The sequence below is a fragment of the Procambarus clarkii genome, chromosome 51, assembly GCF_040958095.1.
Source record: "Procambarus clarkii isolate CNS0578487 chromosome 51, FALCON_Pclarkii_2.0, whole genome shotgun sequence".
Classification (NCBI taxonomy): Eukaryota; Metazoa; Arthropoda; class Malacostraca; order Decapoda; family Cambaridae; genus Procambarus; species Procambarus clarkii.
In genome coordinates this window covers 12950639-13022727 of record NC_091200.1, presented here as the reverse complement: position 1 = coordinate 13022727, position 72089 = coordinate 12950639, and the positions used below count along the sequence as shown (strand labels likewise).

Here is a 72089-nt window from a genome sequence, read left to right as displayed (position 1 = left end):
TAACAGGGTTCCCCCTACACAATCGACTTGAGATTGGTCCAGGACAAACTGAAACGTTCTCGTCCCTTCACTTTCTAGCGTGTGGTTTGGTCAACATGCCAGATACTGTCACACTAATAGGCAAAACCTGAAGCTAATATTTTAAATGAGATATTCGTGAGGAACTACTCAAATTGGAGATGACGGAAAAATTAGAAAAGATGGAGTTGTTGCCATGCTGGTGAAATAACACCTAAAGGTAAGAGAAATAATAATAATAGACAATCCCCAAGAAGCTAACATAATGGCACTGCAGGTTTGGAATCAGAATGATGATTGATCATAAATGCCTACAGTTCACCAGCTGACAACACATGGGACAACAGCGAAACTGGGTGACAAATGGAAAAGGATGGTCCTCATGATCGTGAGAGAAGTTATATTGTGGGCAGAATAGGATAAATGACAACTGTTAATACTTTGTGACTTCATCTTGAAATCAATAGAGTGTGAGGCCTATGAAGCAAGAATGGAGGACATTTGGATTGACAGATTCTTAGCCGATACATGGAAGAAAAGACAGACTTATTTCCCATCTACAAAAATGGTATCAGAGAAGGCTCTCCAAATTATAGACCTATGTTGACAAGTGTGGTAGTCAAAACTAGAAAAATAGTTAAAATCAAATGGGTAGAACACCTAGAGAGAAATATACAACAACAAGACAGTATGATTTTCAAACTGAGATACTGTCACAAATCTACTTAGTTATGATAGAGCCACACAGATTTTACAGGAAAGAGCTGGTTGGGTTGATTGTTTATCTGGACCTAAAAAAAGGCTTCTGACAGTCCCACAAAAAAGGTTGTTCTGAACACCGGAACATGTTTGCCATGACAGGCAGACTGTTGTCATGGGTGAAAAATTTTCAAACAAAAAGGTGAGGGCAGAAATCAGAGGCAATTTATCAGACTGGAGGTTTGCTAATAGAGTACCTCAGAGTTCAGTTCTTGCACCAGTAATGTTCGTTGTCTATATAAACGATCTACCAGAAGGAATGCAAAACTGTAGGAACATGTTTGCTTATGATGCTAGCTACTAGGAATGAGACTTAAGTGTGTGGAGCAACATTGCAAATGGAATTCAATGTGAATACCATGCTATGAAATGTGGAATAAGAGAAAATGGACCACACAAACCTACAAATTATGTGAAAGGGCATTGAAGAACTCTGCCAAAGAAAGAGATTTAGGTGTGGGTCTGGATAGTAGACTATTACCGGATGATCACAAAGGACATAGTGCAAACCAAGTGCAGTGATTGTATGGCACCCACATCTCAAGAAGCACATTAGTAAATCTGAAAAGGTGCAGAGACATGCTACGAAATAGCTTCCAGAACTGAAAAACGAAAGCTACAAGGAGAGGATAGGGGTGCAGTATTAAATATGCCAAACCTAAAAGATAGAAGAAAAATAAGCAAAACAGTCACTACATACAAAGTACTAACAAGATTCAACAAAATTGACAGAGGCATTCTTGAAACCTGCAACTTCAAGAACAAGAGGATACAGATTCAAGCTAAGGAAACAAAGGTGCCAAAAAAGTATTAGAATTTTCTCTTTTGCAAACAAAGTGGTAGCCATGTTGGAACAAGTCAGGTGGTGGCCAAAACCATCAGGAGTTTCAAAGCTTTATATGACAGTACTGGGTTGATGGGACACCACAAGTGTAGCTCTCATCCTGTATCTACACTGAGAAAATTACACACACAAGTTTCTTTTGCAAACAGGGTTGTGGATAGTTGGAACAACTTTAGTGAGACGGTGGTGGATGCCAACACTATCAACAGTTTCAAAGCATCATATGACAGAGATTATAGGAATACAAAACAACGAGCATAGCTCTCATCCTACGACTACAGTTAACTAATTACACCTATATAAATTACACATAGACACTCACTCACTTTCTCTCATTCATATTATATATATATTATATATACAAACAATGAGTCACAATAATGCAGCTTGAATATATGAGAACTAAATCGCACACCAGAAGATGAGGAGACGACATTTCAGTCCATCCTGGACCATTATCAAGTCGATTGTCATAATTGACTTGATAATAGTCCAGGACGGACTGAAACGTTGTCGTCTCCTCATCTTCTGGTGTGTGGTTTAGTTCTCATATATATATATATATTATATATATATATATATATATATATATATATATATATATATATATATATATATATATATATATATATATATATTATATATATATATATATATAATTATATAATCTAATGTGTGTGTGTGTAAATCACGAAAATTAGCACATGATGAAAAATGTGATGGTGTCAGACCACGGAGGAAGAATTGAAACAGGAATTTCCTTAAGTACTTTCGTATATTAATACATCTTCAGAAGGAAGGAATGAATGAAGATCTTTGATTCATTCCTTCTGAAGATGTATTAATATACAAAAGTACTTGAGGAAATTCCTGTTTTAATTCTTACTCAGTAGTCTCACACACACACACACACACATAATATATACATATATACATACATATACATACATATACATACATATACATATACATACATACATACATACATACATACATACATACATACATACATACATACATACATACATACACACATACACACATACACACATACACACATACACACCTCAGAGATATTAGAAAGAACTTTTTTAGTGTCAGAGTGGTTGACAAATGGAATGCATTAGGAGGTGATGTGGTGGAGGCTGACTCCATACACAGTTTCAAGTGTAGATATGATAGAGTCCAGTAGGCTCAGGAACCTGTACACCTGTTGTTTGACGGTTGAAAGGCGGGACCAAAGAGCCAGAGCTCAACCCCCGCAAGCACAATTAGGCGAGTACACACACACACACATACAGAGAGAGAGAGAGACATACATAATATATTTGTTGTTGTTTTATTTTATTTAAACTTTGTTACACAAAATGAGTTAAAACCTTTGTTGCATACTAGGTACAAAGTCATTTGTTACGGGCTGTCGAGTTCCTCCAGCTGCTCAGATGGCAGGCAGGAACCCTGAATGCAATGCACATTTTCCCTCTGTATCACTACACTGAGGCGCTGTACAAGGAAGCTTGCATCTCTTCAATCTTTAGTTTCAATTCGCTTAGAACCCAGTCCCTTCAAAAAACTAGTGGCACTTTTACCCCAGGCACCAAGTGTCTCGGAAGCAATAGGTAAAATATGAACAGTACTGTATATTGAAAATAATTGAGTAATGTAAAGTTGGGCTTATGACCACAGATATTCCCATAATCAGGAGCTGAGCTTCATTAAGTGTTGAAGATACCTGCCTGTTACCCATTATCCGCTAATTTTAGCTAAATACTTATAGCATATTGGCATTGTATACTGTATACTCCTTCACTCGTATTCATGCAAAATGTGCAGGAAAACTGAGAAGATTCCGAGACATACCACAAGGTTAATAATGAAAGTACTAGATCTGAGGTCTGAAGTAAGGCTCAGCATTAAACCTACAGACACTGGAGAGAAGATCTATTGGAGACATGGTCACAACATGAAGGATAATGAGAGAAAGATATAATACACACTGTTCCAGATGAGAAGTAAGCCTCAAGGGAACAGGTGGAAACTAGAATTGCAAATTTGCTATTTGAATGTGTTTTAGGTAGTGTACATAAAGTATGAACTTCAGGAAGAGGTTGTTGAAGCCAATTAAATCAACTGCTTTAATAAAAGTCGATATGACAAAACACTGGAACTTTTTAATAGTTGTTGCCCCTGCTTGTGAGTATTGGCAGCACCGACCTTTTTGTTTCCCAAAAATATAGTGAAAAACATTCAAAATTAAAAAAAAAAAAAGTTGTGCACTAAACCAAACTTACAATCTCGGTTTCTCTTGTCAGAGTAATAATGGAATGTGGGACCCCCAAGACAAGTAGCTTCCACACTCTTGGTTTGGAACAGTAGATCCTCTGGCTCTAACAATTGTTCCCATGGGGACAATGCTCTTTGATTTCAATACATTCATATATATACTTTAGTAACACAAGCTCGTACAGTACAGTATATATAATCACACATTTCCAATGTCTCCCCCTTACGTCTCTCAAGTAAGTATTATTAGACAATTTTTTAAAGGAACTATTCTCTAGATTTTTATTGTTTGATGACACATTTACCTCATATGTTGATTACCTAACACATTTTCTATATACAGTATATATTTATATAACTAAGTGCTGGACTGAGTGCTTCACTTGACTGTAAACTTAGGTATTGTGATATTGCAAGTAACTCACCTTCTCATTACCTATGTTTATTATTGCACAGTAGGTGGCTAGCAAGTGTTAGTTGTAACCTCTGGATTTTAGTTGCTAGCAGATAAATTAGCATTGAATTTAAATTATATAGAGTAATTATTTGTTCAGAAACTTATAAGTAGGAGCAAAATGAAAGGTGAATATTGCTGACAGTTTGTATTATTTGTAGAGTGGTTGTAAGGCGAGCCTCTCCATCGCTTAACTATTGGGCAGCATTGTGAAGAGTAAACCATGTTCAGCTTAACATCCCACTGGACAGAAGTAGAGCTATCTCCACACGTTCAGACAAGTTTAGAATTGGCCAAAACTTCGTTCATTCACACGAGAACCCTTGGTACTCTTTTTAAGAATTGACTGTAGTATTCAAATTATTTAATTCGGGTACTGTATGTAATATTGGGGTAAACTTATAATAATCTGACCAAAGCTTTCTCTGTTATCTTTTGTTATGTTTTTAACTCTGTGGAATAAAAACAAAGCTGTTTCAATTGACAATAAGAGCTTTTTCATCCACATCGTAGTCAAACGTTTTGAATTGTTATGTCTTTGTGATGACACTTTGTTTTCTTATTTTGTGATGACACTGTTCTCTTAGTTATAATATTTATATGCAGAAATTCACATCATAAAAGTGCCTTTTAATGAAGGCCCTTTTTCCACTTGTTTTTTACAGGGCTTGCAGTAAAGATGATCCTAATATTCATTTTACTTATGTGCGGCTGTGTTTTAATATTTTGTTTTATTTTTTGATGTTAAACCCAGTGTGTTCAAATGAACTGCTAACTGCCATAAACATACAGTAATGTAAGGAGGCGCACTTGTCTACTCATTACCATTGCATGCATACACTGTTGTACTAAGAAAAATCATTTATACAGTAAAACTGGTCTAACTTTTCTTTGTGTTTATTTTTCTTCTGGAGGTGCTGGTTGCAGTGTTTGGAAAAAGGAATGACTGCACTCTTGAAATGCTTAAAGTGAGAGGCATTTGCTCTGTATGGGACAAATAAAAGTTTTCGTAGCTGCATTTTTTGCATCACCGGGGGGCAACCAAGAACCAAGGGCAGGGAAGAAACACCAACACACCTTATTGTGAGACCAAGACAGCTCAAGAGGAGCATGAGCCAGTTGGAGATGACAGAAAGCATGAGAAAAGTTGATAAATGCCACCAAAGAAACATTGAAGCCCAATGCCAACAAAAGGGGCTCCAGCAAAGCCAAACAATAAAAGAGGGGGACAGTAATACACATAATATTCTAACCATCAAAGAACTAAGACAAGACGGACAAAACCACCTGAACAGACACAGGAAATACAAAAGAGATGACAGGAGCCCCAAGAAAATTCATGTTGTTTCATGAAGTGCACCCAGGGACCCTCCTTGGCCTTCCCCTGAGCCCAGGAAGTCACATATGTAGATCCCAGAGCATAACTGTATTCCATGCCTGATGCTGGAGTTTACAGGCATCATCCCAGGCTGGTGGATCAGAGTGAAATAGTACTGCCAGAGAAAAAGTAAGTTCCAAATCCCTGGCGTTTATTAAGGGACGGCTCAACTATCTCCGCCATCGACGTAGATGGAGCAACCCCCAGAGGTGACCCAGCTACTTCCACAGCTGAACCCTGTCCAGACTCTAAAACCCTCAGGTAGTTTTGGAGCAGGGAGAAGGACAAGACGCCTAGCAAGTCATGCCAGGCAGAACTGGGGATGGTGATGGAGGAGCAAACATAGAGTAGGTGGAACTTACCAACACTTTCAACACTAAATCCTTAAACACCATCGGGGCCAACCCTGGGACCATCCATTCGATCACCAAGCTGTCACTCTTGTCATAGAGGCAAGGCCACACATTTTGAAACCTTAAATTACCTGAGGACCACTAACACTACTGGCTTCGATTAGGACAGGAAGCGGCGGCTTGTCAAAGGTCCCCTGATTTGTCCTGATGATTTTTAAAGCTGGACTTCAGCAATGAAATTCAGCAAAAATGAAGCAATGAAAAATTCAGCAATGTTTTGGCATTTACTGCTTCAGTGGGTGGGCAGTTCCATGGGCCTATAACCATGTGTGTGAAAAAGTATCTCCTGTTGTCTGTCCTACATTGTGCCTTGTTGAGCATGAACTTGAAACTGTTGCTCCTTGTTTGTGTTACATCTCAACCTTTGAAGATGTCTGGATTAATGTCCTCAAAAGTAAACTAACTTTTATTAGTCTGATTAAGAACCAGCTCATAACTATGCGTGTTAGTGGCTTTGCAAGACTGTAATACTCAAATACCAGTGTTATGTATTCTCACAACTCAATATACCTTCTCTTATATACTGTATATAAATAAATATATAAATAACTAAAATAAATTGTTCAGTATTTGAAAAGTTTAGACGAGATTAGCCCTGTCAAGCCTTGTTTACAGTGTTGATAGCCCTGTGGCCCTCAACCTTTTCTGGTATGAGAGTTGACTTGGTTCTGGAATTGTTTGTCACCCAGTGTTGTACTTTCTCCAAAGCACCTATGTCCTTCTGAAAATGTAGTCTCCATGCTTGGATACAGTAATCCAAGTGAGGGTGCACCAGAGATTTATACAGTTGAATCAGTTAGTTTAGTTCATGTATTATGCACCCCAAACCTATCTTGTGGGCGGTAGTGGAAAAGGTTACAGAGCATCACCACCTTTTCTTAAAAGTCAAAGGTACGCCTTATTCTTGCTAGGGATTGGTTACCGTTTATTTACTGCTGATCCTACCTGTTGTAAAACTTTGAGTCAGTGGTGGATTTTGATTCCAAGGTCCTTTTCTTCATAAATCTGCTGCAGGGTAATGTTATTAATTTGGTAGTTGTGGCGTGGGTTGTTATGTGCTACATGCAAAGTCTTGTATTTTTCCGTATAAAAAAGCACTTGCCAATCTTTTGACCATTTATGTAGTTCATGTAAGATCTTGTTGTAAGGCTTCAATATCATTTTCATTCTCCACTTTACCGTACCATAGATCTTTATCCATTCTAGTATTCTGCCATTTATTTTATGTGCCTGTAATTTCCTTCCTAGTCCAAGGAACCGGTGACCAGTAGTCCACCTTCCCTCCCTTAATTTCTCCCCTCTCCACCTTTCTCCCCAAACATCTCCATCTCCCTTTCTCACACCTCTCTCCTCTCCCCCCCCCCTCCAGTGAGGCCTCACTAGAGGGAAGTCCACGGTTCGAGTCTTCTAGAACCCAGGTGAATGGAAATTCTGGCATTAGAAATAATGCGGTTTGCTACAGCCCAAAGGATGGCCACACTTTCCTAAACAATGGAACTCACAGGCTGATAACTTGAGCAGTCTTGAGAGGTACGAATTATCAGGAAAAGCCCCTACAATTGAACCTCGCGACACTGAAAAATAGGAACGTTAGGGGAAACATAATATTGCCACTTACAAAATTCTCAGAGGTCTTGACATGGTAGATAAAGACAACCTTTTTGTCACGGTTGGTACACGAATAATTAGAAGATACAGGTGGAATATCAACCCCCAGATCTTTTTCTCTCCTTGACTCGTGCAGGATTTCACCTCCCAGATGGTACCTTGTGTTCGGCCTCCTGCTCCCTTCACCTAATTTTATTACTTACCTAAGTTAAACTTTAGTAGCCCTTTTCTAGACCATTCCTCCAGTTTGTCCAGGTTCGGTAAGGTAGGTCATCCTGTGGTCTAGGTCTATCTTCAATTGTCTTTATTCTTCTCATAATTTTTGCATCAGCAAACATTGAGAGAAATGAGTCTATACCCTCTGGAAGATCGTTTACATATATCAGAAACAGGATTGGTCCAAGTACAGTAGAGTCCTGTGGGACTCCGCTGGTGACATCTCGTCACTCTGGTGTCTTCCCCCCCCCCCCCCTCATAGTTACTAGCTTTTTCCTGTTGCTTAGATACTCCCTTATCCACTGGAGCACCTTACCTGTTATTCCTGCCTATTTCTCCAACTTTCATAACAGTACCTTATGGGGTACAGTGTCAAAGGTTTTCTAACTAACAGTCTAAGAAAACACAGTCTGCCCACCCTTCTATTTTTTGCCTATTTTCTGTCGCCTTGTCGTAGAATAATATTAAACCTGTGAGGCACGATTTTCCATCCCTGAATTGTGGTGCGTTACAAAGTTCCTTCCCTCCAGATGTCCTACGAGCCTTTTCCTCACGCTCTTCTCCATCACCTTGCATGGTATACAAGTAAGGAAAACTTATCTGTAGTTCAGTACCTTTTGCCTGTCACCCTTTTTGTATATTGGGACTACATTAGCTGTCTTCCAGCTTTCTGGTAGGTCTCATGTTTCCAGTGATCTGTTTTACACCACAGAGAGTGGCACACTTAGTGCTTCTGCTACCTCTTTTTAGTATCCCTGGTGAGATTTTGTCAGGCCCAACAGCCTATGTCAAATTCAGCTTCAACAGATTATTTTTTATGTCATCTCTTTTATGCTCAAATTCCTCGAAGGTTGGTTTACCGTATCCTCTCTCCGTATAGAACTGCTGAGCAACTCCTTCCTCTATTGTGAAGACCTCCTGAAATCTCTTGTTTGAGTTCTTCACACACCTTGTTATTCTACATGTATCTGTTCTCTTTTTCTCAGTTTTTATCATTGCTCCTTCACTGCTGTTTTCCTCCGGGTGTAGCTGTGGAGCAGTTTTGTTTGGGTTACTTGGGTCTTGGCTTTACTTGCGATGTCGTTGGTGTGGGCGGAATTAAACCCAAAGTCGTAAAGGAACTTTTAGATGAATTATGTCTACTATTGAAACTTCTTTTCGGAAAATCTCTGGACCAAGAGATAGTTCCCTTAGATTGGAAATATGCAGTTGTTACCTTTAAAAAAAAAGTCAGGAAAGAGTTCAGCAGGAAGAACAAATCCACAAGAGCCGTGACGAGGATTCGAACCTGCGTCCGAGAGCATTCAGCAGGAAACTACCGTCCGATTAGCGTGACATCACACATCTGTGAGCTCATGACGGGAATCCTAAGGGAGGGAATCATTCAGTTATCTCACCGCGAACAATTATGTAAAATCAACGCAACATGGATTTATTACAAATAGATTCTGCCTTACCAACCTGCTCACATTTTTAGAAACAGTAACCAGCTATTCAGGCAAAGGACTTCGGGTTCATGTAGTACACATGGACTACTAAAGCTCTCGGTAAAGTACCACATGAAAGATTAGCAAGGAAAGAACAAGCACACAAAATAAATAATAATAATTATAATAATTCATTGTGTCGGGGGACAGGCAGCCAGAGTATATTCATACACGTTAGACTTATATCGAGGTGGTGCAAGGGTCTCCCATGCCCTTACACCATCCACAGCTCTGCTATTCAACAAATCTCTAGTGTCATACATTCCCTGATATCCTTAAAAGAGCACGAGTAACGCCAGTTCATAAAGGAGGCGATACATCAGACAAACAATTGCAGACCAATATCAAATCTACCAATATTATCACAAATATTTGAAAAAAATATTTATAAAGAGCTCTACTCCTACCTCGTAAAATTGAACATACTAAGTCTCTAGGTCGGTTTGGCTTCCGCTCCCAAAAAGAGTACCAACGATGCAATTATTAGTCAGCTTGATATAATCTACTCAGCCCTTGACAAAAATGAGTTCCCGATTGGGCTCTTCATTGACCTGAGAGAGACCTTTGATACTGTTAACCATAACTACCTCTTAAACTCCACCATTATGGAATACGAGGTCTTGCCCTGGACTATATTCGATCCTATCTTAGTGACAGACACCAATATGTAGCCATCAATGATATAACCTCTCCCACTCTACCATTAACCGTAGGAGTGCCATAGGGCAGCATCCTAGGACCTCTCCTATTTCTTATATACATCAATGATGTGCCTAATGTCTCAAACATTCTTAAACCTATATTATTTGCTGACGATACTACCTTCATTTACTCAGACCCCAAACCACACACACTAAATAATGTTGTAAATAACGAATTAACTCATTCACTCATGAGTTCACTCATGAATGTCAACCAACAAACTCTCACTAAACATAGAAGAAACAATACAACAACAACAATACAATACAATTTTATTTAGGTAAGGTACATACATACAATAAATTTTTACAGGGATTGGTTGACTTATAGGTAGAGCTAGTACATACAATGCCTAAAGCCACTATTACGCAAAGCGTTTCGGGCATGATAAACTTAAATGACAAACTTAATACTAATTGAGCATAATGAGTAGAATGAAAACAAGAAATGAAAACAAAGATGAAAAAGCAGCACAAATACAATTATGTCGACAAACAGCGCTCTTTAAAGAAAAACAGACATTGGTTGACAATAGAAGGGTAAGGTAGGTTACAGGGAATTTATTAGGTATAGCTTCGTTTTTAACTTAAACTGGTTGAGAGAGGTACAGTCTTTAACATGGTTGGGAAGGTCATTCTACATTCTGGGCCCCTTGATTTGTAGAGCATTTCTAGTTTGATTAAGTCGTACTCTAGGAATATCAAAACTGTATTTATTTCTGGTGTGGTGCTCATGGGTTCTGTTACAATCTTCTATGAAACTTTTGAGATCAGGATTGGCATTATAGTTTAGCGTTTTATATATGTTTAATACACATGAGAGAATGTGCAGTGACTTAATGTCTAACATATTCAGAGATTTGAGTAGGGGTACCGAGTGATGTCTGGGGCCAGAATTGGATATTGTCCTAATAGCAGCTTTGTGTTGAGTAATTAGAGGACGTAAGTGATTTTGGGTAGTAGAGCCCCAAGCACAAATACCATAGATGAGATATGGATAGATAAGGGAGTAATAGAGAGTCACCAGGGCAGGGCGTGGTACATAATATCTGATCTTAGAAAGAATGCCCACAGTTTTTGAAACTTTTTTTGATATGTTTAGAATGTGTCCCTGGAAATTCAGCTTGTGGTCAATGAGAATGCCAAGGAATTTGCCATCTAATTTGTTACAAATTTGGGTATTGTTTATTTTGAGATTTATTTGATTAGAGGATTTATTGCCAAACAGAATATAGAAAGTTTTGTCAATGTTAAGGGTGAGTTTGTTGGCAGTTAGCCACAGATGGACTTTATTTAGCTCAGTATTTACTGTGGCATTTAGAGCAAGGGGATCAGGAAACCTGCTACATCTTATTTGGAAGCAAATCAACAAATGCAATTCTGCTTCAGATAGACAATGTTAACATCAGCAATAAAAATGACGGAAAGTTTCTTGGCTTATACATAGCCAAGAGACTCAACTTCAGCACCCACATACAACACATAACTAAGAAAGTCTAAAAAGCTGTTGGTATACTTTCTAAAATCAGATATTATGTCCCTAACTCTGCTCTCCTCTCTTTATTCTACGCTCTAATCTATCCCTATCTTACATACCGTATCTGTGCATGGGGGTTCAACCACTGCAAACTACCTCCAGCCCATCATCGCCCAGCAAAAATCTGTTATCAGAACAATATCAAACTCTGTTTTCAGACTGGTCCGGTTTGGTGCCTTCTATTGACAATTACTTACTTACTTTCAGACAACACTCACCCCTTCCCCCTCCTGTTTAAATCCTTAAACATGTTAAACATAAACTCATTCCATGCATTATCTTGAGGCAGCTTGACGACTTATATTGAATTTTGTAACTAGTTCATCAAGATTGTAACTTGCTTAGCTAAATGAATTGTGGGGTTCAGTCCCTGAGCCCATTATGTGCCTCTGTAACCCTTTCCACTACCGCCCACAAGATGGGTATGGGGTGCATAATAAATGAACTAAACTAAAAAAGCTATATTTACAAAACCCTGTTCTTAAATGCAAACCATGTTTTGAAACTCTTACTTGACAGATGCAATAGAACACATAATCACCACACCAGAAATAAATATATATCTCTTTGATATCCACAAACTAAATCTGTGTAAACACTCTATGCAAATAAAGGGGGATCTAGTCTATGGATAGTTCAAGTTCAAGTTCAAGTATGTTTATTGAGATAAGCAATAAATACATCTCAAAGGGATAGAGTAGCTTAGGCTATTTCTACCCCCCTCTACTTCAAGTCCCTCAAGGGGCGCACAAATTCAGTGAGTACAAATAGACATATAACAGTACAAGAATCCCATTTAACATTGCATACAGCAAGTACAGCATATAATTGTTACATTCTTGGGGCAAAATTCTTGTAGCTCCTAAGTATACTGTCTATTATACCATTATCACACATCCAAACAATTTGATGTGGTACACTATTTATTTCCTTATTTCTATATTTTTCAATAAGGTGACACTCTAATACATAATGTTCTAAGGTGTGGGCGTACGGCATACTACATAATTTACACTCCTTATCTTTTTCACTGACATCAACACCGTATTGCCAGATATATTTATATCCTAATCGTAATCTCATGTAAATTGAATCCTTCCAAGTAGACTTTCCTTTACCATAAGTGAAGGACGAATTTGTATTTATTATTGAATAATTCTTAAGTGTGTTACTACTGTCCACCATTGCCATTCTCTTTATCATTTCTTCACCCTCCTGAATCACCTTGAGTCTAGTTTTTATTTGTTTCAAGGTTAACTGACATACAACATCAACAAGAGTTTTTTCAGTGGCTCTCTTCGCTATGTCATCAACTACCTCATTCAACAGTATTCCCACATGTGAAGGGATCCACATGAATCTTACTTTATACCCAGTTTTTTCAAGTCTCTTAACATTCTCTCTACACTCTATCACAATATTCTGGTATACTGGGCGTCTGCTATTTAAAGACTCTAACGCTCCTCTGCTGTCAATAAAGAAGCAAGCATTTTTACCACATTTGACTACTTCCTGTAATCCTGCTAATACACCTTGGAGTTCAGCCTGCGTTGAAGAGACATTGTCAGTTAAGCGGCGTCCAATAACAGTATCTACAGTGCCGATGTCAGTGTACTCCCTGATCAAGACTCCACATCCTGCCTTCCCATCCCTAGCTACTGACCCATCACAATATACATGTAGAGTGTTTTCCGTAGGCAGTTTTCTAATTATACAATCATATGTTGCCCTCAGCTCTCCTATTTCATACATACTTTTTTTCTTATGCAAGGGAGTAATTACTACATCTACATTACAATCCTCCCATGGTGGTGTAAATTTTCTCTTGGGCACAGCAACACACTCTGTAATAACATCATACTTTATAACATTATGACATAATTTATTCATATATAATCTCTTCTTCATCATACACTGTTCACTACTTCCCACCTTTTGAACCGAGAGGATTAATTCATTAGCTCCCCCACCTCTCATTAATCTAATGGCAGAGGCTACATTTATCTCTGAAATTCTATCCCCAATACTCTGCAGATTCAACTCCATCCTCATTATCTCAATCATAGCATTTCTTGGGCATCCTAAGATAATTCTCATTGCTTCATTTTGTACCTTCTCCAACTTGCCCATCCTACCTTTACCAAAACAAGAAATGACAGGTGCAGCATAATCAATAAGAGATCTTACAGTACTCAAGTATAACATTCGTAGCACAGGGACTCCTACTCCCTTTCCACAGCATGCCAAAGCCTTCAGAGGTTGTAATCTCTTCCGACATTGACCCAACAGTCTGTTCATCTCAGCTTCCAAACTCTCATGGGTATATCCAACATATATGCCTAAATATTTATATATATTAACTCTCTCTATATTTTTATCGTTTATTTTCAAAACAATGGGGCTCCGACTTCTACATTCAAACTTAGTTTTGTTTTCATTAACCACCAATCCCATATGGTGACACAGGTTTCCGAAATTGTCCAACACTGTTTGAACCTTTGAAATATCTTTGCCCTGAAACAAAATATCATCGGCATATATGATCGGAGTTACCCCATTTGAGTATCTCTCAGATGCTATCTTATTCATTAGTACATTAAACAGGGTGGGACTCAACACTCCTCCCTGAGGTGTGCCGAGTTCAAAAGACCTCACACCTGACATACAACCTTGATACCACACCTGAGCCTTCCTTTCGTAAAGATAATCCCCTATCCAGCGCAATAATTTCCCTTTAACACCAAGACTAGCTAATTCATATAAAATAACCTCTTTGTTGGCTTTATCAAAAGCTCCTTGTAAATCAATGAAAAGTCTATAATAATCATTTTCATTAGCTAGACATTTAATAATACAATCAGAGGTACTTTTTCCTTTGAGGAACCCGAACAAATTACTAGACAGCTGATCACCTATTATATATAAAAGTCTATTTAAAATGATCCTCTCCATCATTTTACAAAAACACGAGGTTAAAGACACAGGTCTATATTCTCCATTGGCTTTAGGGATAGGGATGATCATAGCTTTTTTCCATTTACTGGGAATACTGCCCTCTTTATAACTAATATTAAAGAGGTCTAAAAGTGGGCTTTTCGTCATAGTGGCAAGTTCATTAAGTATTTCATAAGTTACTCCATCCTCCCCAGGTGCGGTAGATTTCCCAACTTTAATCGCCATTATTAGTTCTTCTCTGGTAATACCTGTGCAAGTGACATCACCACTGTTACCTGCTATAAGTATAAAATCCTTTCTTAGATCTTTCCAAGAATCTAATGACTCTCTCGTTACAGCAGGTAATGAACTAAGTTTGGCAGCTAGCTTCCGCCCATTTATTTACGAGCCCATTTGCAATTCCTTGCGGGTCTGGATGTGCAACAAAATTGTGTTTTTTACCCCTTATTTTATTTACGTCTTGCCAGATTTCTTTCAAGTTTCTGTTACTCCCAACTTTCTCTGCAAATTCCTGCCAATACTTGCTCCTAATTTCCTTTCTCTTCTCCCCACACAGCCTAGCAACTGCCAGTAAAGCATTCTTCCCTTCCTCAGTCCTACCATTCCTATTCCAATCCCTGTGAGCTCTCCTCATTGTTAATGTCCACCCCTTAAGCATCTTGTCATGTGTATAATTTTGTCTTACTGTGGATGAAATGCTAAGTGATCATTTTGCATTACAAATACAGCTTAAACTAGATAAAAAGCATGCCTGCCTTCAGAGGAAAAGGTTAAAGTTTAATGAGGGAGAATTAAGGGGTCTTGTTGGCCATATTAAGTCTTGGTATGATACTTATAAGCCGGTTTCGGCAGAAACATTTTATGAAGATTTAATTAAGGAGGTAGATGTATTTAATGCAGCATTGAACCGGAAACCATCTAGTATAAAAAGGCATCCCCCCCAGAAAAGAAAATCTAGTCTATGGAACTCACTCCCTAACAAATTAAAAAGCTGTCAAACCTACGCCTTATTAGAAAGTAAAACCAAAAAGTACCTAATTTCATCTTCATAGTTTCCTACCTAGTGCCTTAAACTCGCACTGTATCTTGTGCTATCCACTCCCCTAATATATGTGCCTAAGCCATTCAACTTCACCATTGCAATCATTACTATCATCTTATATTATGGTTGTTATATTGAACGCATATTTGATTACATTATACTAAGAGATAATCCTCAAATTATGCTACAATGTACCTTCTTGTATACAAATAAATAAATAAATAAATAAATGGGTTATAAACTAATGGAACCGCCTACCCGCCTAAGTTGTAAATGCCAGAACTGCACTAATTTAAGATCCAAATAGATAAAATCCTCAGAACAAATGGAGGAACCTTTGACAAGCCGTCGGCTTTCTGTCCTCGTCGAGGCTACTAGAAAGAGATACTGGTAAATTCCAGGCAAATTCTCAGGTAAATTCTGAATTAAATTCACGAAATTAAGAGAAAAACTATAGTCAATTACGCTCGTTTCTCCTTAAAATATATTTCATGCATTTACCAAGACGAATATAATTAGAAATACGACTTTCCACCGGGAAAAGAAACAATACTTGATTTTTCTAGTAATTTACTTAGTGTTTATAAGTTATTTTCTTGTAAATGTTAGATAGTGTGGTTGTTTGAGGAGTTGCGTGAAGGTGTTTACAGTGTGCGGGGCTCCTGGAGGCGGCCTTCACTCCTCCCAGACATTACATATTACCCGACTTGTGGCTACCTCTGCACCATGGAATCAGGTAATTCGTTAAGGGGATTTACAATGGACAGTAAAGCAATGTGTAGTTAGGTTATAAGGTATGCTTAGCGTGCCAGTAGTGAAGATATGAGTGTGTGTGTGGGGGCTCCGTCAGGTTACTTTGGGATCATCAACATGCTCATTTATACCATGCCTGGCCGGCCTCGCACTACACTGCCTCACCACACACACACACGCCACAGCTTCAGCCTGGACAACCACACCTCTCAAAGATAGAGTCAATTGTGTGTGTGCTGTACCTGGATCTTGAGTGGCCTTTCGACGGCGTACCTCACACCAGCTTCCTGCTTTGAGCTACACGCCTGGCTAAAATCCTGCCCTACAAGTAATTATCCTAAGAAGGCACCAAACTAGGGGGAGTATCTAACATCCTACCTTACAAGTAGAACCACCTAAGTGTACATACTAGGGAAGGAAACTATCAGGAGAAAGCGCCAATTCATTACGACTATATAGCACTTGGAAGGGGTCAGGATAAAGATTTACGATGGGACGGGGGACGGTCGGGAATTGAACGCTGACCTGGGTGAAGCGAGACCGGCGCTTTACCACCCAGCCCAAGTGATCGGGCAGGTATACGTACATGGTGGCTGCTTATATGACATCCTAATTGGAGCAGGTGGCCCACAAGGCTTCATTCTACTGTACTGACAAATACTGTACTGTATATGAGGAATGTTGAAATGTTCGTAAACATGCATATACAGTATTCAAGTGTCACATACACAATCTATTATCACACTATAATACAATTTTTGGCCCTGTTTAGTGTTTTTCATTTTTTATTGTTAAAATCATATAAATTATAATAAAACGAGAAAACAGTATGTACAACAAACTTGGAGGAAAAGAAGGTAGTGATTCATTTGTATAAATCTGGTGTGCCTCCATTTGGATTACTGTATCCAAGCATTGAGATCACATCTTCAGAAGAACATAGCTGGGGCCTCGTAGCCTGGTGGATAGCGCGCAGGACTCGTAATTCTGTGGCGCGGGTTCGATTCCCGCACGAGGCAGAAACAAATGGGCAAAGTTTCTTTCACCCTAAGTGCCCCTGTTACCTAGCAGTAAATAGGTACCTGGGAGTTAGTCAGCTGTCACGGGCTGCTTCCTGGGGGTGTGTGTGTGTGGTGTGTGGGGAAAAAAAAAAAAAAGTAGTTAGTAAACAGTTGATTGACAGTTGAGAGGCGGGCCGAAAGAGCAAAGCTCAACCCCCGCAAAAACACAACTAGTAAACATAGCTGCTCTGGAGAAGGTGCAACACCGGGCAATAAATATTTTTCCAGAGCTAAGTCAACTCTCATATCAGGAGCGGTTGAGAGCCACAGGGCTAACAACGCTACAAACCAGGCATGACAGGGTGGATCTCATCGAAACTTTTAAAATACTGAACAATTTAGAGGGTATTGATCCGGAAAATTTCTTTAAAAGGTCAGATGTAACAGAAACAAAGAGCAACCGTTGCTAGCTCAACAAGCCACAATGCAGGACTGAGAACAGGAGATGCTTATTCACCCACAGGGTTATAAGCCCATGGAACCACCTACCTACCGAAACCATAAATGCCAAAATGCTGTTAAATTGTAAAATCATCAGGACAAATGGGGGGGACCTTTAATAAGCCACCGGCTTCCTGTCTCCATCGAAGCCACTAGTGTTAGTGGCCCTCGGGTAAATTCAGATAAAAACTGTTGAACAGAACAAAATCAATAACAACAGTCATGTCAGGTGCACAAAACAAAATCACGCATGTCCCCATCATGGAACTAAATCCAAATGCAACTTATACAAGATATTACAATCAGTATGAAATCGAACAAAGTAATACATTTAACCAACATGATGAAATCTCTAATACAATATCAGCGACAATAACTGTATATTTTGCCCAAACAAAAGAAAGGCATTCAAAGAGCAATCCAGGAGAAATGTAACACAGTACAAAGAATATTAATCTAAACATACCAAATCTACCCATTTTTTTTTTATAAACAAACATAACAAAAGTATACTGTATATAGAAAATGGCTATTATTCCCCCTCAAACTTTGCTTTGACCTTTGCTTTAGACAGTTTAAGGAAGATGTCTTGAAGGTTACTGATTCCTTATCTAGAGTTGTAACAATGTACTGTATCACAGCTCTTGACAGTTTGAGAGGAATAATAGCCATTTTCTATAGCTTGAAGACTTAATTTCTTAAGAGAGACACAATTGACTTGAGAATGGTCTAGGACGGACTGAAATGTCGTCGTCCCTTCACTTTCTAGTGTGTGGTTTGGTCAACAACTTAAGGAATTAGAAAATAACACTACCCAGGAAAAAAATAATGTTATTAAAATAATTGTTTTGCATTCATACATAATAGCAAATTCATTTGTCTATATCTTGGTACTAAATTTATAGTTACTGTATAACCCAAAACTAACATTGTAAAATAAGAGTACTGTACTGTATAAATATTTTAGGCATTGCTAAATGAATATTGAACTTCCTAGAATGATTATGGTCAGGTACACGATGACAGGTTGGAACATTAAGATACTGTACCTCTCCTTTCTACTTGGTTAAGCCTGACTACTTATGCTTATAAACAGCCTATTCGTACTCACAAATATTGCGATATCAAAAGTAAAGTTGATGAAATTCCTTGAATATAGAAAGGCTAACACATTGGGAAAGATCACATGAATGGGACATGTCATTTGGCAGAAGTACTGGACTCTCCATAAAAAAAGTGATACACAAACTGAACTGTACAGTTTATAGTACTGTGGTTCAGAGACTGAGAAAGTGATGAGAATTTGCTTGTGAAGGTGGCGAGTCTGTCTGGAAAAGTGGTGAGAGTGCACACGGTGAGTCACAATAACATGGTTGAAGAAATGATGTCCAAACCACACATCAGAAAGAGAAGAAATTATGACATTTCAGTTTCATTTCAAACCGTGTTTCTGCTTGGGAAAGTTGTAAGAGTCTGCTTGGGAAGGATGTACTCACCTACTTGTGCTTGCGGGGGTTGAGCTTTGGCTCTTTTTTTTCCCGCCTCTTAACTGTCAATCAACCGGTGTACAGATTCCTGAGCTTATTAGGCTCAATCATATCTACATTTGAAACTGTGTATGTAGTCTCTCTCCACCACATCACTTCCTAAGACTTTTACTTGTGAGAGCTTGCTTGGGAAGGTGGTGAGAGTGCTCACCCGGGAAGACAGTGAGAGAGCCCGCCCGAGAAGGCGGTGAGAGAGCCCGCCCAGGAAGACAGTGAGAGAGCCCGCCCAGGAAGACAGTGAGAGAGCCCGCCCGAGAAGACAGTGAGAGAGCCTGCCCAGGAAGGCGGTGAGAGAGCCCGCCCAGGAAGGCGGTGCAAGGTTTAAGAATGGGGTTGTGAAACTCTCTGGAAAAGGCAACAACATTGCCATTGTCTATTGGGATTGTTGTTGTTACTCTACTGTAGGGAGTGAGTGCACCAATTCCAAACTTCAATAATTTTATTTATTGTATTCTCATTATTATAGGCCTTGCATGGTGCATTAGAAACATATCAATATTTTTATATAATTATTAAATTCAGTGCATTCCTAGGAAATAGTCTTTGCTATATAGTACAGTACACATTTGTTTATAAAAGATAAAATACTATTTATATCTAAGTCATTATCATTGCAGGATAGTAAGGATTTTGATGTAATGTCTAAATTTTAATACTGTAATCAGTCATTTCAGAATATATTCATAAATATAATTAAAAATGATTTTTATTGCTATAATTTCAGAGGAAGAAACGGGCTCAAGCCCTGCTGCAGCACATGACTCTGATAATGAATCTATGAAATCTGTTGCATCCAGAACTTCACGGGCGTCACGAACCTCGAGGGTATCTGCATCATCTAGGGCATCACGAAGATCAAGTGTCAGTAGTGCTGGAAATATGAGTGAAGACGAAGGTGACAGAAGGTTGGTAACACTCAGAGTTTTTTTTGCCCAAACACACAGTGAGTGTGTTGGCCATGCTATGGAATGTAGAATAGAAGAAAATAGATCACACACAAGCTACAAACTATGTGAAAAAGCTTGAAAAAATTCTGATAAAGAAAGAGATCGAGGGGTATTTACCTATCAGTACTTATCTATAACTGACTACTAAGAATTGATGTCTAGCTCTTTATGCCCCCACCTACTATTGTATTGTTGTACCCATTGCATTAATTCTTCACTATTCTAACAATCGATATCTTTGTCAAACTTTTCCTTAAAGTTGTGAATGGAGGTGACTTCTACAACTACTACTCTTAGTAATTACCTAAGTGTAGTTACAAGACGAGAGCTACGCTCGTGTTGTCCCGTCTTCCCAGTACTCTTTATTGTATAATGCTTTGCAACTACTGACGGTTTTGGCCTCCACCACCTTCTCACTTAACTTGTTCCAACCGTCTACCACTCTGTTTGCAAAAGAAAACTTTCAAATATTTTTTTGGCACCTTTATTTCTTTAGCTTGAATCTGTGTCCTCTTGTTCTTGAAGTTGCTGGTTTCAGGAGTTCCTCTTTGTCAATTTGGTCAATCCCTGTTAGTATTTTGTAAGTGGTGATCATATCACCTCTTTTTCTTCTATCTTCTAATTTTAGCATATTTAATGCCTCTAGACTCTTCTCGTAACTTGTTTTTCAGTTCACTTGTTGACCACCCGTACAGGCTACGAGTATTTCTTTATACTGTACTCCTTTGACTCATTTGCAATTTCAGCTTCCACTTTTGTTCTCTTGTGCTACTTTCTCTCAACTTAGAGGCTGTCCTTGATGCTTAGTTGGTTAGGCCAGGGGTGCATTGTGTGTTGTGTCCGGTGGCGGCTCTCTGCCGCTTCCTTCATGCCACCGATTCTGCTTCAGTGAATGCCTTGTGGGTTGATCCTGTTTCCTTGGTCCACTGTTCCAAGGCTCTTCTTTCCTAGGTCATCTGCAGTGTTTGTAAGTCTAGCCAGTTTGTGGTCTACCTTTGTGCCCATGACATAAAGGAAGTATGCTGCTCTTTTGGCTGTGTTTGTGAACATGAGCTGGACTGACATTTGGGCATCGGGGTTTTGGAGGTCAAACAGGGTTCTGGCGGCTTGGTATTTGGTGAATGTTCTCAGTCTTTGGCTCTTGTGTGGCCATGGATTATATCTCCTGGCTGGGAGTCTCATTCTCCTCTTGATTCCTGCAGTGCTCTCTCTCTCTCTCTCTCTCCTCCCTGGTTAGTTCACATGTTTTCTTCCTTCCCTTTGGGCATTTAGCTTCAGGGAGTCACAAGGGGGCTCCCTACAGAAAACCAGAGATGAATGTAATGCAACACCAATTTCTGGGTGAGCCCCGCTGGCTCCTCGATCCTTTACTTTCCTCCCAGTTTGTTGGGTGTCTGTCTAGCTGAGCCCTTGAACTAGAAACTCAGGCCTGGCAGGTGGTGAACTATCTCCCCCCTCCCTCAAACAAGTGTAGGAGATGGGGCGAATGAGCTCGTGCTAGTTCCGAGAGAATTCGATCATTTGTTTACATAGATCTTGAGGTTATCTTGAGATGATTTCGGGGCTTAGTGTCCCTGTGGCTCGGTCCTCGACCAGGCCTCCACCCCCAAGGAAGCAGCCCGTAGCAGCTGTCTAACTCCCAGGTACCTATTTACTGCTAGGTAACAGGGGCATCAGGGTGAAAGAAGCATTTTTGCCCATTTGTCTCCGCCTCCACCGGGGATCGAACCCGGAACCTCAGGACTATGAGTCCGAATCGCTGTCCACCCAGCTGTCAGGCACCCTAGATGGGCGGACTCTTTCAGCCAGTTCTGAAGCTTCGGTCTCTCTTGAATCCAGTTTGGTTTGTTTTGACTCCCTGACTTTCTGGTTGCCTTTCCCAGTGAGGTGGCAAAAATAAATGTCATCGCTGCATGCGTCTCTCTGAAGGTGCGGGGGAATGGAGGTTCTAGCTCCACTCCCTGGTAGGCCTCCAGATCTCTTATGATTGATGTGACCCAGTAGATGGTAACCATCTCTGCATATGGCTTCAGGAAACCACCTTGACTCGCCCAGAAATTGAAGTTTCCTTACTTGGAACATTACTTTGTTAAAGCTGGCCTGGTGTATACCTCTCTTGATCAGCTAAGATCAAAACATACCTAGTTTTTATATCACAAAAATATTATTTTGAAATAGGAGCAGTATTCTAGGAGTTACTCAATTCAAGATTATCACTTTCGATATTCCACTGTCTAGTAAGTAGGGAAATATTAATGTTTTCATATTGTTTAATACTATAATTGCTTATTATTTGTGGTGATCAAAATTACTGAACAATTTTAATATTAGTATGTTACACATATTCCAGGGACTTTAATGTGAAATTTTATTTTCAGGTCGGGTGGTGGAAGTGATAATGAAGTTGAGGAGAGGCGCTCTGTAATGGATAGTGAGGATGAGGACATACAGCCTCAGAAACCAAGTTCTGAATCTCCTAAAAATCCTGCAACTGTTGATGAACAGAAAGAGAAAGTATCAGAAGAAGTGTTTGGGGCTTCAGATTCAGAACCCGAGGCAGGGGGCAGCAAGTCAGGCAGCAGACCTGGCAGTCGTACACAAAGCAGATCAGGCAGTAGAGCAGGCAGTGGGTCAAGGAGTAGATCAAGGTCCAGGAGCAAGTCTGGAAGCAGGGCAGGAAGTGGATCACATAGTAGATCTCACTCACGTAGCAAATCTGGTAGTAGAGCAGGAAGTGGCTCACACAGTCGCTCTAGATCAAGAAGTAAATCTGGAAGTAGAGCAGCAAGTGGATCTCGCAGCAGGTCTCGCTCACGCAGTAAATCAGGTAGTCGAGCAGGCAGTGGTTCTCCTAGTCGTTCTCGATCTCGTAGCAAGTCAGGAAGCAGATCTCGATCTAGAAGCAAATCTGGGAGTAGATCTAGATCTCGCAGCAAATCTGGGAGCAGATCTCACTCCAGAAGTAAATCACGATCTAGAAGTAAGTCTGGAAGCAGGTCCCGCTCTCGAAGTAAATCAGGAAGTAGATCACGATCTAGAAGTAAGTCAGGAAGTAGATCGGGTTCCGGAAGTAGATCTCGTTCGAGAAGCAAATCTGGAAGTAGATCACGTTCAAGAAGCAAGTCTGGAAGTAGGTCACGTTCTGGCAGCAGATCACAATCGAAAAGCAAATCTAGAAGTAGATCACGTTCAAGAAGCAAATCTGGAAGTAGATCCCGTTCTAGAAGCAGATCTGGGAGTGGATCTCGATCTCGCAGCAGATCTGGAAGTCGAGCAAGGTGAGAAGTTTTAAGTTTCTGAACATATACAGTATATATATTTTATGTTGAGTGTATAGTAATAGGTATGTGGTTAAACTGGAAAATGGATAAATGAAGATAAGGAGATAAACTTGCAAAAATTATTCAGAAAAGTGAAGCACATTTCAAAAGAAGTGCAGAGGGGCAGCTGGTGAATTAGTAACTAGGAACATTAAACATAAGCATGAGAGAATATTAAATGGCAAAGATGAAATTGGAATTAAGTATATAGAAGGAATACTTTCTATTTCTATTTCTATTTCTAATGGGATATGATGAAAGAGGTGCTATTGTGAACAGAGTGGGATTTGATGATGTGAGAAGAGTGCAAGATAGTATATTAGCTGATAAATGTATGGAAGTGATGAATATGTCGGTGAGAAAATTGGGAGATCTGTTGGTGGTGATAAAGTATATGCAAAAATTATTATATAAAGTGGAGAAGAAAGGAATATATAGAAAATTTGAAGTGAGGTTAAGAGAAAAGAAAGTCAGTGAAGGAAAGCTGCTCATGGCAGCCAGAGGTCTGCATAAAGGAGTGTTAGTGCTGTGTTGTGTGCAAATGCGAGATGACATCATTGCATGAACTTGAATAATCAAGAATTTGACTAGTAGAAATGGCCAATATGATAAGTATGTGTGGTGTTAGGAGAATAGAATAAAAAATAAGAATGTTATGGAGAGATATGGAGCATAAAAGTACACAGCAAGATTGAGGAGAGTATACCGAGATTATTTGGTCATGTTGAATGTGTGGATAATAGTTGATAGGTGAAGAGCGTATTCAAATGAATTTGAAACTAGGAGGAGGAAAAAAAGATTGTGAAGAAAATGGCAGAGAGTTCATGGAAAGTGAGTGTGTAAGGAAGTAGGGATTGTGAGTTTACAGAACATTGGGTATGAAAAGGCACAAGGCTTTGTAAAAGTGGTTTGTTAGGAGGGGGAATGAATGTACTGTATTTCATTGTATACTGTATTTGACAATTTACAGGGAGCACTGCTGCTCTGGGATAACTGTTGGCATTTTTCCTTACCCCATAAGGTTGCTACATAGTGTGAATGCTATATATAAATGGATGAACAATGTGTTTATTTAGTAATACAGTATACAAAAAAAAAAATTCTTCACTATAATACTCAATTTTTGTCTCAGGCCTGATGCTTCCTCACCCTCAAGGAAGAGGAAATGGGGTAATGATAATGAGTGAATGAATAAATAAGATTTGTTATTAATTAGGCACTGAAGTTATGTTTTAAAATTTTGTTTGTTTGTCTAAATATGTGATAATTTCGTACTCAAATTTAACAATTTATCAAGGGCTCAGCCTTATGGATCTAGTTTAGAAAAAATAGCCAGGTTTGTGTATTAATTCATTAGTATAACTATATTATAACTATCTAATGTAATCAAATTTCTTTCTAAGAATCTTCTACTTGTTTTTGTTGACTTCCAAATTGAATGTAAAATATATGACATTTTATAATTACGTTTTATTTTGTTTCAGTGCCAAAAGTGGGAGCAGTCGTTCCAGATCACGCTCCAGATCAGGAAGTGGTTCAGATGGAGTCAGTTCTCCCAAGAAACGCAAAATGTTATCCGGTTCAGAAGGGTCAGGATCGGATGTAGTGAAACGTAAAAAAGTAAGATCACATCTCATGCTTTGTATACTGTATATATTTGTTAGATGGATAATTGCTGTAATGTGTTACTCTGAGCTATTCTACTTGGTTGCCTCATAGGTTAATGTAATAATCTGGTTTCAGTGGGAAGCGATCATGTAATCAGGGGAAGCCATATTTGAGGCACTGGCACCATGGAAAACTTTTCAGGCATCATCGCAGTGTCATCCTGATTACCCACCTGTCTACCTGTTGGAAATTCTGGAGACCAATGTCCCTGTACTCACCTAATTGTGCTTGCGGGGGTTGAGCTCTGGCTCTTTGGTCAAAACATTATTGCCAACAGCATTTGGTGTTCCCAGGCGGTCATCCATCCAAGTACTAACCAAACCCAACGTTGCTTAACTTCGCTGATTGGACGAGAAGCGGTGTTCTCAATGTGGTATGGCCGTTGGCATAGAAGAAGCATAGAAGCCATGTTCTATGCCATCGTTGGCACAGAACATGGCACAGAAGGCCTGTGTCCCAGGCCTTCTGGTTGCTGGTCTGATCCACCAGGTTGTTTGATGCGGCTGCTCGCAGCCTGCTGTATGAGTCACAGCCTGGTTGATCAGGTATCCTCTGAAGGTGCTTGGATTTCTCTTTTGAACATTGCAAGAGGTTGGTCAGTTATGCCCCGTATGTGTAGGGGAAAAAGTGTTGAAAAGTCTTGGGCTTTGAGTTCTTTAAGCATACGTATTGCACCTCTACTTTCCAGTGGGGCCGTTTTGAATATCCTGCCATGCCTTTATGTCTTGTGTGGTGTTATTTCTGTGTGCAAGTTTGGGACCAGTACTTCTAATATTTTCCAAATGTAAATAATTATGTACTTCTCCTGCCTGTGCTCTAGGGAATACAGATTAAAAATTTGTAGGCAGTCCCAATAATTTCAACCCATCCCCCTGTTTAGGTAGTACTTACAGTAACGATGAGGACCATCGTACGTGTACAGTATTCACGTGAAAGGCAAATAGAAAGTAGAAATCGGTACTATTGAGTTTGGACAAACTGAAGAAGTTTTTGTATTGATGCAAAGAAAACTTAACCTAACCTTACCTTCCTAGGCCTAATACATGCTATTTGAGGCCTAATATAATACATATATATGCTATACTAGACTTAGGAATATTTAAGTTTGGTGTATAGCTTTTTTTTTTTTTTTTTTAATCTGTGAAGTGAATACCAAATTTTTACTATCTAATTGTCCATTATGTGTCTATGCGATGGTCCACATAATTACAAAAAAATACTATGTAAACAGAACGGGTTGATAATTTAGATATTTTATTAAGTGGATTATAGTAGCATAGGACCTTTGCATACTCTTCAGGTCAGCAATTTCTCCAACTTTGAATGGGGCTGTATGTGTGTAACAATATTTCACTCTAGAGAGCATAAAAGTATCATCATTGGCCTGACATCTCTTGTTTGGAAGGTTCTTGTTATCCAATCTGTTTTTTCTGTCGGGAGCCCTGTCGGTTTCCTGAAGCTATCGGACTGATACATGCTATATTAGTCACATGGAATTCTTGCCTACCAGGAACTATGATCCAAAATTTGGCTCCCTTAGAGAGGTGCAAGGAGCAATGTTCTATGAAAACTTAACTCTTTGAGAGTATATCTATGTCTGCCATCGACCGGAGAAGGCACCCGGAACGGTAGGCGTCCCAAAACAAACCCCAACTGGTAGAACATTGCAACCTAAGACTGAACACAATCCAAGAACTTTCCCCCAAGAAAAACATTGCAACAAGCAAAATGTCATGAAACCGACCGAAGTGCCACTCATTCATGCAACCCCCCTAGCCAGCTGCTCGTTCTCCCCCCCCTCCCCAGTTCATCGACTGATGCTGGCTGGAGCTGGTGTCTCCTCTGGCCTTATTATCCTGTCAGGATTTTGCCCTTGCGGTTGTGCCTGCTGTATGGGTGGTGCGGTGACCAGGAGAAACCTGTACTTCGGGCTGCATGTGCTTAGAGTTCTCTTTCCCTAGGCACCCTGTAAGTACTGTACTTCGTTGACCAGACCACACACTAGAAATTGAAGGGACGACGACGTTTCGTCCCTTCAACGACGAAACGTCGTCGTCCCTTCAATTTCTAGTGTGTGGTCTGGTCAACATACTTCAGCCACGTTATTGTGACTCATCGCCTGCATACTGTACTTCCCTTGGGTCTCAGGGTTCTCTTCCTTGGGGCTTTCGGGTTCTCACTTCTGTAGGGGTTGCTGTTGCTTGACATTGACCTCGCCTTTAGGATCGGTGGGGGTTTTGGTGTTTTTGTTTGGCCCTGGGTAGGGAGTGTTTGTTGCTGGATTGGGATGCATTGTGGTTGTGCAGCTCGCATACCTAACTGTGGCCATATCTCTCTCTGATGCCTTATTGTTGTGTGGTGTGTTTTCAGGGATTTTGTTTTCATGATCTTTTCTGCATGGTAGAGGTCTGCCTGGTTTTCAATTAGGTTCGCCTAGGTGGCATTGGGTGGTCCTCCTCTAGGGCCCTGAGATTGCACCCTTTTCAGGGGTCAGATTGCTCGGTAATTGAAGGGGGATCGACCAGCTTTGCAGCACAAATGCCTGAGCTTACCGTGTAGACACATTCCCCTGCTAATCCTGGTAAACCTTTTGGGAGCTCGCCATTACTATGGATATGTCTTTCTAGTCTTCTCTTGCTTTGTACGAGTTACAGGGTTGTTCGTTGCCCTTGTCTCAGGGTGACGCTCATCTGTTTTTCCTCTGTCATGCTGCTTGTTGGGTTGGTGACACCTTTGCCCCGGAATTGTGCGAGACTTGTTCTCTGCTCGTTCTCCAATTTACCCATTCTTCTTCTTCGGAAGATCTTAGGGGTCAAGCGGCTGTCGCGTTGCATATTAGGTTTTTGTTATTACAGTGCGTTAGCTTGGTTGGTAGCTCAAATGCCTTGGGGCTGCCCTGTTTTGGTTTTAGGGACCTGGACTTGGGGGTATTGGTCGCTTCGACTTCGGTTTCGTCCATGCCCTTGAGTCCTTCCCGGCTGGCGTGATTTGCCCTGCTCCCCCCCCCCTTCCTTGTGCCCCCTTGCTGCTGGCTCCCAAACATCTGAGGGCTTCTGAGTCGAGGCGGGGTTTTCGTTTGGTCTGAGACGGGGCCGGCTCTGGGGCTGCCACATTGGATGCGAGCACATTGGACTGGGCTTACTGGGGGTTTCTTTATCACTTCTCTCTGGTTCAGCTGTTGCTTCAGGTTCTTTCCAGACCTGAGACATTCTCCTGCAGGCTTCTGCTGTTGTTACTTGGACCATATCACTTGGTAGGGATAAGGGCGAAGAAAATGGTTCACAGCCTAAAGGTCTACCAGATCATAACATTTTGATATTGTTTATATTAAATACTAATTTAATTTGCCTAGTTTTACCTATATTAATCAAAGTTGAAGTATAATTGATACAGTGTTTAGGTTATATCTTGTTTAATTCTAGTTTAAATTACATTGCATTTTTTTTTAAATAAAATACAGTATCAAACAGTCCATATGTTAAAATGATTGAAAATCTAAATTTTTATGGAAATTTGGCTTCTTTGGCAATTTTGGCTAATTTAGTATGACATTCACATTCTACGAAATGAAATTCCTATACTGTATATCCAGCATTAACTTTGTAGATTAAAAATAATAAATATCTCAAGATAAAAGTGGAAATAGTTATGATACTATTAAGTTCTAGTTCTAATAAATTTTGACTAGGTATATAGCTTTAATTAATGTTAAATATTTAACTTTACTCTCCAACTAAATTACCTATTAAATGCAGTATGTATTTTGCTGTACAGTGCAGGTATTTGACTATTATATAAGTATTTTCTTGTTTTAGGTCAAACATAAGAAACGGGCAAGTGGAAGTGGGTCTGGCGGAGTCAGTGATTCTGACGATGAGGCTCCTCGTTCCAGTAAGAAAATCAAGAAGCGCAAAAAGAAGTCTGTGCTTAGTGGAAGTGATAGTGATTCAGGTCCCGAGGTTGGTTAATTTTTTAAGTCGAGTATTATAATGAGAGAATTCTTATTTCTGGAATCAAGTATATTAATGATGATGTGTAACCCTGGTGTGTGTAATACCGCGCACCAGGGTTAGGTTATCTTGAGATGATTTCGGGGATTTAGTGTCCCCGCGCCCGGTCCTCGACCAGGCCTCCAGCCCCAGGAAGCAGCCCGTGACAGCTAACTAACACCCAGGTACCTATTTTACTGCTAGGTAACAGGGGCATAGGGTGAAAGAAACTCTGCCCATTGTTTCTCGCCAGCGCCTGGGATCGAACCCAGGTCCACAAGATCACAAGTCCAGCGTGCTCTCCGCCCTGCCTACCGGCTCCCTCGGCTTCAGGGGACTGAAATTACATACACAAATGTATGATTTGCTATTGCGTTCGTAGGCTTGTTCTCTATTATGTGGCTGTCGAGCATTTTATTATAGAATAGCTTATTCTGCTTCTTATATTGTACAATATTATTCTCCTCCCATTTCTGGTCAAAGGTCTACCCATCCTATAAAATTAGGAAATGGTGATGAATTTTACTCAAATAGTTAATAGTAATTTAAGAGCATTGTAGAATGAAATGGACCTTGATAAGAGATGGGAGTTTCGAGTGTATTAGGCACTTGGAAATTAGTATTGTGATTATTTTTCAAATAAAACAACATATAGTGTTGCTAGGAATGATATGCAAATATTAAGCATTTATTTAAATTCAAATGTTTTAATAATAAATGTTTATACATTTATAACAGTTTACATGGATTTATAGTAGATTATTTACCTAAGAGAAGTTATAATAAGAGGTTGTAATATGTATAATTATATACTCTATTCTCTATTACTCCATACTCAAGATTTAGATTTAGAAGCTTGCATTTATTAGTGATTTAAAAATCATTGCAGTTGTCAAGTTTAGAATCCGATGCTGTGTTTATAAGAGCTTCTACAAATCATCACAATAATAGCTAAACTAATCAGGGGTCAGATTCACGAAAGCACTTACGCAAGCACTTACAAACGTGTACATCTTTCCTCAATCTTTGACGGCTTTGATTACATATATTAAACAGTTTACAAGCATGAAAACTTGCCAATCAACTGTTGTTATTGTTATAAACAGCCTCCTGGTGCTTCGGAGCTCATTAACTGTTTAATATTTGTAAACAAAGCCGCCAAAGATTGACAAAAGATGTACAGGTTTGTAAGTACTTGCGTAACTGTTTTGTGAATCTGGCCCCAGATGTACATCACTTTAAATAAAAATGACATGTTTGGCATTCATTATATATTTTTACTATTGTAGGATTTTTATTTTTACAATATCAGAATTTTTGCTATGCCTACAAAATATAAATAATATTGACGCATATACCACTAACTATTTACTCACCATCTCTGCTGTCGTTGTCTGAATTATCATCTTTAAATTTTGATAGCGAGGCAAGAGTAAGAAGTCCAAAGGCAGTGAAAGCGAAGGTGGTTCTGACAAGGGTCCCGACAGACCTGGCAGTGCTCTGGCTGAAGAAAATTTGGGGAATGAAAATGGTGAAGAAGGTGCAAGCAAAGTACGTATCTGTTCGTGTTTTTTATAAAAAAAAAATACAATATCTTGTTATATTTACACATTTTTCTGGCACGGTCTTGAAAATTAAACTGTCACTAATTCCACAAAATATGATGTTAATGCAGGTAGTATATATGGGGTTTCAAATTATTCTCTCAGCCTGTTTTTCTCAGGACTCTGATTGGGATGGAATGGTAGTTGGTTTGATATGCAAGACCTTCAGCCACCCCCATGGGTGGATCTGTTTGTGTTCACGTGGAATAATATGCTTTCTGTTTTTGTGGTTCAGCTTTCATATCAGAAGTGTTGTCAGAATTTGATGGGTCTTAAGGCAGGGGCACTGGGTGTTTGTGCAGGTCTCACAAACTGGCATTTATGAGAGTATAACTTTGCATTCCTCACAATGCCAAGTAGGACTTGGAGAACTTTTGAATGCCGATAGGTGAATTTTGTGTAGTCTGGCCTGAAATTGGCTTTTCTCCAGTGCGTCCCTAGCACCAGTATAGTGCAACAGGGAAGTTTGCAAATATTACTGCTGTACTAGTGCAGTGGGTTCAATAGAACCTTCAGTGATCTTGCCTTTGGGAGCATAAGTGTTTTTGTTCCGAAAGGATGATTTTATATTCACTCGCAGCTAGATTTTGATTCTACTTGACTGGACTTAGCAAGTCACCACATTATTTCACAATAGAGTTTGTAGTGTATGAAATAAATTTTATAGGGGACTAAGGACACTTCCATGAATTGGCTGATTCCAAAAAATTATTTGCTTTGATTATTGATGTAGATACAGTTATCATTAATCTTAGTCAAATACGCAAAATTATAACCATTTAATAATTGTCGTTTCTAGGGCGTGTCCCAATTGTCGGACAGTGAAGATGAAGCAATACGTGATCAACTAAGGCAAGGCAATGAAGAACCAGACTTTGTCAATGATTTTGATATGATGATGGCCAAAAAGAAGGAAGAAGGGGGCAAGCATCGAAGGAGGAAAAATAATGTGGATATCATCAATGACAATGAGGAACACATTGCTATTATTGTTAGGAAGGTAAGCGAATAATTAAATAATTAAATATTGTTATTGTGTAAATGAGTTTCTTCCTAGTAAATTTTATTAAGCATATGAAATTTATGAAAGTAGGTGTGTGTGTATAATTACCTAAGTGTAGTTACAAGATGAGAGCTATGCTCGTGGTGCCACATCTTCTCGGCACTTTGTCATATAACTCTTTTGAAACTACTGATGGTTTTGGCCTCCACCACCTTTTCACGTGTTCCAACTGTCTACCATTTTGTTTGCGAAAGTAAATTTTCTAATGTTTTTTTCGGCAGCTTTGTTAAGTTAGCTTAAATCTATGACCTCTTTCTCTTGAAGTTCTAGGTCTGAAGAATTCTTATTTATCAATTTTTTTTATTCCTGTTACTGTTTTGTACATATGTACTTAGGGCAGACTGTCCCTAGGCACTTGTTTAGCATTGCTCCTGCTCTGACAGCTACTTCTTCAGTGAGTTTGGGAGTTCATCCCTGCTGCTGATACCTTTTGATAGTTGTGTTTATCTAGAGGCTGCTTTCAGTATCAGTTCTTTTGATGAATGTTCCAGGTGTCTCGGGTATTTTGCCTGGACCTTACCTTCAGGCCCTGGTAATTCCTCTGCACGTCTTTGGTGTGGCTCACTGTGAGTTGACCTGCCAAGCTCACACTTGCTACTTGTGTGTTTGGCGGTTGTCCGTCTGTTTTGCTACAAATGAATGATCAGTTTTACTGTCTCCTCCTCCTGCTGCTTATTGGTTTTGTATTACCCTCTACCTCATGGCCTGTGACATTTAGTTCACCAATCTGCTTTTGTGGTTCTAGCCTATGTTTCTTGGTTTTGTTTATTTGCTTTTGTAGTGATGAGGTTCCACAGGTGGCTACCACTTTGTTTCCCATTTGTGTGTCGCTTGGAGCTCGTGTGGTTTCCCAAGAGTCGGCCTGATTCATTTTTGGCATTTTAGGGTTGGATCAGCTGGTGTTTCTGCTGCTACACTTTTCTCTGCTCTCCTTACTGTTGTCCATTAGGCTTTGTTGTGCACCCTCTCTTGGTGAGGGTTTTGGAACCAGGGCTACATTTTGTTGTGGGTGTAGCTTGTCCTTCAGAGGTTGGCCTTTTCACTTTGACACCAGAGACAATTGAGCTGTTGCTTCCCAAACAGGAAATTGGTAAATTTAACAACAAAGAGAAGTGATATTAGAAAAATACAAAAATTGCAATTTTATGATAATTATTTTACATGAACCGACAATCCAGATTTCATCACAGCTTTCATGGACTCAGGATTTTTGTAGAAATTGAGATTCAGCAGGATAATCTAGTGGGCAGATTTAGTCTGGATTTTCACAAAGTGCACTATATCAGTGTCCACATTTTTGGAGTGCCACTTTATATCCATTTACCTTTACTTCAAATTAAGTCTTCTTATCTTTCCACCACCTTTAGTTTTGTCAGTGTTCACCTTTAGTAATTTTCTTTCATATTTTGTAAGAAAAATCATCTAATCACATAGGCTAGCCTATATTTTATAAGTTTTTTTGCCAGAAAATCTCCATTTTGTACATAAAATGTTGTGTACTCCAAATTGACCTATTGTAGTAGAGTATTCTTACCTTGATGGCTATCATGACCCCATCCATATTTCTGTAAAGCTAAATTATGACAATAGAAGCACAGGTCAGCAGTTAATTTTTACATACGTACTAATGATATGAGAGTGACTTTTATGTATCAGTATGAACTTTATCTATTAGTTTATTTTAATGAGTTCTGTATGTGCACTTTTTTTATTGACCTGTCTGTCGTCAGATGCGTCAAGCTGCAGATGAGGATCGCCAGTTAAATGCCCAACGAAAGCCTGCCACTAAGAAGATAGGAATGTTAACTATTGCGATGACCCAGATTAACAAACATAATCTCATTGAGGGATTCCTTGATGCAAACATATTGTCTGCCCTGACAGACTGGCTGGCTCCTATGCCTGATCGCTCGCTTCCTGCGGCCAAAATTCGAGAAGCCGTTATTAGATGGTTACTTCAGGTAAATTGTTGTCCATCATTAATTTATCTCTGGCTTGGTCATGGAGCCTAAATTTCACCATTCATTCTTTCAGTGTTCTTGGGGATAATCATGTAGCCTTCCTTCTCCTTTGACCACATTAGTTTGCATTTCCAGAGTGATTATAAAGTTTGAGCTGCTGGTGTTACATATCCTAGGACTAGTCTGGTATATGCTGTGTGTATTATTGAGGAAGATTTCTGTAGGTACGTTCTTCCATACTATCTTTATATGTACCAACGTTGCATATGCTGCTGATTTTCAGTAGGATGACAATGCTGTAATGTATGTACAGTATTTTGTTAAAAGGTTGGTATTCGGATTTTAAACATTTATGGCCTCATAATATTTAATGTTTAAACTTTGTTATTTCATAAAATTACTGTATATAACAAATCATTAATCAAACATGATCAAATCTTTTTCAGTTACCACCGCTGTCACAAGACATGTTGAAGACTTCAGGTATAGGTAAAGCTATTATGTATCTCTACAAGCACCCAAAGGAACTCAAGCTGAATCGGGAGCGCTGCGGCAGACTCATATCAATGTGGTCGCGTCCGATTTTCAACGTGTCAGATGACTTCAAAAGTAAGAATAGAATATTGTGCATTCCTAACAGTTACTATTCTGTATAGCCATCACATCTCTAATGACTTCATTTGACTGAGCAAGCCCTATCTTCAGAGATTGGTCACATGTAATTGCTTGCCTATCTGCTCCAGTCCATTGAATGCCCTCTAAATTTTGAGGGGAAAAAATAATAATAAAAATTGTCTATGTATAATCAAGTACAGTATACAAGAGGGTCTATACAAGAGGGAGGGTCTACGTGGGGCCTCGTAGCCTGGTGGATAGCGCGCAGGACTCGTAATTCTGTGGCGCGGGTTCGAGTCCCGCACGAGGCCGAAACAAATGGGCAAAGTTTCTTTCACCCTGAATGCCCCTGTTACCTAGCAGTAAATAGGTACCTGGGAGTTAGTCAGCTGTCACGGGCTGCTTCCTGGGGTGTGTGTGTGGTGTGGGGAAAAAAAAATAGTAGTTAGTAAACAGTTGATTGACAGTTGAGAGGCGGGCCGAAAGAGCAAAGCTCAACCCCCCGCAAATACAACTAGGTGAATACACACTACATTACCAGTCTCCCTATACTGCACCTTCATTTAGTTTAATAAAAAGCTTCCATTTCATGTCTCTTTTAGTTGTACTGTATACACTATCATTCAGCTCACATATGTTGTGACCGATGACTGTTGAATGATGGGGATTGTGTGCAGCCCTCTTAAGAAAGGCAGACAGTGCAGGTGTAGAAACAGGTCGGCATTCTTTATATTATAGCCACACGACGAGGCTTAGCCGGCCAAGTGCTGATTGGTTATCACCAAGACATCAAAATTATGCAATTGGTAAAACTAATATAAGTTGCAACCAGAATTTGTATTTATTTAAATTTAAAAATACTTAGAGCATAATAATTAATATTTTGTCATTGATAAATTCTAGTAACAATGGAAAGTTATCAAACAAACTGCATTCTGGCTACTTTCATAATAGTAGGGTTGTTCAGTGGAAATTACAAGTTGAGTCTTTGGACCATTGGATATATGGTGATATTTAAGGTCATTTTGAATGTAAAAATGGGTCTTATAGGTAAGGAAATAGTTTCTAAATCTTGAGGTGGTGGTTTCCTTTATTACTATTGTTAGTGGGTAGCCATGTGTGTATCCCCTATTGTGAGTGGGTAGCCTTATTTATTCCCTATTGTGAGTGGGTAGCCTTATTTATCCCCTATTGTGAGTGGGTAGCCTTATTTATCCCCTATTGTGAGTGGGTAGCCTTATTTATTCCCTATTGTGAGTGGGTAGCCTTATTTATTCCCTATTGTGAGTGGGTAGCCTTATTTATTCCCTATTGTGAGTGGGTAGCCTTATTTATCCCCTATTGTGAGTGGGTAGCCTTATTTATCCCCTATTGTGAGTGGGTAGCCTTATTTATCCCCTATTGTGAGTGGGTAGCCTTATTTATCCCCTATTGTGAGTGGGTAGCCTTATTTATCCCCTATTGTGAGTGGGTAGCCTTATTTATCCCCTATTGTGAGTGGGTAGCCTTATTTATCCCCTATTGTGAGTGGGTAACCATATGTATCCCTGTTGTGAGAGGGGAGGGCTGCCGCTTGTATCCCCCTCATTTAGAATCCCCCTTCTAGACATTTAAATTGCTTTGTTAACATGATCATCACTTGCTAACACAAATATGGTAGTATTGCTCTCTTGTTAAGTGCTCGCTACTTGCCAACATAGGAAAGTAAGAAGTCATTGCCCCAGTAAATGCATTTTTATTATTATTATTTCAATTTTGTTCTCATGGGAGCTGCCTTCCCATTGGAAAATGATTGATGCTGTGTGTCATCCTCAAGCATCCAAAATGTATCTAGGAATTCAAGACTTCATAAGGTGTTCCTGCAACATTTGTAATTTTCCTCATGTGGGGTATTTTTATCACCCTGAGTAAACTTGCCACCACTTGCATGGACTTGTATAAACAAGTACATATATATTTTAATTCACTTGGACCATTGGAGCCTCATACCCGGGACCACAAATGTGTGTTGATAGGGAATGATGATTGGAACATACAAGTGGAAGTAATTAATGTTAAGAATAAAGAAGGGCATACCGTATACAGAGAAAATATTAGATCATTTTTAATTGTATTTAATGAAAGGTTAATGTTGAGTTGTGGAAGTTCTTAGGAGAGCACTATTTGGTACTGGTTTGAATGTTGTGAACTGAAACAATAGTGAAAATGTAGGTCTTCCCTTACTACTGCAGGGGGGGGGGGTAATGTTTCTACGCTCACAGCACCCCATGTTCCCATAACACACACAGCTCATTGTGCCAGCCTGTGGTCATTGTGCCAAATTATGTATTATGTCAGTCTATGCTTCTGGTGCAGTCTGTTCATATGCTGGAGGTATGCAGGAGACAATTCTGAATTGTCATGTGATTGAAAAACTTCTATAGTGGGATGATTTTGATCCCCATAATTTGATTACTGCTTCTCAGTGCCCTAAGTGGCTTTTCAGAATTCTCACTAACTTGAATTGTTGTCCCTATATTTTTAATTCTTAATCACATAAGTTAAATGCTGAATTTTAAGTTTACTTTAATGTTGAGTAATAAATGTTGTTGTTGATCAATATTTTTGTTTTGTCCCGTTTATTTTAGCATTATCTAAAGAGGAGCGCTTGGAGAGGGACATGGAGTTACATCAGAATTCAGGCGTCACCAAGAAAGAGGAAGTACAGTTAGATGAAAATGCGTAAGTTATGAAATAATTTTATGTAACAATATTTCATATGCTGTGCTCTGCATAAATACTGTCATTATACTTTTATAGACAAGTTCAGTACAGTATGTGAACATAATAAATATTTTGATCATTACCACATTTCCCACTTATGGGGTGGGAGAGGCATTTGTCCAGATAATATATGAGAGTTGTTTAGGAATGGAATGGTGATAGATAATTTGGTGAAATCACAGTGGACCTGTGCCACCACATTCCACAAATGCACCAAACTGCTTCATAAGACTAGGTATTAAGTGTTCCGTGTGAGTATTCAGTACAAGTATATCAATCACTCTTAACAAACTTTCTTCAACTAACCTTGTTCATACCACTTCTCATACACAATTCACACTTAATCTCTGCTTCTTCACACACTTGCCATGTATTTCCATAATTTTGTTTTCCTCTCCTTGTCCTAATCTCAAATTCATTTGCACATACACTTCATTATCATCATCCATTCATTCAACATTACCAAATCCATTTTATACGCTCACCTCAATCTTAGAGTTTACAGACTTGCACTCCACATCCTTCTGTGGAACCATTCCATATTCTAAAGACTGCATACGTGCTTTTCTTCAGTTATCGGGTTTTCAGGTATTCAAACTCTTGAGGTCTTAATTATTGCGGAATTGGGGTCGCATTGTACATACACAACCCGTTTTCAGACTAAGTCCATTTCCTCCAGTGGTCGACCCCAAAGATGCATTCATAAATTTTAACGTGCTGTTCATTCAAAACAGGAATTTTCTTAAATATAAATTAATATTATTATATATTATGTGCATTTTAGGCATTGGTTAGGTTAGGTGTTTTAGGGTCTGTTGGCAATTATTTGTATTTATGGTACTTGGGTGAAGCATTTACAGCGTTGTGGTTCGAACAAAAATTGTCAGCGAAACACTTGTTCCGGAAGTGATCGGACGTCATCAGTTGTGAATCGTTTGTAAACCGGTTTTCATTCATAAAGAGGGGGTTTGGTGGGGCATGGAATGGACTTTGGCCTTTGTTTATGAGGACAGGCAACATTATCATTACCTTGCTTAATTCTGTCATGCGATTGGTAGATATCAGTCCAGAGAAAATAGTTGCAGAGTTAATTAAAGTACTGTGTATGTTCACCATACTAGAGGCATTGTACTCATTAATATCTTGTTTTGCCACTAGATCTTCTGTTTGCATTCTTTTATTATTTGCATACCTTCATTATCAGTGTGTAAACTTAATCTGGCAGTACTATGCAACTTTGAATGTACAGTACTGTTTGTGAAAATGTAGGTCTTCCCTTACTACTGCAGGGGGGTAATATTTCTACTCTCACAGCAACTGAATACTCAGTCACTCCTGAACTCTCACTTCTTCCGTGTGCATTGTGTTTCTTTTAGAGTTAGCCTTGAATGTGGAGGCGACTTGAGTCATGGGAATACTTTTGTGGTGTGTGTGCTCTCTGGGCTGGGAAAGGTTAATTTAATTCTGAGTTAACTTAAGAAAAAATATTCCCTATCCCAGTAAGTGGAAAGGGGGAGGGGGGGTGGGATATTAGCTAGCAAGAATGCTGCTTGACAATCTCTGTAATGCCGAGTAGTGCCTGGAAGAGTTTTTGAGGTTTTGAGTGTATTTGAATGAATCTTCCTGATGTCATTCCAGGATGGATTGAGCATTCTATCATGTCTCCCTTGGGATAATTTGAAAGATCTCTGCTGTTCTAGTGTAGAATGTTGACCATGCCCTGACTGAGCATGGTCCTGCCTATGGGACAAGTAAGACCTTATCTTAAGCTCTGGGAGCAACCAAGTGTCATATGCATAATTGAGCTTTTCATATACTGTACTGTACTGCACTTAAAGCTTTATATTTGTATGAACAACTTGAACAAATTGTTTTCAGTTCATTTCCTTGCCTGTTTGCCAGTTTAGTTGTATCTTCATTTCCAGGTCATGTTGTTAAGTAATTTATATTTAATTTGTACAGTATTTACTAGATTTTCTTTCACATTCTCATTGTAAAATGATTAGCTTCTAAATGCAAAGAATTCAGTATAACATTACAGGCAGTTCCCTAACTATGAACAAGTTACATTCTGAGAATGTGTTTGGGAGCAGTGTTTGGGAGCAGTTTGGGACGCAAAGCAAAATGTTCCATAGGTGCAATGCTATAAATGGGGATGCGTTCCTGGATCACCACAAATCCTCACAAGACTAATATTTTTGTGATTAATAACGTAAAAAATACAGTATATTATTTACCTTGAATGCCTACTTGTCTAAATTAGCTGTCCTGAAAAATAAGGTCTAATTATATGAATAAATAAATGAAAAAAAGTGTGTGTACTGTATTGGATTCAGTCATTTATAATTTATCTCACATGTTAACACCTCCATGACCTCTCTCCCTCCTTCCATCACTAATCCATCTACCCCACCCCACCGGGGGATAGAAATAGCCTAAGCTACTCTATCCCTTTGAGATGTATTTATTGCTTATCTTAAACATACTTGAACTTGAACCCACCCACCAACAGTAAACACGATCTGTGTGTATTACAACAGCGCTTTGCTAGTCTTCCATGTGATAATGGTCTAGTAATTGTGAGAGGCATGAGCACCCTGTCCTGAACCCAAGTTGCCCAGGGTTATGTTGACACTGTGATTCTGTGTGTTTTGTGATCATCTTATTATGCTTTTCAATGGTTTTAATGATGTGTGATGTAGAGCTTTTAGTTTATAATTCTTTGCATCTGCTTTACTATTTCCTTTGTAATAGAGTATTAGCCAGAATGTGCTAATGCATTCTGTGTTAATACAAAATATTTTGTTATTCTGTGTCTTGAGCAACTTTCTGAACAACATTACGCTTTAATTTTTTCCATGATGTTATTAGGAGTTAAGCCATATACAGTAATACTAACTTGTTATTAAATTACAGTTATTATGCTGACAATTATGAAAAGTTTTATGTACAATAAAACTTTTCATAATTGTCAGCAGGGAAAAAAAACAGGGATGTTTGAATTTGTTGCTTGTGATACTAATGAATGTGGGAAATGGCTTTGGCCATTTCCCTTTGGCTTTTAGAATGTAGAGGTTATAGGAATTTAGTGAGTCACATAATAGTGTATGAATAGTTTTTGTATATTAAAATGTAAGGTTAGCAAAATAGTTAAAAAAAAATTATCTTTCCAGGAAACCTATACGTCCAGGTGAGGCGGGTTGGTGCTACAGAGCTCGTGTTCCACGCCCATCAGGCAAAGATTATGTTAATCGACCTAAATGGCAAACAGAAGTGGACATTAGTAGGGTAAGTTTGCAGAACCAAATTTAGCTGTTGTAGGTAATTTTACTCGGAGATCTCTCCTGAATGGGTTTGTACAAAATCCTGTATAAAGCTTGCAATAAGTTCTGTGGGACAGATTATTGAACACACAGACCCGAGAATAATGGAATAAATATAAAGTAAAAGCAGGTCAGCTTTCTAAGACACTATTTATTCATGTAAAAGATTTAAACCATCCAACCGACTGGAATATTTTTCATAAAAATTTCTTTGTCGTATTTAACCCTTTGGCTGCATATCCCATCATATGAAGTATTAGGGAACTGCATAAGATTAAAAGTCTTGCATATATATGGAGCTCACATTTGCTTTCAAACAAGAAATGCTGTACCAATGATACTTTTTAAGACTAGTTCTCTCTAGAGTGGAATATTGTTGAACACTAATAATCCCATTCTAAGCTGGAGAAATTGCTGACCTGGAGAGCATGCAAAGATCTTTTAGTGGTAAAATCCACTCAATAAAACATAAATTACTGGGATCACTGAATGGTTTTTAAATCTGTATTTCCTAGAGCGCAGGTGGGAGAGATGCATAATAATTTACACTTGGAAAATACTAGGACTGGTCTGCACATAGACATGACACCACATGAGACCAGAAGGCATGGCAGGATGTCCAAAATAGCTCCATTGAAAGCGGACGTGCAGTAGGCACGCTGAGTGAGAATTCAATCGACGTGAAAGGTCCAAGACTTTTCAACACTCCCCCTCTACACATTCGGGGTTCAAAAGAGAACTTGATAAGCACCTTCAAAGGATATCTGATAAACACCATCAAAGAATAAAGGTTTGATGTCAGGCTGCCAGCGGCCGCATCAAACAGTCTGGTTGACTAGACCACCAACCATGAGGCCTGCTCAGAGACCAGGCTGTGGGACGTTGATCCTTGGATGCATTGATAGGTATATGACAGGACAGTCTTACAGATATGAATTTCTGGAGGTTTCCTTGGACACAGGCTGTGGAGAAATGGTCATATGCACATTGGTCTTCTTTTGCAGTACCTCTTGAGGAATTCAAACATTTCTTCCTTGATGGATCCTATATCCTTTGAGTTGGTTCAGTGTCATGTTTTTGGCTACATTTCGAGGTTCTGAACTCAACCTGGATAATAAGTTTAAATGAAGGCGGCATATTAACCACCGCGCTGCGCCGAGTTTATTGTGAAATTTTCCGTGTGCATGAAATAAAGTGTTCTCCCAAAAAAAATTTCTTTGTAAAATGATAAATTCCCTTCTTCGAACATGTCTATGTAAAAATGAATACCAAATTCCACTATGGTTGTGGGGATGTGGACAAGGTGTGCTGTGACGTCATCAGGGCCTGGTCGCCCGTGCGTGACTTGCTCAGACACGGTCGTGCGGATCATTCAAGCACCGGGTGTTGCCACAAATATATTTTCAATTATTTGTTCTCTTTATTTCCAATGCGGTATTATTTGTTTTTTTATTGTATATGATGCATATTTGTGTCCTTTACAATATGTATACAGTAGAACGTTCATAATGTTCCATGGAACTGTGATTAATGTGTCCACAATAAATGTTTATTGTTGCAATATTATGTGTTAAAAATTCACTAAAATTACAATATGTACAGTTTCACACACTATGTACACAGTAACACACTGTATTACACACTCAGTACTTCAGAAGTGAATAATAATCAACGAAGTAGTCCATGGTACACAGCGCGACTTCACTCTCGTTGCACCAGGTACAGATAGATTTTTGCTTCCTATTTCTTCGTTCTGTGTGCTTGCAAATAACGCCCTCACGTACACCTTTGACATTAGTACCTGTAGGTGGTATGTAGCCAAGCTTGTAAAACGTAAGGTAGTCTTGAAAAGATTACAGGAAAAGATAAATTTGTAAGGTAGTCGTGAAAAGATCGCTTTGTAAGATCCCACACAGTAAGTGATATAGCCAGCCTCAAAGTGTGTCCATCAGTCAAGAAGAGATTCAGCTATTATCTATGGAAAACACCACCATGGAAGCTACTAACACTGTTCATCTATGCTACTTGTATCAGATGCATCATCACTGAATGCAGAAAACAATTCACCTATGTATCATCTAAATAAATTGGAGATAGCATAGCATAGGTGGGCAAGGAAGGTGCTCAGAGCTACAATTGGATACGCTCGCTGTATCGTCCTCATAGGTGCTGGATAACTTGCATCCGACCTTTGTGTTAGGTCCTTATTGTGCCTAGCTTCACCAATATTATGACCCTTATGTTCCTCAAACAATAAGGTTTGAATTTCACTGACAGAGCGCGATCTTGCAACACCGCGTTGGACAGGTGTTTGGGAGCCAGAAGCGTGTGCGCCATTCATGGTTGCTCACTCAGTACTAAGCCAGCCAGCAGCCCTAGGGCATTTTGGGATTTTTTTTCCAAGTTGGCTGCCTCTCTCTGGAGGTCCTAAGAGACCATTTTGTCCACAACTAACCTCGCACACATTTAGAATGGGTACGAAAAAATCAGAAGAGTTTTCTCTGTTTGTGCAATTTCCCACCGACCGAGAATACTCGGTTGGCGCAGTTAAGTGGTTAATGTTATAAGAGGATCTAAACAGATTCAAAATGAACTAGAAATAGGAGATTCACTTCTGTGCTGACAAATGTATAGTGCTGAGCCTATTGAACCCTTGGACACAGGCTGTGGAGAAATGGTCATATGCACAAAAAATAAAAAATAAATATATATATATATATATATTTTTAATATATAATTAAAAAAAGATTCATTATAGAATTATTTATTTGTATGCAAAATGTAAGAAAGATTAAAAAATAAGTGAACATTTATCGTTTGACTGGGTGGAGGCGCACCCCAAGGCTGCATCTAGCACTTGTTTACGTCTGGTGCTTGACTTTGGTGATACTTCCTGTTTTTTTCCTCTGTTGTTTCACTGTTTAATCACTTGTTTTTCTTTATTTACATTCACAGAGAGCTATTATATCCATATTTGCATCATACATGTAAAACCCAGACAATAATTGTTTAAATTGTCATATGACAACTGCATTCCCCCTAATAACATTCATGATGATAACTGCATTCATACCATGAAATAGTAGCAGGATTTTTTTCATGGGTCAACATAAACTCCATTACATCCACATAGACCTATTACAGTATAACCTTAGCTGAATCATATGTGTAAAACCCAAACAATTTGTAAATCTTCATATGACAATATCTGCATTACCCTGTGAATCAACAACTGACAATGTCTGCAGCCTATCTATCTTGAGGTTATCTTGATTTCGGGGCTTAGCGTTCCTGCGGCCCGGTCCTCGACCAGGCCTCTTTTATCTTACACATCCTCAGGAAGCAGCTCGTAGCAGATGTCTAACTACCAGGTACCTGTTTACTGCTAGGTAACAGGGTCATCAGGGTGAATGAAACTGGTCATTTGTTTCCGCCTCCACCGGGGATCGAACCCGGAACTTCAGGACTACGAATCTGAAGCGCTGTCCACTTAGCTGTCAGGCCCCTAAGGGTTAAAGAAAATATAGGTTCCAAATATCAGTACTGTAGTAAAAAATTGCCAAAATGTATTGCAAAATGGATTTCAGTCTTGATTATAAAGAATTGAAAACCAAGAAGGCTATGCAGTAGTGTTAAAAATACTGTAGTGTTCATTAGAATACTAGGATTCATCTCAGTAAGTGTTGATAATAAAAGCTATACAGTGTAGCATAAAATAGTAATGAGCTAATTTAAGACCAATCTCCAACATTGCTAAAGTAATATATATCAATTTGTAAGTGGTAAGGTCAAATCTAGCTTAAAGGCTATAGTATTTTTATTTTTTTGCAAAATCTCGGTAACTTGTTGGCAATGGATCTTGAAAATAATTTGTGTTATGAACAGTAACATTTCATCTTATTCAGATTATCTAGAGATGTTTTAATATTTTCTGTAGTGTAATGTATCTTTTTTACTTTTTCCAGTCAACCAAGAAGGAAATGTCACGGATGGATAAACAGATGAGGGCTTTCCAAGAGAGAAAACGATTATCTAAGGCCCGCCGGGCTGTTGCAATGAGTATTGAAGGCAGAAACATGGCACTCTAATTGTAAGTCCTTGAAATCATCAATTATATTTAATGTATATATTCAGTGTCCACTACATTTATATCATACCATGAAGATTGTATTTTCTGCTTTTGGGGGCATTAGTATATAATTTGACTATCAATAAGAAATTTGTAGTATAGTACATAATAAACAAGTCTAAAGAAAATCCCTGAAAATTAATAAAATATTTGTTTTCAGTGTTCTTGTGTTTACTCTCCTCGGGTCAATTAGAATACATCATACAACACAGTTATGGACTCCTGTTAGGTACTGTCATCATCATTTTATAAAGCTGTAAGAAAATCTTGTCACTAACCATGGCTGAAAAAAATTACTGAATTCGGTAAGCCTCTGAGCAAATAATATTCACTGGCTTGGGTCGAAATAAATTACTGTACCTGTAATTGGTAATGTACCTGTATTATTTTGTTTAATAGACTAATAATTTCTGTTTATTTTAATTGGCCAAATTTATCCACAAGATGTTGAAATTATTCAAAATTATTTACGCTAAATAATTTTTACTAAAATTTACTTGGCTTTTTTTTTTAATTTTTGAAGATGTCATAGTGCACAAATTACCTAATAGGACCTGAAAACGTATTATGATTTTGAAAGAAATAAACACCAGTGTAAAGAATGCTAGTTTAATCTTTTATAAATGTGTGTGTGCATGCCCACATTCTTGCATTTGTCATATTCAGCCTGTGCTCCTTGCACATATTCACCTTATCCCTCGCATGTATTCACCTTATTCCTTGCAAGTATTCATCTCATCCCTTGCAAGTATTTACCCTATCTCTTGCAAGTATTCAGCCTATCTCTTGCAAGTATTTAGCCTATCCCTTGCAAGTATTCAGCCTATCTCTTGCAAGTATTCAGCCTATCCCTTGCAAGTATTCACCCTATCTCTTGCAAGTATTCAGCCTATCCCTTGCAAGTATTCACCCTATCTCTTGCAAGTATTTACCCTATCTCTTGCAAGTATTCAGCCTATCTCTTGCAAGTATTTAGCCTATCCCTTGCAAGTATTCAGCCTATCCCTTGCAAGTATTCACCCTATCTCTTGCAAGTATTTACCCTATCTCTTGCAAGTATTCAGCCTATCTCTTGCAAGTATTTAGCCTATCCCTTGCAAGTATTCTTCCCATCTATTGTAAGTATTTATCCCATCCTTTGCAAATATTCACCCTATCTCTTGGAGATATTCACCCTATTCCTTGCAAGTATTCATTGATTCATCCCATCCCTTGCAAGTATTCACCCTATCTCTTGCAAGTATTCACCTTATTCCTGGCAAGAAGTTGCCTTCATCTTTTGTAAGTATTGAGCTTGTATGTCATAGTTTAACAATATAGTAGGAGGATAAGATAATGATGGGGGATTGTGTATCGGAAAGCTGATACCGACATGACTTTTAAAGTTGATTTAATGGAATGATGTAAATATGTATGTTGGTATACCTTGATTAAATCTATTTCCATGCCTTTTAGAAGAAAAGTTGCAAATAAATATGTACACATACTGAGGGGCGCACAAAATATATGAAGAAAACTAAATTGTTATTTTTCTTTGTCGAATCATAACCTTTTATCAATATATAAGAAAAGTATTAATTTTACTAGTATATAATACTGAATTTTTAATGGTTTATATATACATATAAACCATTGCTGCGAACAAGCCTGAATGGCTTGTTCATATAAACAGTCATATATATATATATTATAAGATTATACATATATATATATATATACATATATATATATGTATAATGTATATGTATATATATATATATATATATATATATATATATATATACATATATATATATATATATATATATATATATATATATATATATATATATATATATATATATATATACATATATATATATATACATATATATATATATATATATATATATATATATATATATATATATATATATATATATATATATATATATATATATATATATATATATATATATATATATATATATATATATATATATATACATATACATACATACACATATACATATACATACAGTGGTACCTCGGAATGCGATTGTCCCTGTATGCGAGGTTTTCGGAAGGCGAGCAGTATTTACTCCAAAAATTTGTCTCGGAAGGCGAGGGTTACTTCGGGACGCGAGTTTGTTGATACGCGTACAGGCCGACCTAGCGCGTGGTGGTTCGGCGATCGTCGCCCCTCTGCCCCTCAGTTTACCATTGTCTCGCGCTCAGTGACTACCCCCACATCAATTCTTCTCGCGGATTTTCAGTGTTTTGTTGGATTTTTGGTGATTTGTCTATACAATTTGTTATTATATATCTCACCATGGGTCCCAAGAAAGCCAGTGGTAAGGATAAAGGCCAGAAAGCTCATGTGAGGATGACAATAGAGGAGAAACAAGAGATCATTCGGAAGCATGAGAACGGTACACGTGTTGTTGAACTTTGTAGGCAGTACAACAAAGCCACATCAACAATATGCACTATACTTAAGAAGAAAAATAAGATTATGGGTGCTAAAGTGGCAAAAGGAGTAAGAACATTAACGGCACAAAGACCACAAATACTTGAAGAAGTGGAAAAGTTGTTATTAATTTGGATACACGACAAGGAGTTGAGGGGTGATAGTGTTTCGGAGGCCATTATTTGTGAGAAAGCCAGGGTGTTGCACGAAGACCTTCTAAAGAAGACCCCTGCAACGAGTGATGCAGATAAGAAAGAGTTTAAGGCAAGCAGGGGCTGGTTTGAAAAATTTAGAAAGAGAAGTGGTATCCATAGTGTTACAAGGCATGGGGAGGCAGCCAGCTCAGACAAACCAGCCGCTGGACGATTTATTGACGAATTTAAAGAGTTTGCAGAGGCTGAGGGATACCTACCGCAACAAGTGTTTAATTGTGACGAAACAGGACTGTTTTGGAAAAGAATGCCTAAGAGGACATACATTACCAAGGAGGAAAAATCCTTGCCTGGACACAAGCCTATGAAAGATAGGTTTACGCTTGTGCTGTGTGGAAATGCGAGTGGCGATTTGAAAATTAAACCCTTGCTAGTGTATCATTCTGAAAATCCAAGGGTTTTCAAACAGTATAATGTGCAGAAAACCCATTTGTGTGTGATGTGGAAGTCTAATAAAAAAGCATGGGTGACTAGGCTTATTTTTTCGGAGTGGGTGAATGAAGTGCTGTGCCCTGCCATAGAAAAATATCTGCAGGAGAAACAATTGCCACTCAAAGCCGTGCTTCTCCTTGACAATGCTCCTGCTCATCCTCCAGGCTTGGAAGATGATTTGTTGCCTAGATACAATAAATTCCTCAGTTAAATTCCTTCCTCCTAACACCACTCCTCTAATTCAGCCTATGGACCAGAAAGTCATAGCGAATTTTAAGAAACTGTATGAAAGGGCACTTTTCCGGAAATGTTTTGAAGTGACTGAAGCCACAAACCTCACCCTCAAAGAGTTCTGGAGAGAGCATTTTAACATTTGTAGTGCTTTAAAACTCGTTGACAAAGCCTGGCAAGAAGTGACTCAAAGAACCCTGATCTCTGGCTGGAGAAAATTGTGGCCTGAAGGTGTGAGAGAACTAAACTTTGAGGGGTTTGAGCCTATAAATGATGCGCCTATTGTTAAGGAAATTGTTAGTCTAGGCCAGCAAATGGGCTTGGAATTGGATGGTGATGATGTGGAGGAGTTGGTGGAAGAACACAACGAAGAACTGACCACCAAAGAACTCCTAGCCCTTCAACAGGAACAGCAAGCCAACGCAGCAGCGAATGATTCTGCAGTGGAGGAGGAGGTGGCAGCAGCACCAACAGCACCAGCGAATGTCCCTTCTGCAGTAATTAAGAAGGTGTGTCAGATGTGGGAAGAGATTCAAACAACTATTGAACAGACTCACCCAGAGAAAGCTGTAGTAGGCCGTTGTTTTAATCTTTTCAATGACAATGTGATGCCTTACTACAGAGACAGCTTGCGAAGAAGGGAAAAGCAAGCTTCTATGGACAGATTTGTGGTGAGGAAATCGAGCAGTGAGCCTCAACCAGGACCTAGTGGCACTCAGGTTAAACGTCCCAGGGAGAGCACACCAGAAAGGTCCTCACTGCCTGATGTGATTATGGAAGGGGACTCCCCTTCCAAACAGTAACTCCTCTCCTCCTCCCCCCTTCTCACCATCTTCCATACGCCTACAGCACTCGACAGCAAGGTAAGTAATAACTGGAACATAGTTTTGTAGGTTTATTTAGATGAATTAGGTAAATTAGGTATAAAAATTTAGTTTGATGTGGGTTTTTTGGGGTAGTCAGGAACGGATTAATTCATTTCCCTTTATTTCTTATGGGGAAATTAACTTCGGAATGCGAGTTTTTGGAATGCGAGGCGTCTCCAGGAACGGATTAAACTCGTATTCTGAGGTATGCCTGTGTGTGTGTGTGTATATATATATATATATATATATATATATATATATATATATTTATTTATTTATTTATTTATATATTTAATATATAATATATATTAATAATATTTATATATAATATATATATATATATTTAACATACCAGAGACCATAAGACATCTTTTTTGGAGCATCTCTCTGTGCTCTAAGGAAAAAAGATGGAGGGAGCGGAACAACAGCTGTGGACAATTCCCTCTGCCATCTCATCAAAAGGCTGCTGTGAGAACAGTTAGCCAGGCAACGGCCAGCATGCTAAAACCAAAACAGCTTGGGTTCGGCATTCCACACGGGTGCGAGGAGGCAAATCATGCAGTTCAAGCTTTCGTTGCTAACGTCACAGACTAAAGGTCTTGATCAAGCTAAATTTAAAAAATGCCTTCAGTATGGCACGGAGGAATTCTGTACTCCGTGCAGTTCATCATTTCCTTTTCTTCTACCCATTTGCATATTCGTGCTACAGTTGAGCCCTAAAGATATTTTTTGGCGAATATGATATAGACTCTCAAGAAAGCATCCAACAGGATGACCCCCTTGCTCCTCTCCTTTTCTGCTTAGTCATCAAACAAGTCACAGAAGTCCTGTCCAGTGAGCTTAACATCTGGGGCCAGACTCACGAAGCAGTTACGCAAGTACTTACGAACGTGTACATCTTTCCCCAATCTTTGATGGCTTCGGTTACATTTATTAAACAGTTTACAAGCATGAAAACTTCCCAGTCAACTGTTGTTATTGTTATAAACAGCCTCCTGGTGCTTTGGAGCTCATTAGCTGTTTAATAATTGTAAACAAACCCCCCCCCCCCCAAAGATTGAGGAAAGATGTACACGTTCGTAAGTGATTGCGTAACTGCTTCGTGAATCTGGCCCCTGGTTCTTGGATGATGGTACCCTACCTGGTTCTCAAGACTCCCTCCTGGAGGACAACAGAACAATCCAGGAGCAAGGTGCAAATTTAGGCCTCGCCCTAAACTCTTCAAAGTGCGAAATAATATGTTCCAACCAGGGTATCATAGAATAGGATGTTCTGCTAAATATTTGTTTAACCAAATCTGAAGACAGCACACTCCTAGGAGCCCCCCCTCCCTGGGGTTGAAGGCCATCAATGAGGTCCTTAAGAAAATTGCTGACCTTAAGAGGATGGATGGGAGGATTGAAGATACTGGATGATCATGATGTACTTCACCTCATCACCAGATACCTGTCCCTCCCCAGGTTAACCTACTTTCTGAGGTGTTCACCATCCTACATTAGCCAAAAAACAAAAACTAGGTGAATATGACCTCTTACTGAAATCGATGTTAGAAAGAACCCTCACCCTTTCTCTTGATGACCTATAGTAGAAACAAGCCTCTCTTCCTATAAGACTTGGAGGGGCCTTGGAGTTCGAACAGCAACACAAATCACTGTATCAGCCTTCGAGTCCTCCTCCTCTGCATCTGACAACCTTGTGAAGAAAATTCTACCTGCCTACCTAGGTCAGCTGGCAGGCATACACGATCCCAATTTTATACACTGTGCTACCGAGTGGGCCTCTCGCGCAGGCCCATCACCTCAACCACCACCTCCAAATGCCCACAAGCAATCCAGCTGGGATGGCTTCATTGTAGACTGAGCTGCTGCAGAGTGCCTGGGAGCTGCAACAACACAACATGACATTGCTCTCCTCACAGCAGAAGCAGCCTCACAAGTAGGTGACTTCCTGTTAGCAACCCCAATGTCAGCAACAGGCACATGTCTCGCACCACACACCCTCCGAATTATTGTGGTCCTCTATCTTGCTGCTGCAATTCACACCAAATACAGGTGTATTTGTGGTGAGGTGGTGGCTGAGAGGTACGACTTTCATGTCCTACTCTGCCAAAGCACGGGGATGGCACTCAAGGCACAGTGAAGTTAACGAAATCAGCAAGAGGAGCCTCACCACAGCTGGATGCCCAGCTGAGAGAGCCCCGTAACTCTACTGCTTTTATTGGTCGCCCTGATGGTATCTGGGACTACACATGTATATACACCCTGGCTAACACCTCCATTGACTTCAGTGTTGCATATCCGGGTGGCACTGACACACTCAGGGAATCAGCCAAGTCCCGTAAGTACAGAGAACTGGATCACCATTACAATTTTTGTTCCCCATGCTTCTGAAACACTTGGTGCCTGCAGTAAGAGTGCCACCAGTTTTTTTAAGGAACTGGATTCTAGGCTAATTGAAACAACAAGAGACCCTAGAGCCTCCAGCTTTATCTTCCAGCACCTCAGCTTGCCAATATAGATGGAAAATGCACACTGCATTTAGCAATTCCAGCCCACCAACTGAGGAGCTGGAAGAACTCGACAACTTATGATAATCATCTTTGTACCTTACATGTAACTCCCTTTCTGTAATAAAACTAAAAAAAAAATATGTATTTTCTAAATACAGTATTGTATTAATTTTCATCAATTCTGTCAAGTTCTTGTAATAGATTGTGCCTTGAACTTTTAGAGACCATTGTTTCAGTAGTGTACAGTTTGGTAGCTTGTAACACTTTATTATAAACAAAATTACAAATGACATAATTTTCATTAAAATTTATATTTTTTTCATATTTTCAGACAGTACCTGCCTTGCAGATTTTTGGATGTGTTTGTTTCCAGGCCATGAACCACAGCATATTCTCCTTAAATATATTAAAACTTTTGTAACCTGATCATCTTCTGTTGACTTCACAAGTGGTCACCTTCATACTCTCTTGTATATGATACAGTACATTCACATTGCCTATACAGCCTTATATTTGAATTTGTTTGGATTTATTATCTTGCACATTGGCCTGGTCAAGGACCGGGCTGTGGGGATGCTTGAAAATCATCGCAAGGTACTTTTTCAACATTGTTAGTTAATTCCTTGGTTATCCATCTGTTAGCCAAAATTGTCAGCATATAGAATCGACTTGAGAATGGTCCAGGACGGACCGAAACGTCGTCATCCCTTCACCTTCTAGTGTGTAGTCTGGTCAACATATAGAATCCATACCCCATTCTTAAAGCAGTTTGGTGGAAGAGTGCACAAAGCTGACAAGAATGTTGGGAAACACCAAGATGCAAGTTGACCATTCATACATGATGATTTGCCTGTAAGTGCTTTATCAACTCTGATAGATACACACACACACACAGCTAGTGCTTAAGTATTTATTTTGTAAGAGGCAGGTAGTAGACATGTTGAATTTGTTTTCATTGTGTTTAATTTTTTTTATCGATGCAGATTCTGCTCGCTATCAACTATTTTTTTTCCTTTAATAAATTTAATATCCTTCGAGTTCATTGAAATGTAGCTACTGGTTTCTGTGTTTTTGTCATTATTGACACAGCCAGCATACTTACTTTCATAAATTCTCATATGATAGTTTTAGGATATTTCCTTTACATAAACCCTAAAATAGTTGACAGTACAGTACAGTATACGTAGGTGAAACATCCAGAAACTTGAATATGAGAACTTAAAAAAAGTAAGTTTGCCATGTCGATAAAATCAGCAGCTCTTGTTTCAGGAACTACAGTAGTAGCAAACCTCATAAAGTTTAGGGATGCTAAATTTATCAAAGAGGAAAAGCATGTTAGAAGTTGACGGATAAGAATGCAGCCAACAAACACAACAATTCCATTGAATGGGATGAAGGAAAATTCAACGTTGCTGCTACCCCTCTCGCTACACTAATACTTGGTAAATACACATTGTAACAAACCATCATGGACCTCACTGACCTCGACCCACCTTTGCTTCACTGACCTCAACCCACCTTTGCCTCACTGACCTCAACCCACCTTTGCTTCACTGACCTCAACCCACCTTTGCCTCACTGCCTCCTCCCCAATTCTCCAATTTGTATATATATAAACATTAGTTCTTTATATCTGCTAGATTTAATAATGTCCTTACAGGTAAATAAATCAATTAACAAATACTGTACTGTTCTTGGCATTTCTCTATATTAAAGCAACTTATTTTTTAATTCCATGTCAGGTATCTATATCCATGCATAATCTCTCTTACTACTGGATAATTTAAACAGAGAGAATAATAAAACACAATTATATTTTCATTATGAAATTCAAGTAGTGTTCCTGCCATTTATAACAAACATTACACTTGAAAACCTTGACTGCCTTCACCACTTTTACTCCTGCATCATAACAACAGAGTCAGGATCCTTCCCAGTTGATTGATTTAATATATACTGCACACTCAATATTTGTGCAGAATTAAAATACACAGCAAAAAAATGTTCACACTTGCTGGACAAGGAAACACTCTGTGCCTTGCTACATCAGCCCTTCCCCGTCATGCTGCTCGGGTAGACATGCACGCCACACCACCCACAACCAAGGATATATTGTTTGTATAAATAATTACTATTATTGTAAAAATATAAAGTGGCAAAAGGCTGTTTACTGTATATTCCATCATAAGATGTGATGTATTACAAGGGTGTTGTGGATCAGTGGCACATACCAACCATTCTGGTTTTCAAGCTGAAATGTTCGTTACATTGGATTTTGTAATTAGCCAATACAGGATTCATATTATAAATAATTAAATCACATGTAAACTAGTATCAGTAAAAAAATTGTTGTAGGGATATTGTTAAAAAGAAATGAATATACAGTACTCTGTACTCCCCTTGAATAGACTAAATGGGACTGAGCACCTTCCAAAATTGGTTCATTCTGGTGCCAGCACAGGTACGGCTATTTGCAGCATTTTGTTTTTAATCAGAAATTGTAGAACATGCATTTATGCGTATTTTAATTTGTTTATAACATAAAATCTAAAGGAATGTGTATTACAGTATATATAGTCTTGGTACAGATACTCATACATCAGGTTTGAGAAATTGCATCGAACAGCCTGGTTGACCAGACCACCAACCAGGAGGCCTGGTCAGAGACCAGCCTGCGGGGACATTGCTCCTCTCAATCATCAACAGGCATGCATATGATATTGTATCAGAAACAGTGCTGGTATACCAATGCCATACTCCTTCACCAGGCCAGGTTACTTTGCGTTGTTTCTGAGGTTTAATGTACCTTCAGCCTGGTCTGTGACCAGGCCTCCTGGTTGGATCTGATCAACCAGGCTGTTGGACGTGGCTGCTCACAGCCCAAATGCCTGATCAATCGGGTATCCTCTGGAGGTGTTTACTCACATACTCTCTTTGAACACCATGAGACATTGTCAAGTTATGCCCTTTGTGTTTAGAGGGATAGTGTTGTTGAGTCTTGTTGTTGTTGAAAAATAGCAGAAATCCTTTAGAGTTCAGAGGATTGCCTAACAGTTACACATAAGTGGGAAAAGCATGGTAGGCTTGAAAATTGCTTTTGTACAATTATTATGAACCCCATCCCCATCATGTGGGCAGTAGTGGGAAAGGTTACAGAGGCACATAATGGGCTCAGGAACTGAATAGCTTCAAGGAAGAGCATCTATCTAGAGGTTATCTTGAGATGATTTCGAGGCTTAGCGTCCCTGTGGCTCGGTCCTCGACCAGGCCTCCTCTTTGTTACATCCCTCCCCCCAGGAAGCAGCCTGTAGCAGCTGTTTAACTCCCCAGGTACCTATTTACTGGTAGGTGAACAGGGGCATCAGGGTGAAAGAAACTGCCCACTTTTTTCTGCCTTCACCGGGTATCGAACCCGGAACCTCAGGACTATGAATCCCGAGCGCTGTCCACTTAGCTGTCAGGCCCCTACATAAACACAGTTGTGTCCGGTATGCATTTACAAAATTAAACTAATGAGTCACATTGGATATATCCATGTATTACTTTAATTTCCAACAATTGTTAAATTATATTTCATTATTTTTAATGATATTTACTCATATGTGTATGATTTGCTTTGAGTGTGATTGGGCATATTTCACTGATGTTAATGTGGATGATTTCCTTTCTCCCAAAATTCTCATCAGTTAGGCTAGAATATTTCTGAAAATGTTCAGTACGTACAATTTTGGGTGCAGTTTGCAAATAATAAAAAAAACTTCCAATCCAACCGGCATTGCAGTGATTGGAAATGGAAAAGGAACTAAATTACATTTAGCTCCTTTTCAGCGGGAATACACAGTACAGATAGTATACAGAAACCTATTGGAAGGTTTGTTGACAAACTTGGCAGCACAGTGCAATCTGCTTGGTGTGCAACTTTATAAGTAATTTATCACTTTTTGATAATTCAAATCTACAGTTCAGTATAATAATAGATTTCCATACAGGTAACATCATATAAGGTTAAGGTTTATATATATTTTTATTATGGTTATAGTGCTCCTCTATATATTTGGTACGAATTTACAAAGTAAATTGGTAAGAATATTACAGAAACTTGCTGCCAATTATGTAATGTAAGGTCATTTATAAATTGACTTTGATGTGCAGAATTGTGCGTTACCCCATGTTTTGAGAACCGTGACAGTTTTATACACGGAAGGATGCCTGTAGATAATAACACAAAATAAGTTCTAGAGCTAGGTCTTGCTCGCCATTGATACAATTGAGTGTACTAGGTTAGTACACAGAAAAAATAGCAGAGAGCAGAGTCATTGCATGAAACTATTGTACTAATGGTTTGAAAGGCATGGTTTAGGAGCTGCTGATTGACCATGCAAGCACATGCCTATACATGTGGCAACACTCGCAGGCAGGGCCCAGGAACTGGACATAATGCTTTGCAAACACACATTGAAAATTACATTTTGGGATATACGTGCACACATGCATGCACAGAGAAATATAGTGTGTGTTCATTGGGGCCTTAATAGGCCTTAAGCCCAACACCGAATCAAAACCATGCACAGAATTGTTCCTGTGTGTGGCTCGTCTTAACAGTTGGTGTACACAGCATCACTAGAATAAGTAAAGCTTGTAAATAAAAGATTAGCTTTTTAAACTTGAAGATGAAGGCATTCAAATGCAAAATCTCTTAACTTAAATGCAGTATCATAATTCAAGATAGGTTCATTAGATTTTTACTTTTCACTGATATTTATAAATACAGTACAGTAATGTATTTTAAAATGCTTGAAATATCCTCCTCATATCTTGACATGCAAATACTGTACAGTATTTGCATATTCTTCCTTTTGCCTATTTTATATTGATTTGTTGTGCACTACAGTTTTGTAGAACTAAAATCGTTAGAAAATGTGCAAATATATAGTGGCTTCGCTAAATGTATTTATTGTATGCACAATGATACATGATCCAGTACTTTAGGATGAAGATTACATTTATTTTCATGATACACTACTGTTTGTGATGTCAAATATATATATGCAGTACTATTAGCTATTCACTATAGTTTTGGAAACAAAAACAAATATATATAAGAAATCTGGAAAATGCATTTGTGTATCAGCTTGAATCTTTCAAGATTAATAGCTTAACATTGTCAGGTACATGAAGTCTGTGAGGCTCACCAAGATCCACTAGTCAAAGACATATCTTCCCTAAGATGCAACCCACAACAATCAGTCAACGTCCTAGTTTATGGGCTCACTATAGCCCGTGCTACACAGACGTTTTGTTCAGAGTAGCTGAATCTAAAACAACAACTCCCTGGTATCTATTTACTGTTATGTGAACAGGGGCACAGAGTGTATTTAAACATGACTAACCTAGAGTCATTCAAAGGCAGATTTCATAAACATTTCAAAAATTGGGAGGAGGGGAGGGGGAAGAGGAAGGGTGCTAAGCAATGGCTTGAAAACCAATTAAGTTGTAGCTGTACCAAAATTCATTTGCGCATTGCCTTGATGCCTGGAACACTTCCAGTACTCCTGGCTGCTAGTAATACTGTACTCTACAGGTTTTCAACAGAACCAAATGTGTGTATTTACATTAGTGTATATCACAAGAATGGTTCACCATACACATATATATATATATATATATATATATATATATATATATATATATATATATATATATATATATATATATATATATATATATATATATATATATATACATTCTCATTGCTTTGTTTCACACTCACCATGGAGTTGGTAGGTATCAACCTGGAAAAAGGGGTTAATAATACAGAATAGTTATAGATAATAAATAATAAAACATTAAAATATCACTTTTCCATTCTTTCTATCATTCACTATAATATATGCAGTAGCATCATAGATGAACAAGCACTACCTACACTCCAGCAGTCACCCACAGCAACACCATTGCTTCAAGACCACATGAACAGTTCTCCTTGTGAATTGTCATGTACATTACATAGTATTCATATACATTTATGCCTTTCTACTTCATCCAGCCTTGTCTCTCGATATATCCTGTCCACACTCGCGTCTCTCTTCCTCTCTCTCACACACACACCACACCTTCTTCTTGGCCTTAGTCGTCGTCTCCTATCCTGGAATTCGCACTTAAATACACTTTTCATTGCTAAACCGTCATTCATCCAATATGTCCAAACAATCTTGGGATGTTCTCTATTACATTACCCATAATGTTTTCATCATTGTAACCTTAGTACTGCACAATTTTCTTATTTCTTTAAAATTTTAATGAGAGGAATTTGTCGGTATTTAATACCCAAGTCAAAATTAACTTTTCAAGTAATTTTTTATTTTATTCACTTGAATAATTAAATACTTTATATTTTCAGCTTTTTGGATACATTGTGACCATGTATTAAATTAAGTAACAAAGATAGGCTTGTAAAGTCTAGCATCCTGAAAACAACATCTGCCCCACCACAAGTATATACCCTCTTGCCGTTTGTAAAATAATCTTTCTCCTCATCCCACCCAATTCAAGCTCGACCACATCCTACGTCACCCCACCCCAATGAACTTATTGTCTATCTTTCTCTCCCACACCCCCATTGCTTCCCTTTCTCTGCCCCCCCATCCAACCCAACTCCACACTGACCACTTCAAACCCACTCGCAACCATCATTAATAACTTTACCATCAGCACTATTTTTATGAATTTAAACTTGGTCAATTTGTGTCCATTTGGGTGATATATTTAGAATATTATTAATATTCTTTTGTTATATTTTTTTATGCATATGTATGTCTTAAAGTAAGTTTTTTTAATTCCTTTTTCAAAAGGAAGATTCCTAATGCCCACCTGCTAACACACCACTACATTTGCCACCAGCATTATAACCTCTAATATTACCACCTCCCCCCACCAGCTCACAATCATCATTACACACACCTGTACTCATTACTCCCTGAATGCATTGTACTTCAGTACTCATTACAGCATACTGATCATTACACCCACTGTACTCACCACAGTACACACATCACTGTTCGTATCATCAGCAGCCTGTGAATACCTTTCTCAGTTGGCTACATTTGATTTAAATTCTTTATAGCTAGGTTTTGATCATGTCTGCATTCAGTATGAGGTGCCACATGTGCAGAGTCATTGGATGATTTAGTAACTTCCTGCCAAACACGACGAAACTACGAAATTGCTACAATGTTCAACCGAGCTTTAACACCTAATAAGTTGTAACAACGTTCTAATACGTCATAAAAATGTTAAAACAAAATGGAACAACTTTATTACAAGTTGTAACAAGTGGAAAATAGGGACAGTTGCATTGTGTGTGTGCAGGGATGCCAAATTTCAACATTTAGTAGTGACACTTAAAACTGTTAATTGTTTACATCCAAATTAATTGGAAAAATATTTTTAATTTTAAATCTGAATACAATACTCTGTTTAAAGGTAATTTGTATATATATTGAGAAGCATACATAAAGAAAACAATCTAGATCATAAACAGTAAAATAACTGCTCACATAGCTGTGTCTACAGGAAGTGAGGTCCAACTCTAGTGCCCCACCTAAGCTATTGTAACTGGTGCTTCATGCTTCTCCAGCTTTCCAGTACTGTACCATCATACTTGCTCTTGAAATATAAACGATGGTTTCTTCGATCATGCTTATCCCACGTGTTTACCACTATCACTTCATACATATATTTCCATACATTTCCTTGGCTTGCTGTGTTTTTACCTGTGTCCCACAGTTCTGTTGCCCCCTCCTGAAAAAGACTACTGTAACTCTATCCACTTTGTCTCTTTAGTGATATTTTGTATATTATAATATCAGTTCTTGTTGTTTTCTCTTTCTGTGTATCTGTGTCATTAGTTTTAGTTCACTTGGTCTATCCTCATAGCTCATTTTGATTATTTCTGGTGCAGTACTTGTCTTTTGGCAAATCTTGAACCTTGTATATTTTCTTGTGCCCTGCTAGGTGTCATGTATAATATTCTTGAAAACCATCTTTGTTGCTAGTCTTGTATATGCGACTGATATTATATGTGTGTGTGTGATATTAGATCTGATGTAACATTCACTGCCAGGTTCATTTTCCTTTTTGATTCCTGTACTTACCTCCCTCATAAACCATACAGCCCTTCTCTTCATTACACATAACATTTACACACAATTTGTTTGTCCATTTAGCCTGTCCATATCCTCTTGTAGCCTTGTGCAGTACTTTTCAGTCTTTAACCTCTTTATCTGTTTAGCATCATCGGCATGAACAATCCTACCTCATCCAAAATATCATTTACATAAATCAGTCACTGTAGTTTTCAAAGTATAGTATAGTACCGAGAATTATGGGACACAGCCACTTCCCGTCATTCTGATTATTCCTCTCTCATTACTACCCTTTTTCCTATTTGTCAGAAAAGTTTGAGGGAGGCAGTTGCAAGAATAATATATATATATACTAGTATATATATAAAAAGTGCCTGGGGTGTATGATACATCAGACTTATCAGGAGCACACATTAACAATAAGGTCAGCTGTAAATGAAAATTAAGTAGGAAGGTATTTGTTTTATAAACCTTCTGTATACTCATGCTCAGGTCTTAACTCTTTTTTCCTGTATGCAAAGCAGGGTAATAATTTAAATCATTAACTATCATTGTATATATAGTAAAGTACTGTATAACTATTTGTATACTTTGTGGAATAGATTAAATTTGAAAAAGTACTTCACAAAATGTTTTTAATATTTTGCATTTTTTTTTTATGGAGAATTTTCTCACTTGCTTCTATAAAAAAGTAAACAAGTGTGAACAGTATTCTCAGCAGAAGTAAAATACAGTTTAATAATTATATTTTATGTGGTTAAAATATTCATGGCATGATATTATAGAGTTCACATGCATATTATTATATTAATTTTTACAAGATAAAAACAATAAGTTGCAAGAAATGAACTGCAGTGCTGGAGAAGCTAAACGTACTTTTTCTCTCACTATTTGTATACATGGTAATATTATCAGGCATTGTGTTGACTGCATCAGCCCAGGAGATGCAGAATTGCTCGATGTAATACAATTCTTGTTTCTAGGATGATTTTACAGGTGTAGAATTGTGATCGGTTTTGTTTTGAAAAGTGCTTCATACACCTGTTTAGTTGATTATGAAGCTTATTGTCTTTAACCTCTTTCTAGCACTAGAATTTCTATAATATTATGCCAAGTATGTTCTCATATTTTGTGTTTGCTGGGACTGTATGTATAAAGTGTGTGTAAAAAGGTTTGTAGTGTTTGACTACATATTTCATAATTTTTTGTGCATTGGAAGGATTGTTAATTTATAAATTTTTCACCTTCTTCTCTAGGCTGATGCCTTCCCACCCCTTAAAAAGGGAAAATAGGGGCTAATGATTGAATGAATGATAAAATACTGTGAATAATGAAGTACAGTATCATTATAATTTTCAGCGGAGATTGGGAGAGGCACTATACTCTTGAAATATTTTTAGATTTTTCTCTTTCCTTTGGAGATTGAAAAATAATTTACTTGACTCCATGAAGTTATTGTAGTCAGTTTTTCTGTACAGATATTACATAAAAATAAAATTAAAACAAATTGATTGTAGTGTCTATCCACTGACAGTGCTAGGTTCCAGAAGTATGTATTTTTTTTTTTTTTTTTTTTTTGCTTTGTTGATAAAGCTGTTTTTACCATAAATTGCACTGCAACTTTTACCAATGAATTTGTTGCTTGGCTAAGAATGTTTTTAAAGTGTTATTTCCTGTGGGTAGTCACACAAAATCTCTTGTAGTGCACTTCAACACACACAAGAGAGTAAAGTTGACAACAGTAAGAACTTACTGTCCGAAACCATTTACTGTACAGTACAGTACAGGTGTACTTGGAGATCCACTGCTACTCATCTCAGAGGTTCAGCAGTCTTTGAAGGAGCATTAGGCTAGTGGAACTTTGTGGAACTTTGTATATACTTTTGACCAAGTTGCCTGAAATCAGGTATACATAACTTATCTTATTCAGAACTATTCCAAATAAGCAGGTCTGGAATCTTTGTTCTCATAATAATGTAGTTCCATTTGTATTATATATCCTCCAAGGTTATTGCTCTTCAGTAGCAGAGAGGATAAGTCAAATGACATGTTTAAACTTTTCTCAAATAAACTAAAATTTTACTTGCATGACAAGGAACATAAATAAGCAAATAATTACAGGTATCTTATAAAATAGAAACTTTCCTTACAATAATTCTTTTAGTAGGCTATCTCTTGATAACAAAGTGACACATCAATCTTTTAGGCAACCAAATAACTACTAGTGTTCAAACATTAATTATTAAAAATAACCAGTTATAGTAGTTTAACAACCAAATATACTAGTGCTGTGTTTATGTATGGGTCAAAGCCTTCTGAAGGCCTGCTTCTCTGATATTTATCCTGATGAAACTTTTGTGATGTCTTTCCCAGAGACAAACATTTTTATACTGTGGAGCTTTATGTGATTTTGTATGCTCCATGACATACTTTCTGGAGGGGCCAAACGGTGGCTCCCTGTCACTAGTTGCAGTGAGATAGTTCCAAGCTATTGTCACATAAGCTCTTGTGAGTCATTAAAACCCTACCAGGGACCAGAGGCTAAGACCTGGCTCACCTCAAAGAGGCACCAAGAGTAGGGATTATGTGATCTCATTCACCAAGTAATCAAGCCCTCTCCCACCTGAGATAAGGGCAGCAAGATCAAGAGAGTAAAAAAATTAAAACAGCGAACAATCTGGGGTATATTGTTAGGTTACACCCACCCCCTAGTTACAACTGCCCACCACCAGGTGCCACTAGGACTGCTGCCTCTCATGTCAACAAATACTTAATCATTTGCCTTGTATCAGCCACTACAGGTCACTCCATTGGGTTGCTAGTTGTTCGAATCCTGGATTTTTCTTTTGTAAGTGTTGGATGTTCTTTTTTTAGACTGTCCTGTGGTGGCCCATTTGCTTATTTATCATTCCTATTTTTAGTATTAGATTCACATACTTGTTTACATGCCTCACTTGTTACATAGACTTGTTAATTCACCTTGAATTACATGTGTTTAGAGCTGCTCTTCCTTAAGTGCTTGCTGGTGTTGTCCTCCTGAGGAGGACAACACCAGCAAGTCTATCTTGCTTTGCCTTAGTGGTTCAAGGGCCTTGACTCTTTGTAAAGCTCTGAGGATGGGGCATTCAGGGATTGATCAATTAACCCTACAACGGGTTCGTCTAATTACCACAAGCTACACAAGCTTCCTGGCAATACGTTAGTAATGAATAAATATGATAGGTTAGGCTGACCTAACCTAACCTAACCTAATCTAACTTAACCAAACCAAACCTAACCTAACCTAATCGACGCTTGGATCGTCGACTTGATTTGGTGTCACCAGCTCTTTATTTTCGTCTAATTTCTTTATAAAAAGATACTTTTTCAGATTAAAATTATGTTCTTTCGTGATGTACATTCAGCACCAACATTATAATGAGTAAATATATCATATTTATTCATTACTAACGTATTGCCAGGAAGCTTTGTGAAGCTTGTGTAGCTTGTGGTAATTAGACGCACCGCCTACAACTGCTTTTCACAACCAAGGTTTGTTTGACCAGTGGTGCACACTGAACCAGGAGTGTATTTAAGAATTGTAAAACATTTGAAACTCCTCTGGGTACACAGGATTCACATCTGCTTCCTCAGGCCTCCAGCAAACAGATGCCACCTTTGCAACAGCCCAGTAGTGTCAAGAGAACAACTACAGACGATCACGTGCTTTGCGAACCCCTTGGGGATGAGACCCTTCGGTTACCATGTAAGTTCGTAAACGAGGAATGTAAATCTAGGGGAAAACATCAACAAGTTCATAGCATAAATGCGACAGTATTTTGTTTGTACTCACCAATAAAAGAAGTCCTGATCCACTGTTATGTTGATGATCATTGTTGATGGAGCATAGTTAGTTTAGAGTCTTTACATGGAAGAGGTGGTGATGGATGTTGATGGTGTTGGGTTAAGTGGAGATTAATGGTGGTAAGGTAACCTCAGATGGTGACGCATTTGGATCAACATGTGATGAGTCGGGTGCAGGTGAGGCAATGCCAGCTTTCTTTGAAGCCATTGCAAAAGGCTTTAATTGACATTTGTTTCAGTCCCTTTGATCTTCTTTTCAAAAACTTCATATACAAATTGTACAGGCTCAGCATGTCCTTAGTTTCAAACTCACTGTTACTTGTGTCCATAAATGCCAGAATGCCTTCAAGATATTTCTGATTCTGTTCCATATTACATTTTTCCTGTAATGCTTCTTCATGCTCTTCTCCTTCCTTGCCATCTTCTTCACTGCACTCTTCTGGCTTTTTTGTTGTACATAATTCTATAATTTGATCATCAGTCATGTTTTGAAAGGTTGGGGCTTCGTCATAATCTATCCAACTATCTATGTCATTTTCTATTGTTTCAGTCACCAGTTTTGCTCTCAGTTCTGGGGGCTTAAATCCCCTTGACTTATGCTAGGAATTCAACTCTTAATTTTTTCCTCTCACTAACTTTCTTCGCCACAAATCCTTCAAAATCTGCCTCGTCATCTTCCTCAGGAAACAGACTTGATGTGAGCCAAAGTTGTTTCCAACTACAGTATTTCTTAGTGTTGTTTGCTTTAACTCGTCCCATACACTAGCAATAGTCCAGATAGTTGACATTATTGTGAAGACTTTATAAAAGTCCTTAATTGTTCCTGGCTAATTAATTGTTCCTAGCTAATTATTTCCCGCTTCCCTTTGAGGAAAGTCCCTTGATAAAATTTTTGTGAGTCAAACTCCTTTGACACAATTCATCTTGTCTTTCAATTGTTTCTTATTAGCATTTATGAACTTTGGAGTACTCTGCGATAGATGGTGGTTTATAGCACTCACATTTTCTGCTCTTTAGCCTCCTGGGTTTAGCACACTTAATAATTAAATACTATACAGTGTCTGTATGATTAGGTGTGAAAACTATACTACTATGCAACATGCCTCCAATACCTTTAATATCATTCACATTATGTTCTGTTCTCCAATTGGCAGATATTTAGCACCTTTTGAATACTTTACGATTTAGACGGAGTTACATAGTTTTCTTGGCTTGGCGCCTTCTTTGATAATTACTTAGCCAGCGGTGAAAGCAGGCATAATATAATCTCATACTAATTCTCCCTCTACTTTAAGCCAACCTAGTTTTGCATATTATGTTGATAAAACAATATTATTACATATGCTTTATTTTTATTTTTTATATAAAATTCTTAGATACTGTACTGGAATGAATTAAATTTTCCTCCACAATTATAATACCATTCTTAGTGGATGGGTAAGTCACAAGGTATTTCAAGATTTATGCCCATGAAAACCAGATGCGTATTATAATTCAAATAAAAAGATTGGAAACCTTATTCTTGGTATAAAGGTCCACAATCAACATTTCCCATCTCCACATATATTGTGCGTGTCTGAGTGAAGTTATCTACTGCAGTATGACCATTTTCTCGACCAATTCCACTATGTTTGTAGCCACCAAAAGGAATTTCTGTTGGGTATAAATTGTAAGTGTTGATCCACACAGTTCCAGCTTCAATAGCATTAGCCACTCTATGACCACGGTGGATATCTCTGGAGAACAAAAAAAAAAATATCTGTATTACAGAAAAAAATATTGTCAAATATACAATGAAAGCAAACTTTTCATATAATCTTCTGCATGAAGACTAAAAGAGCCAAAGCACAACTCTCACAAGCACAAAAAAGGCCACTACATCGGCTATTTCACATGTCAGGATAAAGATACTACAGGCATACCTCAGAATGCGAGTTTAATCCGTTCCTGGAGACGCCTCGCATTCCGAAGTTAATTTCCCCATAAGAAATAAAGGGAAATGAATTAATCCGTTCCTGACTACCCCAAAAACCCCACATCAAACTAAATTTTTATACCTAATTTACCTAATTCATCTAAATAAACCTACAAAACTATGTTCCAGTTATTACTTACCTTGCTGTCGAGTGCTGTAGGCGTATGGAAGATGGTGAGGAGGGGGGAGGAGGAGAGGAGTTACTGTTTGGAAGGGGAGTCCCCTTCCATAATCACATCAGGCAGTGAGGACCTTTCTGGTGTGCTCTCCCTGGGACGTTTAACCTGAGTGCCACTAGGTCCTGGTTGAGGCTCACTGCTCGATTTCCTCACCACAAATCTGTCCATGGAAGCTTGCTTTTCCCTTCTTCGCAAGCTGTCTCTGTAGTAAGGCATCACATTGTCATTGAAAAGATTAAGACAACGGCCTACTACAGCTTTCTCTGGGTGAGTCTGTTCAATAGTTGTTTGAATCTCTTCCCACATCTGACACACCTTCTTAATTACTGCAGAAGGGACATTCGCTGGTGGTGTTGGTGCTGCTGCCACCTCCTCCTCCACTGCAGAATCATTCGCTGCTGCGTTGGCTTGCTGTTCCTGTTGAAGGGCTAGGAGTTCTTCGGTGGTCAGTTCTTCGTTGTGTTCTTCCACCAACTCCTCCACATCATCACCCAACCTGTCCTCTTAAAAAGAACATCGCTTTTGGCCGTTTGCCCGTATGGCCGAATTTGGACGTAATTTGAAAATGAAAAAAAAAATGAAAATAAATTTGGGATTTTTTTTTCAACAACAGTAAGTTAAGGGTCCTCTGATAGGTTAGGTGGGCAGGAAATTCTCATACAGTTTCAAAACGTTATGAAAAACGTTAATTTAAAGTGTCCTCTTATAACCTCTGCGCGTACGCCGGACGACTCAAACAGAAAACGGAACAGAACGTCACTTTTGTGAGTCGATTTCATTTCAAATTACGTCCAAATTTGGCCATAGCGCGCATACCAGCGAAAAGTGACGTTCTTTTTGAGAGGACGGGTTGCATCACCATCCAATTCCAAGCCCATTTGCTGGCCTAGACTAACAATTTCCTCAACAATAGGCGCATCATTTATAGGCTCAAACCCCTCAAAGTCTAGTTCTCTCACACCTTCAGGCCACAATTTTCTCCAGCCAGAGATCAGGGTTCTTTGAGTCACTTCTTGCCAGGCTTTGTCAACGAGTTTTAAAGCACTACAAATGTTAAAATGCTCTCTCCAGAACTCTTTGAGGGTGAGGTTTGTGGCTTCAGTCACTTCAAAACATTTCCGGAAAAGTGCCCTTTCATACAGTTTCTTAAAATTCGCTATGATTTTCTGGTCCATAGGCTGAATTAGAGGAGTGGTGTTAGGAGGAAGGAATTTAACTGTGAGGAATTTATTGTATTGAGGCATCAAATCATCTTCCAAGCCTGGAGGATGAGCAGGAGCATTGTCAAGGAGAAGCACGGCTTTGAGTGGCAATTGTTTCTCCTGCAGATATTTTTCTATGGCAGGGCACAGCACTTCATTCACCCACTCCGAAAAAATAAGCCTAGTGACCCATGCTTTTTTATTAGACTTCCACATCACACACAAACGGGTTTTCTGCACATTATACTGTTTGAAAACCCTTGGATTTTCAGAATGATACACTAGCAAGGGTTTAATTTTCAAATCGCCACTCGCATTTGAACACAGCACAAGCGTAAACCTATCTTTCATAGGCTTGTGTCCAGGCAAGGATTTTTCCTCCTTGGTAATGTATGTCCTCTTAGGCATTCTTTTCCAAAACAGTCCTGTTTCGTCACAATTAAACACTTGTTGCGGTAGGTATCCCTCAGCCTCTGCAAACTCTTTAAATTCGTCAATAAATCGTCCAGCGGCTGGTTTGTCTGAGCTGGCTGCCTCCCCATGCCTTGTAACACTATGGATACCCCTTCTCTTTCTAAATTTTTCAAACCAGCCCCTGCTTGCCTTAAACTCTTTCTTATCTGCATCACTCGTTGCAGGGGTCTTCTTTAGAAGGTCTTCGTGCAACACCCTGGCTTTCTCACAAATAATGGCCTCCGAAACACTATCACCCCTCAACTCCTTGTCGTGTATCCAAATTAATAACAACTTTTCCACTTCTTCAAGTATTTGTGGTCTTTGTGCCGTTAATGTTCTTACTCCTTTTGCCACATTAGCACTCATAATCTTATTTTTCTTCTTAAGTATAGTGCATATTGTTGATGTGGCTTTGTTGTACTGCCTACAAAGTTCAACAACACGTGTACCGTTCTCATGCTTCCGAATGATCTCTTGTTTCTCCTCTATTGTCATCCTCACATGAGCTTTCTGGCCTTTATCCTTACCACTGGCTTTCTTGGGACTCATGGTGAGATATATAATAACAAATTGTATAGACAAATCACCAAAAATCCAACAAAACACTGAAAATCCGCGACAAGAATTGATGTGGGGGTAGTCACTGAGCGCGAGACAATGGTAAACTGAGGGCCAGCGGGGCAGAGGGGCGACGATCGCCGAACCACCACGCGCTAGGTCGGCTGTACGCGTATCAACAAACTCGCGTCCAAACTCGCCTCCCGAAGTAACCATCGCCTTCCGAGACAAATTTTTGGAGTAAATACACCTCGCCTTCCGAAAACCTCGCATACAGGGACAATCGCATTCCGAGGTACCACTGTACATGTAAATTTTTACAAAAAGAAATTTTGAGTACTATAATTATTTCCCTCAAACTTATGATCCATTCCAATTCACTGGCATTTCTCGTGAATTATCCTGGTCCCGGTAGTACAGTCAGGTTTGTTCTAGACTCTCAATTGAGAATTCCAAGTTTGTGTGCCGGGTGAGACAGAAATGGTCGCACGTGTTTCCTATCACCTAATGCACCTGTCCACCTAGCAATAGATGCCCAGGAGTTAGTCAGCTTGTTTGTGGAGTTGCATCCTGAGAAGGGTCAGTAATTCAACTCGGGGGGGGGGGGGGGGGGGGGGATGGGCTGTGTAGACAACAGCACGGCGATGATGGTGAAGTCATGCTTGTTTTCAGATTGGGGAATTCTGCTTGCTAGGTTGGCTTTCAGTAGCAATTTTTAACCAGCTGTTTGTTTTGGGATGCCTACCTTTCTGGCAGATGGCAAACATAGAATGCTTCCAACCACATCGGGTTTCTATAGGCCACTGCTCCTCATGCCTCTCTGAGGGGGCCAGACGAGGCCCCCCTCCTCCCCTCAGAGGAGGGGGGCCTCCTACCCCCAATGGCTTGTGCTATCCAATAGACTAAAACTCCATTGAATTGACTGATGCCACAGTCTAATACATTCATATCAGCTCGGTAAGCTCCAGGGAGCCTCCAGGTCTCGCCCAGAAAATGGCGTTTCATTATATTCAAAGCTGTTTTTTTTTACCCTGTTTCTTTGGTCCTCAATTCCAAGGCTCATATTTCTCAGGGTGTCTACAGTGTCATCAAATCTAGCCAGCCTGGAGTTTACACTCAGGCCATGATGATCACAAGAATGTTGCATTGGCACAGTCTTCAACATGTTATGAACTGATAATCAGACTTAGGAGTTTTAGGAGGTCTAACAAGATCTTGGCAGCCCAGCCCAGACGGTGAAGAGTAGAAGTGGAAGAGTATGTAAGGCAACCATAATTGAGTTTAGATAGGACGAGATAGGAGTGCAAATGGAGGAGCGTGCGCCTATCCACTCCCCAAGAAGTATGGGACAAAACCTTAAGGAGGTTAAGGGCCTTAGAGCATTCAACTCGGAGGTAAGAGGCTGACCAAGACAAACGAGTGTCAAAGATTAACCCCAAAAGCTTAGCGGAAGGTTTCCTGGCAAGTGGTCTCTTCAGATTAGTACCTGCCTTTTCTCCTTCTCCCTAGCAAGTCCCATGTTTTCCTATTTCTTTGTGGTTAGATACCATCAGGGAGCACCCAGAAAACCATCAGTGAATGTAATCAAATGACCTTCTGGTAGAGCCCCAGTGGCTCCCTGACTTCCTCCTTCCTTACCAAGTTCATCGGTTCATAGTCCATCAGCTCCAGACTGATCAGCGGGGCCAAGACTCCAGGTTGCCTGGTGGCAACTATCGGTACTAATGGGTTTCAGGTAGTTGGTATAAACCACATATTTTGCTTGAATAGTTTGCAGAGTTGTGGGTGGTGCACCTTTGGACAGCTCAAAAATGCATTTTTTTATGCACCTTTGGAGCTGTCAGTAAAGTTTTGCTGACTTTTTCTGCTTTCCTGGTGAGCATGACAATAATAGTCCCCTGCTCTCTGCACTTCTGTGAATGGGCCAAGTTCTGACTTTGGTTCTTAGTAGGCAAAACATGACTCTTGCAACTGATATGACCTAGTAGTGGAGAGCCATTTCAGCAAATATAGCTTCTGGAAACCACTGGGCTTCTTCCCAAAAAGAAAGCAATTCCTTTCATTTAACACTAGTTTTATAAGGGAATGGTCACCAAACATTTTCATATGAATACTTAGATTTTGTAACCATCATTCTGCTTAGGGCAGCTTTCCTTAGTTGTGGGTTGATTTCTTATCCTCATTTACTTCCCCACCTCTTTAAGGGGAAAGATTCTGTTAGAAGAAATATACTACTTCCATTTATACCATTTTTTTTTATAGTGTAGGACTTTGTACTGTATTTGTGTATGTTGAATTAGTTTAGTTTCTTCCACTCAAGCCATAATAGATATGTACTCCACTATTCTGTCTACATATAGCACTATTATTAATCTTGTCATTTCCCTCCATTATAGTGTTGTCATTATTTCATACCTTGTTTCAGGTATACCCAATTTTTCCAGCAAATTATAACCTTTCTCTATTTACAGTATCAAACTCTTTTAAAAATTCAGTCCTATACAGCAAAAATATAAAAAAAAATTCCCAACTTATGAAACTTTTTAAAACTGTCATTACTGTTAGAATTACACTATAAAACTTTATATTATAATATATTCAATGGCTTACTTTGTAAACACTCCTCCTGCTAGGCCAAAGTCCGTGTCATTGGCTCGCTTAACAGCTTCTTCCTCCGAATCAAACTCCAGTACTGATGCAACTGAACCAAATACCTCTTCCTTCACAACCTTTTGTAACAGAAAATGAGACCAAATCACAAGGAAGAATTTAAATATAGTATTAATAAAAAAATTCATATACATGTTCACTGTATAGTACATACCATATTCTGATGTATACACACACACATATGCACCGAGCAATAATATTCAAAACTTGAAAGACTACCTTCATTTGATCTTTACAGTTGACCAACACAGCTGGTGATAGGTACCACCCACCGCGTAGCTTCCCGGGTTGTATCACACGTTCTCCTCCACACAGTACTCTTGCACCCTATAAGACACTTAAAAATGTAAACTTCACTTTCTTGAAGGATTAGGGATTATTCTATTCTAAAAAATATGTATAATGCTATATCTCCTATAAATAAAATATTACTATTTAATAAACTTAATTTAGTCAAATGTAACAAACTTACACTGTAGCAGAAATAACAAAATATACAGCATTGACTAATTAAAAGCCTTTCTAGGCGAGCCCTGGTGGCTCAGTGAAGCTATCTTCCTGAGATGACTCCCAATTACTAGGTCATATCAACTGAAGAGTTCTGTTTGGCATACCAGGAACCAGTCAGAACCTAGCCCTCTGCACCCAAAGTGAAAGGAACCACTCCTGGAGGTGGCCAAGCTACATGCCAAGCTAAACCCTGCCCTAATTCTGAAACCCTTGGATGTTTTGGAGTAAGAAACAGGAGGAGAAGAATAGTGGCCAGGTGCACCACACCTGAAGAGGAAGGAAGAGGCAGTGACAGAACTAAAATTGAATTCACCAACAACTCCAATTCCAGCTCCCTAAAAACAAGATGGGGCCAACTTTATTGCATCTAACTGGGTACAAACTAACACTGCTGAAGATGGCAAAACAAACCCATAAAGTGATAGCTGCCTGATAAGCTTTAACTTCATCATGAGGGTTAGAGAGAAGAGCCACATGGGGAAAGCAAACCACCACAGGACTCAGGGTTGTAGATGTCACCGACCCAATAGGCAGCATGGCCGAGGCAGAAAGAAAAGAACAATCATTCCCCCATGGCAAGGATGATGAACAACCCTCAAACTAGCACAAGGTGTTCAGAGAGGAATATCTATAGGCCACACCAGAACCCACAGGTAATTCCTAGGGCCTGAAGGAACAACAAAGCAGGACACCCAGGTACCAGGGATGCTCGCCAGATATAAGTAGGCCAACACAGTCTAGTTAATGCAGCTGTGAGGGGCCAACCCCAGCATGTGTAACCAAGCGTACAAACCACCAGATTGCCCACACCAGCCAAAATGTGCAGTCCAAACAGGGCCTAGACAGAGGGGACAGCAAGATCCCTATGCTCTTTCAGTACAGGGGCAGTACCAGAAAAGGTAACCTTGAGCACATGCAGCTCTTAAGTGCCCAATGAGCCAGGTCTACACAGCACAAATCAGATGAAAAATTCC

The 72089-nt window shown here is 38.9% G+C and overlaps 2 protein-coding genes and 1 non-coding gene across 8 annotated transcripts in view; 1 reads left to right on the top strand and 2 right to left on the bottom strand.

The window, feature by feature from the left end:
• Positions 1–16312: 16312 nt before the first annotated feature.
• LOC138351906 (protein IWS1 homolog) lies at positions 16313–61233 on the top strand. Of its 5 annotated transcripts, none has more exons than XR_011222668.1 (14): positions 16313–16431; positions 20222–20402; positions 22823–23722; positions 25249–25384; positions 29248–29391; positions 30844–30972; positions 31825–32025; positions 33819–34049; positions 34496–34658; positions 37292–37385; positions 40601–40715; positions 44716–44840; positions 45040–45108; positions 51910–61233. XR_011222668.1 is itself a non-coding variant. In XM_069304020.1 (13 exons), the coding sequence occupies exons 1-12, from the start codon at positions 16422–16424 to the stop codon at positions 44836–44838; spliced, it is 2427 nt and encodes an 808-aa protein (XP_069160121.1). In that variant the 5' UTR covers positions 16313–16421; the 3' UTR covers positions 44839–44840; positions 51910–61233. The 5 variants fall into 5 exon arrangements, 3 of the variants coding, with proteins under 3 accessions (XP_069160121.1, XP_069160122.1, XP_069160123.1); XR_011222667.1 differs by having other exon boundaries at positions 45040–45184; XM_069304020.1 differs by lacking the exon at positions 45040–45108.
• LOC138351991 (5S ribosomal RNA) lies at positions 25701–25819 on the bottom strand. Its single transcript, XR_011222677.1, has one exon. It is a non-coding gene; the product is annotated as a 5S ribosomal RNA (ribosomal RNA).
• A 3664-nt stretch (positions 61234–64897) lies between the features above and the next one.
• The window catches only part of LOC123751131 (4-trimethylaminobutyraldehyde dehydrogenase-like), a 20138-nt gene continuing 12946 nt past the window's right edge, over positions 64898–72089 (bottom strand). For both annotated transcript variants that reach the window (XM_069304025.1, XM_069304024.1), the window contains exons 11-13: positions 70825–70932; positions 70546–70664; positions 64898–65301 (exon numbers count right to left, since the gene is read on the bottom strand). In XM_069304025.1, the coding sequence (XP_069160126.1) occupies positions 65082–65301; positions 70546–70664; positions 70825–70932 (447 nt within the window). In that variant the 3' untranslated portion in view covers positions 64898–65081. The remainder of the gene's footprint in view (positions 65302–70545; positions 70665–70824; positions 70933–72089) is intronic.

Coding starts and splice junctions, on each gene's coding strand:
- LOC138351906 (XM_069304020.1), top strand. Junction 37,386..40,600: donor GTACAGTTAGATGAAAATGC/GTAAGTTATGAA, acceptor TTATCTTTCCAG/GAAACCTATACGTCCAGGTG. Junction 40,716..44,715: donor CAGAAGTGGACATTAGTAGG/GTAAGTTTGCAG, acceptor TACTTTTTCCAG/TCAACCAAGAAGGAAATGTC.